The sequence below is a fragment of the Triticum urartu genome, chromosome 5 (genome assembly GCF_003073215.2).
Source record: "Triticum urartu cultivar G1812 chromosome 5, Tu2.1, whole genome shotgun sequence".
Taxonomy (NCBI): domain Eukaryota; kingdom Viridiplantae; phylum Streptophyta; class Magnoliopsida; order Poales; family Poaceae; genus Triticum; species Triticum urartu.
The window spans coordinates 292,555,446-292,627,534 of record NC_053026.1 but is presented as its reverse complement, the minus strand read 5'-3'; the positions used below and the strand labels follow the sequence as shown (position 1 = coordinate 292,627,534).

General features: G+C 44.8%; 2 protein-coding genes across 3 annotated transcripts; one reads left to right on the top strand and one right to left on the bottom strand.

Annotated features, from left to right (window-relative positions):
• Nucleotides 1–41,841: 41,841 nt before the first annotated feature.
• LOC125508645 (protein ENHANCED DOWNY MILDEW 2-like) lies at nt 41,842–45,788 on the top strand. 2 transcript variants are annotated; one of them, XM_048673404.1, is made up of 8 exons: nt 41,842–42,075; nt 42,221–42,358; nt 42,991–43,034; nt 43,571–43,685; nt 43,777–43,875; nt 44,759–45,006; nt 45,106–45,195; nt 45,296–45,788. In XM_048673404.1, exons 2-8 carry the CDS (start codon nt 42,254–42,256, stop codon nt 45,576–45,578), a joined length of 984 nt encoding a protein of 327 aa, XP_048529361.1. In that variant the 5' UTR covers nt 41,842–42,075; nt 42,221–42,253; the 3' UTR covers nt 45,579–45,788. The 2 variants fall into 2 exon arrangements, with proteins under 2 accessions (XP_048529361.1, XP_048529360.1); XM_048673403.1 differs by having other exon boundaries at nt 41,843–42,075; nt 42,224–42,358.
• Nucleotides 45,789–46,217: 429 nt separating this feature from the next.
• On the bottom strand, nt 46,218–50,732 carry LOC125508644 (AP2-like ethylene-responsive transcription factor At1g79700). Its single transcript, XM_048673402.1, has 7 exons — nt 50,386–50,732; nt 49,885–49,970; nt 49,507–49,515; nt 49,269–49,357; nt 48,788–48,912; nt 48,173–48,249; nt 46,218–47,084 (listed from the first exon to the last, which is right to left on the bottom strand). The coding sequence occupies exons 1-7, from the start codon at nt 50,664–50,666 to the stop codon at nt 46,465–46,467; spliced, it is 1,287 nt and encodes a 428-aa protein (XP_048529359.1). The 5' UTR covers nt 50,667–50,732; the 3' UTR covers nt 46,218–46,464.
• Nucleotides 50,733–72,089: the final 21,357 nt, after the last annotated feature.

The window sequence follows — 72,089 nt, the reverse complement described above, 5'->3', positions numbered from 1 at the left end:
TCTGCCACTACGTTTGCTTTTCCTGGATGATAGTGGATACCAACATCATAATCCTTTACCAATTCCAACCAGCGTCGTTGCCGTAAGTTTAGTTCTGGCTGTGTGAAAATATATTTGAGACTTTTATGGTCCGTATATATTTCACAACGATTTCCAAGTAAGAAGTGCCTCCATTCCTTGAGTGCATGTATGACTGCTGCCAATTCTAAGTCATAAGTGGGATAATTTTCCTCATGCTTGCGAAGTTGCCTTGAAGCGTACGCGACAACCTTGCCTTCTTGCATCAACACGCATCCGAGACCCTTTCTGGACGCGTCACAATACACTTCAAAATTCTTGTGTATGTCTGGCACAATTAATACCGGTGCTGTCGTTAATTTCCGTTTTAGCTCTTGGAAACTTTTCTCGCAGGCTTCTGTCCATTCAAACTTCTTGTCTTTCTTGAGTAACTGCGTCATAGGCTTGACTATGGTGGAGAATCCTTCAATAAATCTACGGTAATGTCCTGCCATTCCCAAGAAACTTCGTATGTCTGTTACGCTGGCTGGTGACTTCCAGCCAAGTACGGCCTTGACTTTCTCCGGGTCCACTGCAATACCGTCTTGGGTCAGCACGTGGCCTAGAAAGCCTACTTGTCTTAGCCAAAATTCGCACTTGCTGAACTTGGCATACAATTGGTGTTTCCTGAGTTCTCCTAGCACAATCCTGAGATGTTCCGCGTGCTCTTCTGGTGTCTTGGAGTATACCAGAATATCGTCGATGAATACCACAACGAACTTGTCCATAAACTTCATAAATACTTTGTTCATGAGGTGAACAAAATATGCGGGGGCGTTCGTTAATCCAAATGGCATTACTGTGAACTCATATAGTCCATATCTGGAGGTGAAGGCTGTTTTGGGGATATCTTCTGTTCGCACTTTTAATTGATGGTATCCTGACCTTAAGTCAATTTTTGAGAATACCTTGGCCTGAGCGAGTTGATCAAACAAATCGTTTATCCTTGGCATCGGGTATTTGTTCTTGACTGTGACCATGTTAAGTGCTCGGTAGTCTATGCACAATCTCAGTGTTCCATCCTTCTTTTTGGCAAATAAATTTGGTGAACCCCAAGGTGAGGAGCTGGCTCGTATATACCCTTTGTCCAATAATTCCTTTATTTGTTTCTTCAACTCAACCAACTCGGATGGTGCCATTCTGTATGGTTTCTTGTATATGGGAGTGGTTCCTGGTGCTAGCTCAATGCTGAATTCTATCTCTCGGTCTGGTGGCATGCCTGGTAGTTCTTCGGGGAATACGTCTGGAAATTCACACACTACTGGAACCTTGTTTAGCTCAGAAACGTCCACCTTATTCAATCTCGGTTGCCGGGGTATTTTTCTTTCTTTGGCCGACACTCTTATTGTCTTCCCGTGGTGGTGTGTGAGAATTACGGTCCGGTTGAAACAATCAATAAAACCTTTGTTGGTGGTTAACCAGTCCATCCCTAGGATGACATCCAGTCCTTTATTTTCCAATACAATAAGATTGGCGTGAAACTTCAATCCTTCAAACTCAATAACCACATCCTGACAGTAATCCTGAGTGACTTGCTGAATCCCAGGGGACTTGATGATCATGGATTTTTCCAAGGGAAACATCGAAAAATTATTTTGCAAAGCAAAACTTTTCGAGATGAATGAGTGAGAAGCTCCAGAATCAAACAAAACCATGGCAGGTATTGTGTTGACAGGAAACGTATCGAGTACGATATCCGGGGCGTTCTGTGCTTCTTCTTTGGTCACGTGGTTCAGATGACCCTTCCTGTGGTTGTTGTTGGGGTTGAAATTGTTTCGCTTGGGTGCTGAATTATTGCCACCGTTGTTCGGCTTTGGGGTCGAGTTCCTTGGCTTGGGGCACTGCTTGGCATAGTGCCCTTCCTCTCCACAGGCGTAACAAGTAACGCCTGGGCGATATGTGAACTCCTTGTCTCTGGCATGGAAATTCTTGGTTGGGCGTGAGACGTTTGTCATAGGTTTGTGTGTCCCACCTTTCTGAAAATCTGTCTTGCTTCGGTGGTTGCGCACAAGAGTAGTCTGGTCTCTTTTTCGCTTGCGGAAATCCTCCAAGCTACGTCTCTCATTTTCCAGAGTAATGGCTTTGTCCACTAGTGTCTTAAAATCTGGAAAAGTGTGCACGACCAGTTGGCATTTAAGCGCGGGCGCCAGACCGTCAAGGAATTTCTCCATCTTCTTGCTTTCAGTCATACGTTCTTCATTGGCGTAGCGAGACAATAGAGTAAATTGACCGTTGTAATCTGACACTGTCATGTTCCTTTGTTTGAGGTCATCGAACTCTCTCTTCTTGATTTTCATAATACTCTTAGGAATGTGTGCACCACGGAAACCTTCCTTGAAATCATCCCAGGTTATATCATTTTCGTTGGGGTGCATGTGCAGAAAATTCTCCCACCATGATGCAGCTGCTCCTATGAGATAGTGTGGGGCATATAGTACCTTCTCGGGGTCTGAACATTTTGCAATAATTAATTTTCTCTCCATATCTCGAAGCCAATCCTCGGCTTCAAGAGGCTTGTCAGTATGAGAAAATGTTTGGGGACGTGTCTTCTGTAGCTCAGATAACTTGGAATGCTGCTGATACTGTCCATGGTGATTTCCCATGTTGATGACTTGGTTCATCATTTCCTGGTGTTGTTGCTGACTTTGCTCATAAAGGCGGCACATTTGGGAAAATGCTGTTTCACTGTCCTGTTGACTCGACTGTCCCTGTGTGAAATTGTTGCCTGGTTGAGTGTCATAATTTTCCTCTGGTGGAGTTGGCATGGAGCGAGTCCAAGGACGAGACATTTTTCACTCTGGGGATATATTTTGTAAAACCCATAAGAAAAGCGAAAAGGGTCGCAAAAACAATTCCATAAATGCACAAAGTGGGTGGTGGTGGTGGTCGCCGGCGAGCTCTACGTCGACGGCGGCCCTTGCTCCGACGGACGGTGGCTCGGGTGGAGATGGATCTCGTCGGGGAGAGCTGCGAAGGCCAAATTGAGTCTTGGGTTAGCTCACCGGGTGCTCGAGGGGGCTACTGACGAGGTTTGGGCATCGGGGATGGCCTCACCGGAGTGAATCGATTTGGTGGCCGAGGCGGAACGAGGCGGCCGGAGTTGGGGGAGGAGACCTCCTCGAGCTCCTCCTAGTGGCCTGGCGGGGTGTCTGTGGGGTGTAGTGAGGGTGTGTGCTCGAGGGCGAGCTCGGGGTCCCCTTTTATAGGCGATCCGAGGCGGTGGCCGTGAACGGGGTTCTCCGGCGATGGATTACGGCGGCGCAGTGCTCGGTCGGGGAGTTTAGGAGGTTGGGCATCAACGTGGAGGTCCACTGGTTCCATTCAGACGCTAAACGGACTTGGATTAGGAGCTTGGGGTGGGTTTCGACGGAACGGGGCGGCGCGGGCCCGTCGGCGTCAGGGAGCACGCTCTGTGCGTGCCGCGCCACGGCGACGGTGCCGCATGCGTGCGCTGGCAAGGAGATGGCCACGCGGAGCTACCAGGAGGATTCGGCGGCGCCGAACGGCGTTGAGCCGCCGTTCTGCTCCCTGTCGGCCGCTACGGTGGTTCGGCCGCCGCAAGACAGGCCGGTGCAGGCGGGCCAGGGTGCTACCGACGCCAGGAAGGCGCCAAGCGCGCATGTGGAGCTCCGGACAAGCAGGCCAGGCGGCGAGCAACGTGCCAAGGGCACTGTGGCCGCATGACCGAAATCTGACGAAGAGAAATGACACTGAACCCTGAAGTTTCTCTGAATTTTCTGAATGTGCAAAGGAACAGTGCAGTTCAGGTGTTCGACAGAATGTTTTTGGTATGAGGGAGGCTCTGCTTGAGCTGATTTTTGGTGGAGTGGCCTCTCATTGCAACTAGAGGTTGCTTGAATTTTGGTGGAATTTTTGGAGAAGTGTAGATATGAATTTCACCAAATTTGGCAAATCTGGTCCAAACTTGCGGTGAGTGAAATTTGAAAAATTTGAAGAGAAGAAGAGTGGACCAAGATGGTTCTAGGTTGTGGGTACTAAGGACTATCCAGAGGAGTTGGTTTGAGATAAAAACTCAAAGGCAATGAGGTACTTGCTTTGAAAATCACTCAGGCTCAAAATAATTGGCAGAAATGATTTGAGAGATAAAATAATTGAAATAAAATCCAAAACTTGTTTGGACCTGTTGAGACAGAGAATTTAGATTGTTCAAAAGTGGAGGGAGGGATTTTGAGAAGATTTACTATAGGAGACATGGTAAAACCATGGGTGGTTTTCAAGATAAGAAAAACCTCAAAATTCATAGAGTTCTTTTTATAAGAAAAAGAATAATTTCCAAAAATATACTTTGAGAAGGGAACCATCAGAGAAAGAGTTTTAAATGATCAAACACCATAGTTTGAAGAAGATACAAGAATAAAAATCCTTGCCAAAGAAGTTTTTAAGAGGAAGGTTTTCTAGAAAAATTTTAAATGGCCTCTTTTCAAAACCAACAAAGTTTTTGCTGAAAACCAAATAAAAATTTTGGAGTGTCACATATCCCAAATTTCCTTTGCATTCTCAAGACGGCTGATTTTGTTGAATTCTACGGGGCACAATCCATTGAAGAGGACATCACAAGCTTGAGCGTTGTATTGCAGCATCTTCAACTCTTCCGCGGTAGCTTCACGGTTCGGTTCTTTCCCATCAAAGAATTCACCTTGCAAGCCAATACACACAATAGCCCAAACGGCGGGTTATGTCCAAGAATATGCATTTTCATCTTATGCTTCCAACTAGCAAAATTAGTGCAATCAAAGTAAGGACCTCTACGGTGATAATTTCCCTCGCTAGACGCCATACTCACCTAGGTTGTGAAACCAAGGCTATGACCACCAAAAGCTATGGAAATCAAAGCAAATGGAGACCAAAGATCTGATACCACTTGTAGGATCGAAAGTATGTCTAGAGGGGGGTGATTGTAACATCCCAAATTTTCAATTTGGAATTAAGTATGTCTAGAGGGGGGTGATTGTAACATCCCAAAAATTTTCAATTTGGAATGTTATACATTAGTCATCATGCATATCATATTTTATTTTGCTTTTGGTTTTGATCCTAGAAAATCCTAAGCAACTCAAGGACCCACGGAGAGAGTTGGGGATTTCTTATTTACATATTTGAGTTTTCTCAAATTATGTAAACAGGATCATTTTATTTTATTTATTTTATCATCAATTATTTCTATTACAAAAATATGAGAGAGGGAATAAAATGACTTTCCCAAAATATAGAAATATTGAGGATTTAATAAAAAAATCAAATAAGTTTTATTTCGGAGTTTTTCGGTATTTTTAATTGAATTTAGGAAAAATGCGCGTTTTTCAAAGTTGTAGTTTGGGCCCAGATAAATGTTCACTTTATCGGGCTTGATTTTAGAAACCCGGCAAAATTTATTTCGTGATTTTTGGAGTCCGTTTAGTATTTCTTTTTATTTTTCTTTCAAGCGGAATTATTTAAAAAAAACGGAACCGACTACGGGTCGTACTCGGCCAGGACTCCCTGGCCGGGGCCTTTATAAGGCGCCCGAGGCCCGAGCCGAGAGAGAGCCCAGCCGCCGCCGCCTAACCCTAGCCCCGCCCCAGCCGCCGCCGGAGTTGCGCACCGCTCGAGGTTCGCCGCCGCCTTGTTTTCTGTGCTGTTTAAAAAAATCTGTTCATCATTTTTCTTTTTCGTCGGATTTTTCGCGGTTATTTTCTGATCGCGATTTCTGATCCGATTTTCGTTTTAGTATAACTTTTCGCTCGTTTATCGGAATCAGGCGATTCAAGCGCCTGGAGTTTCGTCTCGAAACCCTCTTTCCGAATAATCAACTTAAACATGTTTTTGCTACTGTAAAATTTGCCCTAGATCCAGATTACTAGAACGAAGTTGTTTTCTTTCGCCGTTTGATTTCTTTTGCTTCGTTCGATTTGATTCTTTTTGCAAACCAGGGTTCTTAAGTTGAACTTTCTGGTTAGATCTCTTATTTGAGTTTTACCTGTGCATTAGATGAGTACTTATTGTATGCTTGTTGTTGTCTGCGATAGAATACCCGGAGTGCGCCGCCTGTTACTTCGAATCTCTAGGTTTCGCGGATCATCAGCAAGGCAAGTAACACTTTGATCATACCTTTTCTACAACCCAGTTTTATTGCATTAGATCAATCCTCACACATTGCATGGATCAATCCTCACACATTGCATGATTAGGATCTAATTAAATTGTGGGATGGGAAGTATATGAGGTAGTACCTATTACCTGTTTATTATCAAACCTTTGGGAGTTACTTCTACGTTTGCTTATTATGCCATGCTATGCTAGTAGACGTGGATTGGGTGAGTGATATCCATGACAGATGTGAGATTGATAATTAAGGGTTTATCTAAGGTGGCAACCTAACACACATCTGGGTGGATTGAGGCACCTGGGGTTTCCAGGACTTGCCTGTTTTTATTTGGACCGCCACCCAGGCCCAAAGGGATCATGAGATTATTCATACTAGAAACTTCCGTGTGCAGCCACAAGCAATTATGGGCTCTGGCATAGTTGACTAAGTTGTGCGAACTCTTACAGGGTAGACTAGCAGATGTAGGGGAAAGTAGGTGTACCGGTCTATCCGTCGTAAGGTGCTAGCGCTTCTGAAAGACTGTGTCTCGGTCATCCGTCTTCTCAAACACCCTGTACTGTGAGAAACCAAACGGAGGCGATCGAGTCTTGTGGGGAAAAGTGCGCAAACCTCTGCAGAGTGTAACAAACTAATCATGGTTAGCCGTGTCCCCGGTTATGGACATCTTGAGTATCTAGTACCTGGATTATCATGTGAATCTCAACATGTTACTCTAAATTAATTTTGTGGGGTTTTTAATGATGTTACTTAATTGGGATTGAGAATGCTGTCAACCATTCTCAATGTTTAACAACCACCATGATAGTAATTAATTTTATTCCTTTGAAGTAGGGAAAAATTGGCTTTACGCAAAACTGTAACCTTAGAGCTTTCCACCAGCCAAATATGCATATAGTATAGCTGTTGCATTCCATTACTCTCTATGTGTTACCTTGCCAGCATATTCCATGTGCTGACCCATTTTCGGGCTGCAACGTTAATGTTGCAGACTTTTCAGACGATGATTGAGGAGTTTTAGGTCATGGTTCTATACTCAGTGATGCCGTTGGAGTTGATGGACTCACTTATCTTCCAAGCCTTCCGCTGTTATCGGTATTAGATGGCCTTAATCCATATTTATTGTAATAAGTTCTCTTTTGAGACACTCGATGTAATAAGTGTGTGATTGCTACTCTGCTATAAATCCTCCGAGTACTGTGTGGTGTCAGCATTACTGATCCAGGGATGACACCGGAGCATAGAGATCAGACTGTTTGAGGTCTGGTCGCTACAGAGATGGTATCAGAGCACACGCTGACTGTAGGACACGACCACTAATCTAAAGACTTAGATCACTACTCACCCTCTTCTCTTCTGACTTCTCATCTTTTCTACTCTTTAGGATGGCGGATGCAAGGAACAAGTTCACACAACCAGATGAAGATACACCCTTTGGACGCCACTTGAAGGAAGTCACTAGATACCTGAACATAGGAGTACCAAGCTTCACGGGAACCTACAACGCCACCTTACCTGAAGAAGAGCGCTGGATGATTCAAGTTCAAGTTCCAGGAAGGACGTTTATGCGAGTCACTGAGCCCATAGAGTTTTCTTTTGATGCACCAACTTGGAGTCTAGGAAAGAGCATGGCAGCTCATATCGCCATGGGACGCATTGGAGAAGTCTACCGCAAGGATCTCAAGGATACTATCTACCAGATTTGTGGACGCCGAGATGAACACTGGGAGATGATCAGCACCAGGAAAGATAGATCAATTGCATCTTTTATCCAGGAGTTAAACCAGCACATTCGACGACAGGAGAATCAGATGTGCGCCGACATGATAGATCTGAAGAAGGCTAAGACTAGAATCAAGGAACTAGAGGAAGAACTCAAGGCTACACGCGAAGATTATGAAGAAGAAATTGAAGTATTGGTGGAGAAGAATGACGATCTGATCAAGAAGATTGGAATATTTATGGGAGGCCCGACACCAGTAGATGAAGACGAAGAACCCAAGGAGATTAGCCCGGAAGACTACATCATCATTGACTGCACCGACTCGGAGCAAGATAGTAGCGATGATGACTATGTGGATGAAGCAGGAGCAGATATCATGGAGTCTACAACCGTAGAATATTTCTAGTAGACCGCATCATCAGTAGTAGTAGTCCACCATGTAAATATAGTAGTCCGAGCACTTTGCGATAGTTAGATCGATTGTATGCCTTTGTTTGTTTGAATGAAGTGAATTGGTTGCTTTTGCCTCATGTGCATATGGGTAGTGTTTTCTCTTTAGACCCCCTCTATTCTTATATCTCATCTTTTCTAAACCCTCAGATGCCTCCAACCCAAGCTCTTAGGTCACCCATGTTAGTAACCTCGCCAGGAGCAGAGTATGTGGCTAGTCTATGGTGTGATCGGTTACCATTAAGGATTGGTAACTATGTTTTTCCCTCAGACCTAGTAGTATTGGAATCTCAAGGATTGGATGTGATATTAGGCATGGATTGGTTATCAAAGTATGAAGGGAATATTGAGTGTGCTAGTAAGTCAATTTTGCTTACCACCCCAGAAGGGAGAAGGATCAAGTATGTATCCCGGCATGTGCCAAAGAGCACCCAACTAAATTGCCTAACAGGAGTTGTGCAGGAGGAAGTACCAGTGGTAAAGGATTTCCCTGATGTATTTCTCGAAGAGTTGCCAGGCATGCCACCGGATAGAGACATTGAGTTTTTGATTGAGCTTTTGCCAGGCACTAGGCCAATATCGAAGAGACCATATAGGATGCCAGCAAAAGATTTGGTGGAAATTAAGAAGCAGATTAAGGAGTTACTGGATAAGGGATATATTCGCCCAAGTTCTTCGCCTTGGGGATCACCAGTACTTCTAGTGGAGAAGAAGGATGGATCGTTAAGGATGGTTGTTGACTATCGAGGATTGAACGAAGTAACAATCAAGAACAAGTACCCGCTACCAATGATCAATGATCTGTTTGATCGATTGCAAGGAGCTAAAGTGTTTTCCAAGATTGATTTGCGATCAGGATACCATTAGTTGAAGATTCGAGAACAGGATATCCCGAAGACAGCATTCACCACAAGATATGGACTGTATGAGTATACCGTTATGTCATTTGGACTGACTAACGCGCCTGCCTATTTTATGAACATGATGAACAAAGTGTTTATGGAGTTTTTGGATAAGTTCATCGTAGTGTTCATTGATGATATCCTGGTATATTCGAAGAATGAAGAGGAGCATAAGGAACATTTGCGTTTGGTACTTGGAAAGCTCAGAGAACATCAATTATATGCCAAGTTCAGCAAATGTGAATTTTGGTTGAAGGAAGTAGGATTCCTCGGACATGTTATATCTGGAGAAGGTATAGTAGTAGATCCCGCTAAAGTTGAAACCGTGACCAAGTGGGAAGCCCCAACTACCGTTGGAGAGATCCGGAGTTTTCTTGGACTCGCAGGATACTACCGGAGATTTATTGAGAATTTCTCAAAGATCGCGAAACCTATGACGGAGTTGCTGAAGAAGGATACCAAGTTCAAATGGACTGAGGAGTGTGAGGCTAGTTTCCAGGAGTTGAAGAAACGCTTGGTTACCTCACCAGTGTTGATTTTGCTAGATCAAACCAAGGATTATGAGGTGTATTGCGACGCTTCACGTCGAGGACTTGGAGCAGTGCTTATGCAGGAAGGGAGAGTTGTTTCATATGCTTCACGACAACTGAAGCCCCACGAATTGGATTATGCCACGCATGATTTGGAGTTAGCAGCCGTAGTGCATGCAATGAAGACATGGAGACATTTCCTCATTGGAAATCATTGTGAGGTGTACACGGATCATAAGAGTTTGAAGTACATTTTCACGCAGAAGAAGTTGAACCTCAGACAAAGGAGATGGTTGGAGCTTATCAAGGATTATGATATGAAATTACATTACCATCCCGGAAAAGCTAATGTAGTAGCTGATGCATTAAGCCGCAAGAGCCATGTCAATACGTTAATGACGGGAGAAATACCCAAGGAGTTAGCAGAAAATTTTCATGAACTATGTTTGGAAATAGTTCCGAGAGGCTATGTAGCAGCATTCGAGATTCAGTCAACATTGATGGACAGAATCAAAGAAGCTCAGAAATCTGACAAGGAGATTGCTTCCATAAAGGAGAAGATGAAAGAAGGAAAAGCTAAAGGATTTCGTGAGGATGAGCACGACACCCTATGGTTCGAAGACCGTGTTTATGTACCCAATGACCCAGAGATCAGAAAGTTGATTTTGCAAGAGGCACATGATTCACCGTATTCGATTCACCCAGGAAATACCAAGATGTATTTGGATTTGAAGGATATTTTCTGGTGGACTGGAATGAAAAAGGATATTGCGGAGTATGTAGCAGTTTGTGACGTATGTCAGAGAGTAAAGGCAGAGCATCAGAAGCCAGCAGGATTGTTGCAACCATTGCCAACACCCGAATGGAAGTGGGATAAGTTAGGCATGGATTTTATCATGGGATTACCAAGGACTCGTTCAGGCTATGACTCGATTTGGGTTGTAGTTGATCGATTGACGAAGGTAGCTCATTTCATCCCAGTAAAGACCACTTACACCAGTGCTAAGTTGGCAAAGATATACATGACCAGGATCGTATGTTTGCATGGAGTTCCGAGGAGCATCGTATCAGATAGAGGAACCCAGTTTACCTCAAAGTTCTGGAAGCAGTTGCATGAGACTTTGGGTACTAGGCTAGAATTTAGTACAGCTTTTCACCCGCAGACAGATGGACAGACCGAGAGAGTCAATCAGATTTTGGAGGATATGCTGAGAGCTTGTGCGCTAGATTATGGATCTAGTTGGGATGATAATTTGCCATATGCAGAGTTCTCTTACAATAATAGCTATCAGACCAGTTTGAAGATGGCCCCTTTCGAAGCTTTGTACGGAAGGAGGTGCAGGACACCGTTGTCATGGGACGAAGTTGGAGACCGCCAGTTGTTTGGACCAGATCTGATTAAAGAGTCTGAATAGAAGGTGAAGTTGATTCGCGATAGGCTCAAGGTAGCCCAGTCCAGGCAGAAGAGCTACGCAGATTCTAAACGCAAGGAGACAGTTTACGAAGTTGGAGACAGAGTTTATCTTCGAGTATCCCCACTTCGAGGGATTAAGCACTTTGGAGTTAAGGGGAAGTTAGCGCCACGATTTGTAGGACCATATCGAGTTTTGGAGTGTATGGGAGAAGTGGCCTACAAGTTGGAATTGCCAGAAGTATTGGCAGGAGTGCATGATGTGTTCCACGTTTCTCAGTTGAAGAAGTGTCACGCGGAGATGGCTGACATACCCTTGAGAGACACAGTGCCATTAGAAGCAATTCAGTTGGATAACAATTTGACCTATGAGGAGAAACCAGTCAAGATCCTCGAGTTTGCCAGTCGAGTTACTCGCAGCAAGGTTATCAAGTTTTGCAAAGTTCAGTGGAGCCACCATACGGAGGATGAAGCCACCTGGGAGCGAGAGGAAGATTTGCTTAAAGACCACCCTCACCTATTTTCTAGCCAACCCGAATCTCGAGGGCGAGATTCATCTTAAGGGGGGTAGGTTTGCAACATCCCAAATTTTCAATTTGGAATGTTATACATTAGATCATCATGCATATCATATTTTATTTTGCTTTTGGTTTTGATCCTAGAAAATCCTAAGCAACTCAAGGACCCACGGAGAGAGTTGGGGATTTCGTTATTTACATATTTCAGTTTTCTCAAATTATGTAAACAGGATCATTTGATTTTATTTATTTTATCATAAATTATTTCTATTACAAAAATATGAGAGAGGGAATAAAATGACTTTCCCAAAATATAGAAATATTGAGGATTTAATAAAAAATCAAATAAGTTTTATTTCGGAGTTTTTCGGTATTTTTAATTGAATTTAGGAAAAATGCGCGTTTTTCAAAGTTGTAGTTTGGGCCCAGATAAATGTTCACTTTATCGGGCTTGATTTTAGAAACCCGGCAAAATTTATTTCGTGATTTTTGGAGTCCGTTTAGTATTTCTTTTTATTTTTCTTTGGAGCGGAATTATTTAAAAAAAACCGGAACCGACTACGGGCCGTACTCGGCCAGGACTCCCTGGCCGGGGCCTTTATAAGGCGCCCGAGGCCCGACCCGAGAGAGAGCCCAGCCGCCGCCGCCTAACCCTAGCCCCGCCCCAGCCGCCGCCACCACCGCCCGCCGCCGCCGGAGTTGCGCGCGCCCGAGGTTCGCCGCCGCCTCGTTTTCCGTGCTATTTAAAAAAATCTGTTCGTCGTTTTTCTTTTTCGTCGGATTTTTCGCGGTTATTTTCTGATCGTGATTTCTGATCGATTTTCGTTTTAAGTATAACTTTTCGCTCGTTTATCGGAATCAGGTGATTCAAGCGCATGGAATTTCGTCTCGAAACCCTCTTTCCGAATAATCAACTTAAACATGTTTTTGCTACTGTAAAATTTGCCCTAGATCCAGATTACTAGAACGAAGTTGTTTTCTTTCACCGTTTGATTTCTTTTGCTTCGTTCGATTTGATTCTTTTTGCAAACCAGGGTTCTTAAGTTGAACTTTTTGGTTAGATCTCTTATTTGAGTTTTACCTGTGCATTAGATGAGTACTTATTGTATGCTTGTTGTTTGTCTGCGATAGAATACCCGGAGTGCGCCGCCTGTTACTTCGAATCTCTAGGTTACGCGGATCATCAGCAAGGCAAGTAACACTTTGATCATACCTTTTCTACAACCCAGTTTTATTGCATTAGATCAATCCTCACACATTGCATGATTAGGATCTAATTAAATTGTGGGATGGGAAGTATATGAGGTAGTACCTATTACCTGTTTATTATCAAACCTTTGGGAGTTACTTCTACGTTTGCTTATTATGCCATGCTATGCTAGTAGACGTGGATTGGGTGAGTGATATCCATGACAGATGTGAGATTGTTAATTAATGGTTTATCTAAGGTGGCACCTAACACACACATCTGGGTGGATTTGAGGCACCTGGGGTTATTCCAGGACTTGCCTGTTTTGTTTTGGACCGCCACCCAGGCTCAAAGGGATCATGAGATTATTCATACTAGAAACTTCCATGTGCAGCCACAAGCAATTATGGGCTCTGCATAGTTGACTAAGTTGTGCGAACTCTTACAGGGTAGACTAGCAGATGTAGGGGAAGTAGGTGGTACGGTCTACCCGTCGTAAGGTGCTAGCGCTTCTGAAAGACTGTGTCTCGGTCATCCGTCTTCTCAAACACCCTGTAGTGCGAGAAACCAAACCCAACGGAGGCGATCGAGTCTTGTGGGGAAAAGTGCGCAAACCTCTGCAGAGTGTAACAAACTAATCATGGTTAGCCGTGTCCCCGGTTATGGACATCTTGAGTATCTAGTACCTGGATTATCATGTGAATCTCAACATGTTACTCTAAATTAATTTTGTTGGGGTTGTTTAATGATGATCTTAATTGGATTGAGAATGCTGTCAACCATTCTCATGTTTAACAACACCATGATAGTAATTAAATTTTATTCCTTTGAAGTAGGGAAAATTGGCTTTACACAAAAACTGTAACCTAGAGCTTTCCACCAGCCAAATATGCATATAGTATAGCTGTTGCATTCCATTACTCTCTATGTGTTACCTTGCCAGCATATTCCATGTGCTGACCCGTTTTCGGGCTGCAACGTTAATGTTGCAGATTTTTCAGACGACGATTTGAGGAGTTTTAGGTCGTGGTTCTATACTCAGTGATGCTGTTGGAGTTGATGACTCACTTATCTTCCAAGCCTTCCGCTGTTATCGTTATTAGATGGCCTTAAGCCATATTTATTGTAATAAGTTCTCTTTTGAGACACTTCGATGTAATAAGTGTGTGATTGCTACTCTGCTATAAATCCTTCCGAGTACTGTGTGGTGTCAGCATTACTGATCCAGGGATGACACCGGAGCACAGAGATAGACTGTTTGAGGTCTGGTCGCTACAGTGATTAGACTACTTGACCAAATAAAAATCTAGCCTTTTCCCAATTTTAGTTCTTGGCAGATTTTAGCTATCTTAGCACAAGTCAAGCAATCTCCACACAATTCAAGCAAGCATGCAAAAGAGTATATGAGCAGCAGCAAGTAAAGCATGCAACTTGCAAGAATGTAAAGGGAAGGGTTTGGAGGATTCAAACGCAATTGGAGACACGGATGTTTTTGTCGTGGTTCCGATAGGTGGTGCTATCGTACATCCACGTTGATGGAGACTTCAACCCACAGAGGGTAACAGTTGCGCGAGTCCACGGGGGGCTCCACCCATGAAGGGTCTACGAAGAAGCAACCTTGTCTATTCCATCACGGCCGTCGCCCACGAAGGACTTGCCTCGCTAGCGGTAGATCTTCACGAAGTAGGCGATCTCCTTGCCCTTACAAACTCCCTTGGTTCAACTCCACAATCTTGTCGGAGGCTCCCAAGTGACACCTAGCCAATCTAGGAGACACCACTCTCCAAGAAGTAACAAATGGTGTGTTGATGATCAACTCCTTGCTCTTGTGCTTTAAATGATAGTCTCCCCAACACTCAACTCTCTCTCACAGAATTTGGATTTGGTGGAAAGAAGATTTGAGTGGAAAGCAACTTGGGGAAGGCTAGAGATCAAGATTCATATGGTTGGAGTGGAATATCTTGACCTCAACACAAGTGTAGGTGGTTCTCTCTCAAAAAATGTGTATTGGAAGTGTAGGTATGTTCGGATGGCTCTCTCCACGAATGAAGAGTGGGTGGAGGGGTATATATAGCCTCCACACAAAATCTAACCGTCACACACAATTTGCCAAACTCGGTGGGACCGAATGGTTAAACTCGGTCGGACCGATTCAGCAAACCTAGTGACCGTTAGGATTTTCGGTGGGACTGAGATGCAACTCGGTAGGACCGATATGGTTAGGTTTAGGGCATAACGTAATCTCGGTGTGACAGATTACACAAACTCGGTGGGACCGATTTTGGTAATAAGCTAACCAGAGAGTTGGTCAGGTAAACTCGGTGGGACCGATTCGCTCATCTCGGTGAGACCGAAATGTTACAAAAGGGAAACAGAGAGTTTACATTGCAATCTCGGTGGGACCGATCGCTCATCTCGGTAAGACTGAAACATTACGAAGGGAAACAGAGAGATTACAATCCCATCTCGGTGAGACCGAGATCCCTATCGGTGAGACCGATTTGCCTAGGGTTTGTGGCAGTGGCTATGACATTTGAAACTCGGTGGCGCCGGATAGAAAGAATCGGTGGGGCCGAGTTTGACTTTTGGTTTAGGTCATATGTGGATGTGGGAAGGTAGTTGAGGATTTTGGAGCATATCACTGAGCATTTTGAGCAAGCAAGCCATTAAGCAACACCTCATCCCTCCTTGATAGTATTGCTTTTCCTATAGACTCAATGTGATCTTGGATCACTAAAATATAAAATGTAGAGTCTTGAGCTTCAAGCTTGAGCCAAACTTTTTGTCCTTAGAATTTTGAGGGATCCACTTTCCTCATCCATGCCATGTCATTCATTGAGCTTTTCCTGAAATATTAATCTTGGAATAATGTTAGCTCAATGAGCTATATGTTGTTAGGAATTACCAAAACCACCTAGGGATAGTTGCACTTTCATCATCAGATTCGAATGAGAGAAGAAGATGAGGCCAAGACGGCGTTCAAAACCCATCACGGCCATTTTCAGTTCCACGTTGAGGGAGTCCTGGATTAGGGGGTCTCCGGACAGCAGAGCTATATCCTTTGGTCGGACTGTTGGACTATGAAGATACAAGATTGAAGACTTCGTCTTGTGTCCGGATGGGACTCTACTTGGCGTGGAAGGCAAGCTAGGCAATACGGATATGGATATCTCCTCCTTTGTAACCGACCTTGTGTAACCCTAGCCCTCTCCGGTGTCTATATAAACCAGAGGGTTTTAGTCCGTAGGACAACATACAATCATACCATAGGCTAGCTTCTAGGGTTTAGCCTCTCCGATCTCGTGGTAGATCTACTCTTGTACTACCCATATCATCAATATTAATCGAGCAGGACGCAGGGTTTTACCTCCATCAAGAGGGCCCGAACCTGGGTAAAACACCGTGTCCCCTGCCTCATGTTACCATCCGCCTTAGACGCACAGTTAGGGACCCCCTACCCGAGATTCGCCAGTTTTGACACCGACATTGGTGCTTTCATTGAGAGTTCCTCTGTGTCGTCGCCGTTAGGCTTGATGGCTCCTACTATCATCGATGGCGATGCAGTCCAGGTTGAGACTTTTCTCCCCGGACAGATCTTTGTGTTTGGCGGCTTCGCACTACGGGCCAACTCGCTTGGCCATCTGGAGTAGATCGAAAGTCGCGCCCCTGGCCACCAGGTCAGGTTTGGAAGCTTAAACTACACGGCCGATATCCGTGGAGATTTGATCTTCGACGGATTCGAGCCTCTGCCTTGTGCGTCTCGCGGTCACGATGAGTACGATTTAGCTCTACCATCGTACAGTGTTTAAGAAATCACACCGGCAACCGCTCCAACCCTTAATTCGGAGTCAGTTACGCCTCCCATGGATGGGTGGATAGACCCTGCCACAGAGGCCGCATCCCCAACGGCGATCGAGCCGAATATCGATCTTACCCTTCACGAGAGCTTGATGTCTACTACACAACCTTCTTCTTGTAGACGTTGTTGGGCCTCCAAGTGCAGAGGTTTGTAGGACAGTAGCAAATTTCCCTCAAGTGGATGACCTCAGGTTTATCAATCCGTAGGAGGCGTAGGATGAAGATGGTTTCTCTCAAGCAACCCTGCAACCAAATAACAAAGAGTCTCTTGTGTCCCCAACACACCCAATACAATGGTAAATTGTATAGGTGCACTAGTTCGGCGAAGAGATGGTGATACAAGTGGTATATGGATAGTAGATAAAGGTATTTGTAATCTGAAAATATAAAAACAGCAAGGTAACTAATGGTAAAAGTGAGCGTAAACGGTATTGCAATGATGGTAAACAAGGCCTAGGGTTCATACTTTCGCTAGTGTAAGTTCCCTCAACAATACTAACATAATTGGATCACATAACTATCCCTCAACATGCAACAAAGAGTCACTCCAAAGTCACTAATAGCGGAGAACGAACGAAGAGATTATGGTAGGGTACGAAACCACCTAAAAGTTATTCTTTCCAATCAATCTGTTGGGCTATTCCTATAAGTGTCACAAATAGTCCTAGAGTTCGTACTAGAATAACACCTTAAGACACAAATCAATCAAAATCCTAATATCACCTAGATACTCCAATGTCACATCAAGTATCCATGGGCATGATTATATGATATTCATCACACAATCTCAATTCATCTATTCAACCAACACATAGAACCTCAAAGAGTGCCCCAAAGATCTACCGGAGAATCACGACGAAAATGTGTGCCAACCCCTATGCATAGGTTCATGAACCCGCAAGTTGGTCACCTTAACATACATCAGGTGGCACGCGGTATCCCATTGTCACCACTGATATCCACGGCAAGACATACATCAAGTGTTCTCAAATCTTTAAAGACTCAATCCGATAAGACAACTCCAAAGGGGAAACTCAATTCATTACAAGAGAGTAGAGGGGGGAAGAAACATCATAGGATCCAAATATAATAGCAAAGCTCGTGATACATCAAGATCGTATCATCTCAAGAACACGAGAGAGAGAGAGAGAGAGATCAAACACATAGCTACTGGTACATAACCTCAGCCCCGAGGGAGAACTACTCCCTCCTCGTCATGGAGAGCACCAGGATGATGAAGATGGTCACCGGTGAGGGATTGCCCCCTCCGGCAGGGTGCCGGAACGGGTCTAGATTGGTTTTCGGTGGCTACGGAGGCTTCTGGCGGCAGAACTCCCGATCTATGTTGCGTTCTGGAAGTTTTAGGTCACGTAGGTATATATGGGTGCAGGAGGTACGTCAGGGGAGCCACGAGGGTCCCACGAGACAGGGGGTGCGCCCCCCACCCTCGTGAGCACCTCGTCTCTTCCTTGACATGGGGTCCAAGTCCATCAGGTGTGTTTCCTTCCAAAAATAACTTCTCCAGTTGATTTCGTTCCGTTTCGACTCCGTCTGATATTCCTTTTCTTCGAAACACTGAAATAGGCATAAAACAACAAATCTGGGCTGGGCCTCCGGTTAATAGGTTAGTCCCAAAAGTAATATAAAAGTGGAAAATAAAGCCCAATATTGCCCAAAACAGTAGATAGTATAGCATGGAGCAATCAAAAATTATAGATACGTTGGAGATGTATCAAGCATCCCCAAGCTTAATTCCTGCTCGTCCTCGAGTAGGTAAATGATAAAAAGATAATTTTTGATGTGGAATGCTAGTTGGCATAATTTCAATGTAATTCTTCTTACTTGTGATATGAATATTCAGATCCATAAGATTCAAGACAAAAGTTTAATATTGACATAAAAATAATAATACTTCAAGCATACTAACAAGCAATCATGTCTTCTCAAAATAACATGGCCAAAGAAAGTTATCCCTACAAAATCATATAGTCTGGCTATGCTCCATCTTCACCACACAACATATTTAAATCATGCACAACCCCGATGACAAGCCAAGCAATTGTTTCATACTTTTGATGTTCTCAAACTTTTTCAATCTTCACGCAATACATGAGCGTGAGCCATGGATATAGCACTATAGGTGGAATAGAATGGTGGTTGTGGAGAAGACAAAAAGGGAGAAGATAGTCTCACATCAACTAGGCGTATCAACGGGCTATGGAGATGCTCATCAATAGATATCAATGTGAGTGAGTAGGGATTGCCATGCAACGGATGCACTAGAGCTATAAATGTATGAAAGCTCGACAATAGAAACTAGTGGGTGTGCATCCAACTCGCTTGCTCACGAAGACCTAGGGCATTTTGAGGAAGCCCATCATTGGAATATACAAGCCAAGTTCTATAATGAAAAATTCCCACTAGTATATGAAAGTGATAACATGAGAGACTCTCTACTATGAAGATCATGGTGCTACTTTGAAGCACAAGTGTGGTAAAAGGATAGTAACATTGTCCCTTCTCTCTTTTTCTCTCATCATTTTTTTGTTTGGGCCTTTTCTCTTCTTCTTTTTATGGCCTCTTTTTTTCGTCCGGAGTCTCATCCTGGCTTATGGGGGAATCATAGTCTCCATCATTCTTTCCTCACTGGAACAATGCTCTAATAATGATCATCATCACACTTTTATTTTTCTTATAACTCAACAATTACAACTCGATACTTAGAACAAAATATGACTCTATATGAATGCCTCCGGCGGTGTACCGGGATATGCAATGATGCATGAGTGACATGTATGAAAGAATTATGAATGGTGGCTTTGCCACAAATACGATGTCAACTACATGATCATGCTAAGCAATATGACAATGATGGAGTGTGTCATAATAAATGGAACGGTGGAAAGTTGCATGGCAATATATCTCGGAATGGCTATGAAAATGCCATAATAGGTAGGTATGGTGGCTGTTTTGAGGAAGGTATATGGTGGGTTTATGGTACCGGCGAAAGTTGCGCGGTACTAGAGAGGCTAGCAAAGGTGGAAGGGTGAGAGTGCGTATAATCCATGGACTCAACATTAGTCATAAAGAACTCACATACTTATTGCAAAAATCTATTAGTTATCGAAACAAAGTACTACGCGCATGCTCCTAGGGGGATAGATTGGTAGGAAAAGACCATCGCTCGTCGCCAACCGCCACTCATAAGGAAGACAATCAATAAATAAATCATGCTCCGACTTCCTCACATAACGGTTCACCATACGTGCATGCTACGGGAATCACGAACTTCAACACAAGTATTTCTCAAATTCACAACTACTCAACTAGAATGAATCTAATATTACCATCCTCATATCTCAAAACAATCATCAAGTATCAAACTTCTCTTAGTATTCAACACACTCATAAGAGGATTTTATTATTCTTGAATACCTAGCATATTAGGATTTTTAAGCACATTACCATGCTATTTAAGACTCTCAAAAATAATATAAGTGAAGCATGAGAGTTCATCTATTTCTTCAGAATAAAACTACCACCATGCTCTCAAAGGTATAAGTGAAGCACTAGAGCAAATGACAAACTACTCCGAAAGATTTAAGTGAAGACCAATGAGTAGTTAAATAATTTTTTTAGCTATGTGAAGACTCTCTAACATTTAATAATTTCAGATCTTGGTAATTTATTCAAACAGAAAGCAAAGCAAAATAAAATGACATCTAAGAATAGCAATCATTATGTGAAGAAGCAAAAACTTAGGATCAACCGATACTAACCGATAGTTGTTGAAGAAGAAAGGTGGGATGCCAACCGGGGCATCCCCAAGCTTAGATGCTTGAGAATTCTTGAAATATTATCTTGGGGTGCCTTGGGCATCCCCAAGCTTGAGCTTTTGTGTCTCCTTAATTCCTCTCATATCACGGTCTCCCTAAATCTCAAAAGCTTCATCCACACAAAACTCAACAAGGACTCGTGAGATAAGTTAGTATAAACCATTGCCGAAACCTTATTATACTCTACTGTAGCAAATCACTAAAATTATTATTCAACATTGCATACTAAATGCCTCTGCATATTTAATATTCCTATCCTCAAATAGAATCATTAAAGAAGCAAACATATGCAAACAATGCAAACATAACAGCAATCTGCCTAAACAGGACAGTCTGTAAAGAATGCAGCAACATCCATACTTCCCTAGCTCCAAAAATTATGAAAGAAAATTCCCACTGTAGTAAATTTATCAGAGCTTAATATTCAAAATGTTTCAACATTTTATCACATTCTGAATTTTCTAGGGAATTATTGCAACAGCGGTAAACTTTCTGTTTTCAAACAGCAACATGTATACTTGTAACATAGGCATAGTAAAGGCTATCAATGCCACTTTTATTGAAATAAAAGATGCAAAACATTGTTCTAAATAACAGCAGGCAAATCCTAAAAAAATAAATTGACGCTCCAAGCAAAACACATATCATGTGGTAAATAAAAATATAGCTCCAAGTAAAGTTATCGATGAACGAAGACGAAAGAGGGGATGCCTTCCGGGGCATCCCCAAGCTTAGACTCTTGGCTATCCTTGAGTATTACCTTGGGTTGCCTCGGGCATCCCCAAGCTTAGGCTCTTGGCACTCCTTATTCCATAGTCCATCGAATCCTTACCCAAAACTAGAAAACTTCACAACACAAAACTTAACAGAAAACTCGAAAGCTCCATTAGTACAAGAAAATAAATCACCACTTCAAGGTACTGTAATGAACTCATTATTTATTTATATTGGTGTTAAACCTACTGTATTCCAACTTCTCTGTGGTTTATAAACTATTTTACTAGCCATAGATTCATCAAAATAAGCAAACAACACATGAAAAACAGAATCTGTCAAAAACAGAACAGTCTGTAGTAATCTGGATCAAACGTATACTTATGGAACTCATAAAATTCTTAAATAAATTTCTGTACCTGAGGAATTTATCTATTAATCGTCTGCAAAAAGAATTAACTAAATATCACTCTCCAAATAAAAATGGCAGCAATTCTCGTGAGCGCTAAAGTTTCTGTTTTTGACAACATGATCAACAAGACTTCCCCCAAGTCTTCCCAAAGGTTCTACTTGGCACAAACACTAATTAAAAGCATAAAACAACATCTAAACAGAGTCTAGATGAATTATTTATTACTAAACAGGAACAAAAAGCAAGGAACAAAAATAAAATTGGGTTGCCTCCCAACAAGCGCTATCATTTAACGCCCCTAGCTAGGCATGATGATTTCAATGATGCTCACATAAGAGATAAGAATTGTAACATAAAGAGAGCATCATGAAGAATATAACTAGCACATTTAAGTCTAACATAATTCCTATGCATAGGGATTTTGTGATCAAACAACTTGTGGGAACAAGGATCAACTTGCATAGGAAGGTAAAACAAGCATAACTTCAAAATTTTAAGCACATAGAGAGGAAACTTGATATTATTGCAATTCCTACAAGCATATATTCCTCCCTCATAATAATTTTCAGTAGCATCATGAATGAATTCAACAATATAACCAGCACCTAAAGCATTCTTTTCATGATCTACAAACATAGAAATTTTATTACTCTCCACATAAGCAAAATTCTTCTCATTCGGAATAGTGGGAGTATTATAAGAGACTTGGATACTATAAATTGTCTCCACATTAAAAGAGTAATGTTCAGAGAAAGGGTACTCATAATCATGACAAGTTTTATAAATATAATCATCACTACTCTTTATAGCATAAATTTTATCACAATAATCATCATAGGTAGAAGGCATGCTATCATCATAACTACTTTGCATATCAAAACTTGAGAGGCTAAAAATATCATCATTATTAAACATAGCCTCCCCAAGCTTGGGACAAACATTAATTGCGGCAAATATATTCTCAAATATGTCATCCGCATCAACATAGCTTCCCAAGCTTGGGCCTTTTCGTATCATAAGCATAATCACTCTCATCATTACTACCATGTATAGCACCAATAGTATAGCAATTATTATATTCTTCCAAGCAAGTACCAAAAAGATTTTCAAGATCATAAGAAGTATCATTATATTCCCAATCATAATCATCACAACAAGCAATAGGCATAACGAGATCATCATAAAGTGTTGAGAGTGTGGGGGTTCAATCCTCTTTTTGGAGCTCCTTATTAATGAGATTGGTTGAGTAGAAGGCTCCTCCTCATTACCTGATTCATCATAAGAAATAATAGGAGGATATTGGGAAGTCTCTTCCCTTTAATTAGTATTCTCTTCATCTTCTATTTGTTTTCTTTTCTTTATGTAATTGGCAATATAAGGATTTTCAATGCAATTCACCGCACAATACATATAAATTTCTTCTAGGTCAAAGCCAAGAAGTTTGTAATGGGCAAATTCTGGAAGATAATTAGTTAAACGTTTCATTTCTTCATAACCCATAAGCAAACTAAGTTCATTATAATGTGCAAGGGAAATCAAGTCATCATAATTTTTGGACATGATTAGATCGTGAAACAATTTGCATCGGATAGCTAAATGACCAATTTCATTGCAAAGTCCACAAGCACGGCCAAAATAATTTAAATTTTCAGCACATTCATCTAGCTCTTCTTGCAACAATTTGGTTTCTAAGTACTTATGCTTCTTGCAATATCTATCTTCCCTATTTGGTGTGTACCTACAAACCCAATGCACTCCACAAAAATTGACATGTTCATAGGAGACATTTTCATCATAACTAGTGCAATCATCATTAGCATCATGGGTATTCAAAGAATTCATACTAACAACATTGCAATCATGCTCATTATTCAAAGATCTAGTGCCAAATATTTTATAGATTTCTTCTTCTAGTACTTGAGCACAATTTTCTTTTCCATCATACTCACGAAAGATATTAAAGAGGTGAAGCGTATGAGACAAACTTAATTCCCTTTTTTGTAATTTTCTTTTATAAACTAAACTAGTGATAAAACAAGAAACTAAAAGACTCGATTGCAATATCTAAAGATATACCTTCAAGCACTCACCTCCCCAGCAACGGCGCCAGAAAAGAGCTTGATGTCTACTACACAACCTTCTTCTTGTAGACGTTGTTGGGCCTCCAAGTGCAGAGGTTTGTAGGACAGTAGCAAATTTCCCTCAAGTGGATGACCTAAGGTTTATCAATCCGTAGGAGGCGTAGGATGAAGATGGTCTCTCTCAAGCAACCCTGCACCAAATAACAAAGAGTCTCTTGTGTCCCCAACACACCCAATACAATGGTAAATTATATAGGTGCACTAGTTCGGCGAAGAGATGGTGATACAAGTGGTATATGGATAGTAGATAAAGGTATTTGTAATCTGAAAATATAAAAACAGCAAGGTAACTAATGGTAAAAGTGAGCGTAAACGGTATTGCAATGATGGTAAACAAGGCCTAGGGTTCATACTTTCGCTAGTGTAAGTTCCCTCAACAATAATAACATTATTGGATCACATAACTATCCCTCAACATGCAACAAAGAGTCACTCCAAAGTCACTAATAGCGGAGAACGAACGAAGAGATTATGGTAGGGTACGAAACCACCTCAAAGTTATTCTTTCCAATCAATCCGTTGGGCTATTCCTAAAAGTGTCACAAACAGCCCTAGAGTTCGTACTAGAATAACACCTTAAGACACAAATCAATCAAAACCCTAATGTCACCTAGATACTCCAATGTCACCTAGATACTCCAATGTCACCTCAAGTATCCATGGGCATGATTATACGATATGCATCACACAATCTCAATTCATCTATTCAACCAACACATGGAACCTCAAAGAGTGCCCCAAAGATATGACAGAGAATCACGACGAAAACGTGTGCCAACCCCTATGCATAGGTTCATGAACCCGCAAGTTGGTCACCGTAACATACATCAAGTGGCACGCGGTATCCCATTGTCACCACAGATATCCACGGCAAGACATACATCAAGTGTTCTCAAATCTTTAAAGACTCAATCCGATAAGATAACTCCAAAGGGGAAACTCAATTCATTACAAGAGAGTAGAGGGGGGAAGAAACATCATAGGATCCAAATATAATAGCAAAGCTCGCGATACATCAAGATCGTATCATCTCAAGAACACGAGAGAGAGAGAGATATATATCAAACACATAGCTACTGGTACATACCCTCAGCCCCGAGGGAGAACTACTCCCTCCTCGTCATGGAGAGCACCGGGATGATGAAGATGGCCACCGGTGAGGGATTGCCCCCTCCGGCAGGATGCCGGAACGGGTCTAGATTGGTTTTCAGTGGCTACGGAGGCTTCTGGCGGCGGAACTCCCGATCTATGTTGCGTTCTGGAAGTTTTAGGTCACGTAGGTATATATGGGTGCAGGAGGTACGTCAGGGGAGTCATGAGGGTCCCACGAGACAGGGGGCGCGCCCTAGGGGGGGCGCGTCCCCCACCCTCGTGAGCACCTCGTTTCTTCCTTGACGTGGGGTCCAAGTCCATCAGGTGTGTTTCCTTCCAAAAATAACTTCTACAGTTGATTTCGTTCCGTTTTGACTCCGTCTGATATTGCTTTTCTTCGAAACACTGAAATAGGCATAAAACAGCAAATCTGGGCTGGGCCTCCGGTTAATAGGTTAGTCCCAAAAGTAATATAAAGGTGGAAAATAAAGCCCAATATTTCCCAAAACAGTAGATAATATAGCATGGAGCAATCAAAAATTATAGATACATTGGAGATGTATCAAGAGCCGTGTTGTTAAACTGCCGGATACTTCTCCGGCCACGGACTCCGAACCGCCTGCGCCCGTTCCTATCGAATCCGGTTGGGCACCGATCATGGAGTTGACCTTCGCGGATATCTTTCAGCACTCGCCCTTCGGCGACATACTAAATTCATTAAAGTCTCTCTCCTTATCAGGAGAGTCCTGGCCGAAATATGTCTGGCAGGATTGGGATGCGGATGCCGAAGAAATCCGCCGCCCACCCACCACCCACTTAGTAGCCACTGTCGATGACTTAACCGACATGCTCGACTCCGACTCCGAAGACATCCACAGTATGGACGACGATGCAGGAGACGAACAGGAACCACTGCCCACAGGGCACTGGACGCCCACTTCATCACATGACGTATACATGGTGGACACACCAAAAGAAGACGGCAACGAGGAACGGAAGGACGCAACGAAGGGCTGTCCCCTCGAGAAGCAGTCAAAGTGGCGGCGTAAGCGCCGCTCCAAATCCCGCCTCGGCAGAAACAACGATCATATAGACCCAGCGTTAGAGCAGGGTGAACCATCGTCGGACCACGGCAACACGGAGAATCAAACCGAACAACCCGACTCTGTCAAAGATAATAGTCCGGACGACATCACACCGGACAGACACCCAGAGCAACAGAATGCCCATCAAAGGCTCGTTGCCATCGCGAGGAGTCTAAAAAAGCAGAAGCAAAGGCTCAAGGCTGCGCAAGACACACTCAGAATTAGATGGAGTAAAGTGCTCAACACAGCAGCAAAGTACGGCGGTAATCACCCCACCAAGAGCTACCCGAAGCGGAAGTTGCTACCCGAATTCGATGAGGAGGCCTTAGACCCCCCGCAACCAAAAATTAAAACGGCCATCTGGCCGAATAGACGACCTCACGGCCAACATAGAGCGGCAACCAATGCCGCACATAAGCCAATACGCGATTCACGCGATGGCTCGCATCAAAAGGATGACGCAGCCAGATCCATCTATGGACCATGCAAGCACACTCCAGCATACGATGCAACACAACAAACATCCGAACACCACGGTACACCCAGATACAGGGGTGCTGCACACCCCCTATGTTTCACCGACGAGGTGCTGGACCATGAATTTACAGAGGGATTCAAACCCGTAAACATAGAGGCATATGACGGAACAACAGACCCGGGGGTCTGGATTGAGGACTATATCCTCCATATACATATGGCTCGAGGAGATGATCTCCACACCATTAAGTATTTACCCCTCAAACTCAAAGGGCCAGCTCGGCACTGGCTTAGAAGCCTCCCCGAAAACTCCATTGGAAGCTGGGAAGAGCGCGAAGACGCTTTTCGGGCAAATTTTCAAGGGACTTATGTCCGACCTCCGGACGCGGACGACTTGAGTCATATAACTCAACAGCTCGGAGAGTCAGCCCGAAAGCTTTGGAACAGGTTTCTTACTAAAAAGAACCAAATAGTCGACTGTCCGGACGCCGAAGCCTTGGCAGCTTTTAAGCATAGCATCCGCGACGAATGGCTTGCCAGACACCTCGGCCAAGAAAAGCCGAGAACAATGGCAGCATTAACAAGCCTCATGACTCGCTTTTGCGCGGGTGAGGATAGCTGGCTAGCCAGATGCAGCACCAGCGACCCCAGTACATCCGAAGTTAGAGATGGAAACGGGAAATCACGGCGCAGCAAAAATAATAAGCGCCGGAATAAACAAGACAGCCCGAAGAGCACGGCAGTAAATGCCGGATTCAGAAGCTCTCGGCCAGGTCAGCAAAAGCCGCCCTCTAAAGGCACCAGAGATGAACTGTCCAGCCTAAACAAAATTCTGGACCAAATATGTCAGATCCATAACACCCCTGGTAAACCCGCTAATCATACCCACAGAGACTGTTGGGTCTTCAAGCAGTCCGGCAAGCTCAAAGCCGTACACAAGGGGGAGGATACACCAAGCAAAGACAAGGATGAGCCTCTCAAGCAAGACACTGGGGAACAAAAGAAATTTCCACCAGAAGTCAAAACAGTAAACGTGTTACACGTGATCAAGGGGAGAAACAAAGCGGCACTCCAAGAGAAATATGCCCAAGGGCCTATCACCGCGGAGTCCGGCCACTGGTCGTCTCAAGCGATCACTTTCGACCATCGGGATTACTCAGCAAGTATCCGGCATGCAGGATGGGCTGCCTTGGTATTAGACCCAATAATTGACGGATACCCTTTCACACGAGTCCTGATGGACGATGGCAGCAGTCTAAACCTGATATATCAGGACACAATCCGCAAAATGGGGATAGACCCAACGAAAAGTTGCCACATCAATACTACCTTTAAAGGAGTAACGCCAGGCCTAGGGGCTCATTGCACGGGCTCCCTGCTACTAGAGGTTATATTCGGCTTCCCTGATAACTTCCGTAGCGAAAATTTAACCTTCCACATTGCTCCATTCCAAAGTGGCTATCAAGCACTACTTGGATGCGAAGCTTTCGCTCGCTTTAATTCCATACCGCATTACGCTTCCCTCACGCTTAAGATGCCCGGTCCACGTGGCATCATTACAGCAAATGGAAATATGGAGCGATCCCTGGCAGCCGCACACTAAAACAGCCTCACCAACTAAAGCATCTGATAGGTCGTCAAGACTACGGACACGGTTAGACGAGTACGACGCAGCTATATGTAATTCATACAGGTTTGAAGGCCACACCCCTATTACAAACACAAGGGGCTCAACGCGCGCAGACAAGTGGCAATTTTAACTCATCTCGAATTATACTTGGTTTCTTTAAACCTACCTTTTTTGCACGACAACTTTTCACCTAAGTTCCTCTCTTTTACAGATGACCATCGTGCTACACCCGTCCAGGATACGGCACAACGGAGACACAGGCGCAGACGTGCAGCAGGGACCCGTTCCAAGGATTCTCTTTAGATTAAGACCCTGCGTAAACCTTTCTTACTGTCTCTTGTTGATACACATCCCTCGGATTCTCAGTACTATTGAGAAAGATGCTGGCGTCTTGGCATGTGGCCACGTCAGAATAATGCACGTACCTGGACACCAGGGGCTCCTTACAAAGGGCACTGTTTAGGCCCGGTTTATACCATAAAGACCGAATACCTTAGGGAGTGTTCGGCGTCGCGAGTTTGGCCTTATATGCATCAGCTCCGAGTCATGTCTTTGGTCAAATGTTGGGTTTGCCCGGCTCCTGTGTTTTGCTGCCTTATGTTCCGCTCTATCGGCTAAGGCGGCACCAGGAGAACTACTGCGATTGTGCCGCGGTTCATCCGAACGAGCACCTCAATAGAGAAAGCCGAAAACTGATTGTCATGATATAGCGTGAGACTGGTCAACCACTCGATGACCTATCGGAATGTTAGAATTCCTCCGCCTTAACGAAGGGCCATTTCCCGGCCAGGCAGGTACGCACCCCGAATTCGGGAGAGTGCGGAGCCACCAGGGGCTATATAGTAGCCCCACCGTCAAACTCCTATGGCTAAGTGAAAGTGTTAAAGCATTATAGTCTGGTTGCCTCGTTCGCTGCGCTATCACCTCCTTAATAGGACCAAGACGTTGGGTTAAGTGTGAACACGCGTCTTCTGCGAACACCTCCGCATTATATGCATGGGGGTTGAAGCCGACGACTGCAATCTTTCAGGTTATATACATATATACATAAACGGCCGCACATGAGGCATCATATTACTTCCAGGCAAAAGTATAAATACAGCCTTAATAAATTTCATAAAAACATTGTGTTTATAATGGGAATACATGTCACTCAAACATAATATTCTTCGAGCACTGGGCCTCTATCAAACGAGCACCCTCGAGAACGTCTTCGAAATAGTGCTCGGCAGCCACTCGGCCTATGGCCGAACCCTGCGCCGCAACAGTGGTAGCATCCATCTCTGCCCAATATGCTTTGACACGGGCAAGGGCCATCCGCGAGCCCTCTATACACACCGACCTCTTCATCGCACTGATGCGCGGCACCGCTCCAAGGAACTGCTGCACTAAGCTGAAATAATTGTTCGGCCTTGGTTTTTCCAGCCACAGATGATCTACGACGGACCTCATGGCGAGTCCGGACAACCTCTTGAGTTCGGCCCATTTGGCTAGCTGATCAGTCAATGGAAGCAGATGCTCTGGAACGTTAAACTGCGACCAGAACAGCTTGTCCACTTCACGATCTATCTGATCTCGGAAGTATTCGGCTGCATCAACAGCGCTCGCCGCCAAGTCCATATACGCGTCTGCCGAACTCCACAGCCGATCCAGAGGAGCATACCGCAGATCTCCGAATTTCCTCCACAGCAAAAAGGGCTTCCCAGCCGCAATATCACCAGCCTCACGCAGCTCTTCCTTCTTTGCCCTCATGGCAGAGCGGGTGTCTTTGGCCGCCACCGTGGCCTTTTTGAGGTCTGTTGCCTTCGCTCGGTTCTCTTCTTCAAGGAACTGGAAACGGTCGGCAGTGTCTCTTAACTTTATAGCCATCTTGGCCATTTTATCTTTGCTCTCGCAATGTGCAGCCTTTTCGGCTCTTAACTCTTCGGTCGCCTTTAAAGCGGCCGCATTACTAATTCTTGCTTGCTCCTTGGCTCGGGCAAGTTCCGCCCGAAGGGTCTCCATGGTGGCAGCTCCATCTGCGGTCACAACATATTAAAGATACTGGCATCATGCTGCTCTTACTATGTGACATTCACCAGAAAACATTACTTACCATGTGCCTTGTCAAGCCGCTTGTTAACAAGCTCGATGTCGGCATCTGCCGCATCCAGTTGCCGCTTTAGTTCGGCAAACTCATTAGTCTGGCTAGCCACCGGATCTTCCACCACCTGCACATTAAGGCGGTTTGGTTATTACCAGGGACTACGATCCTCTGTTCGCCGCTGTTCTCGATGACAACCAGAGTCTCAGGGGCTACTATCTACACAGGGCACACCTAAAAATGTGCGGTACTATCAAAAAGTATATCATTTCACGTACCTCAAAGCCTGTCAGTAGACTCATAAAAGCTTCATGCAATCCGCTTTCGGCGGATGAAATTCTTTCCATCACCGTACCCATCAATGTACGGTGTTCTTCTGAGATGGCCGCTCGCTCCAACAGCTCCCTCAGTATGTCCGACCGCATACCAGACGGTGCGGGACTCTTTTGTTTGCTCTCTTCAAGAGTCGGGCATTGGGGACTTCGGGTGACTATAGGATTATCTTCTAGCCTCACCGGATCCGGATAGGCCCTCCATGACGACACTTCAAGGTCGCCCGCTTCTTGAGCGGGGGAGTCTGGGGGAGGCGTTTCGCTCTCCATCATCTCCGGAAGAAGATCCCCCGAAGACGAGCTCTACTGAGAAGGGCTAAGATCCGAACTGCAAGATATACGCCTCGGTTATTTTCCTCAGAGGTAAGATAGTATATCTCCACTATTAAAGTACTTTTTGATTACTTACAGCTCGTTGGAGGGCTGATCCTCGCGTGGACTTTGTGCGGCAAAAGCACCCTCCAAGGCAGGACCCTCTGGTGGAGACTTCTTCTCCCGTTTGGAAGCCTTGGTTTCCGGGTCTTTAGAGGCAGTCCTCTTCCTTCCCCAAAGAAGGTCAGATTCTTCCCCTTGGTTATCCTCCTTCACGGAAGCGCTCATTCCCTCGGTTGGAATTGGTAGCGATGGGGGTCCGCTTTCGAACTCATTATTCCCCCATTTATCTTCCTTTGAGGGCTCCGGGCAAGGTGCTAGCTCAAGCATCTTTTCCAGTACCGGATTCTCCAAACCCTCAGGGAGGGGGGGCGAACACCGAATCATCTTCACCCTTGTTAGCCAGTCTTGGTCAAAGAGCAATTTCTCAGAATGACGTCATGGTAAATGAAAGACGGTGTGTTCAGCTAAAGGATTATTTACTTGGTCGGTGGTATGGTTGCTGCTTAGGCCCACGTCCTCGGTAGTCTCCGAACACTCCATTTGGGGTCCGAAGAATGATTTGTACATCTCCTCGTGCGTCAGGCCGAGGAAATTCTGAATAGTGCGCGGTCCTTCTGGGTTGAACTCCCACATGCGGAGGGGCCGGCGTTTGCATGGTTGGATTCGTCGAACCAGCATGACTTGCACCACCATAACCAGACTAAAATCTCCTTCGAAGAGATCTTGAATGCGGCTCTGCAGTACAAGCACGTCCTTGGCTGGACCCCAGCTCAGCCCTCTGCTAATCCATGACATTAGTTGTGGTGGAGGGCCCGAGCGGAAAGCAGGGGCAGCCACCCACTTGGCACTTCTGGGAGTTGTGATGTAAAACCACTCCCATTGCCATAATCCGGACACCTCTGGAAAGGAACCCTTCGGCCATGGAGCTCTGGCGATCTTGCTTATTAATGCGCCTCCGCACGCTACATGCTGCCCTTCGACCATCTTCGGCTTCACGTCGAAGGTCTTGAGCCACAGGCCGAAGTGAGGGGTAATGCGGAGGAAGGCCTCACATACGACAATAAAATACCGAGATGTGGAGAAAGGAGTCTGGGGCTAGATCGTGGAAATCTAGCCCGTAATAGAACGTCAAACCCCTAACGAAGGGATCCAGAGTGAGGCCTAGACCTCGGAGGAAGTGGGAGACGAACATGACGCTCTCGTCGGGTTCGGGAGTAGGGATGACCTGCCCTCGGGTGGGCAGCCTATGCGAAATTTCGGCGGTCAGGTATCTGGTCTCCCTCAACTTCTTGATATCCTCTTCCGTAATGGAGGAGGGCATCCACCGGCCTTGAAGGCTAGATCCGGACATGATTGAAGGTCCGAAGCACCTGACCTGGGCTTTGGGTGTTAGAACTCGAGGCGGGGGAAGGATTCGATTGAGCACGGGAGGGAAAAAAGTAAAAGCCTTGTCCCTTTATAAAGAGGGTGAATATCAAGCGTCCTCTCCGTAGCCGTTTGGGACTTGCCTATAATCTAGGAGTCCTAGACACGGTTGGGTTACCCACGACCATATTGATGAGAATCCTGTAATTAGGGGAACGCAATCTCTGCTTTGACAAGACGTGTCAAGAAACCGCCTCACGTTATGTGTGGAGCTGGTTGAAGAAAAACGGTTCGAATAATCATCGGGCCATGGCATGATGTCATGCTGCCAAAACGTGTCAGCAGATTAAGATTTGTGGAAATATTATTCTCTCTACGGTGGTATGTGGAACTTATTTTGCAGGGTCGGACACTATCCTTGTATTCAAATTCTTCTGAGATGTGTTCGGAGGAGGAACCCGCCTTGCAATGCTGAAGACAATACTGCGCGCCGGACTCATCGTCATTGAAAGCCTGGTTCAGGGGCTACTGAGGGAGTCCTGGATTAGGCTGTCTCCGGACAGCCGGGCTATATCCTTTGGCCAGACTGTTGGACTATGAAGATACAATATTGAAGACTTCGTATCGTGTCCGGGTGGGACTCTACTTGGCATGGAAGGCAAGCTAGGCAATACGGATATGGATATCTCCTCCTTTGTAACCGACCTTGTGTAACCCTAGCCCTCTCCGGTTTCTATATAAACCAGAGGGTTTTAGTCCATAGGAAAACATACAATCATACCATAGGCTAGCTTCTAGGGTTTAGCCTCTCCGATCTCGTGGTAGATCTACTCTTGTACTACCCATATCATCAATATTAATCAAGCATGACGTAGGGTTTTACCTCCATCAAGAGGGCCCGAACCTGGGTAAAACACTGTGTCCCCTGCCTCCTATTACCATCCGCCTTAGACGCACAGTTCGGGACCCCCTACCCGAGATCCGCCGGTTTTGACACCGACACACGTCATGCCGTTCGGCCTCACCAACGCACCGGCAACATTTCAATGCCTGAGGAACGCGATCTTCCGTAAGTTCATCCGCAAGTTCGTTATCATTTTCCTTGACGATATTCTGGTCTTTAGTGAAACGATGGAGGAGCACCTAGAACATGTGCGCATGGTGCTGGAGTTGCTCCGACAACACCAACTCTATGTCAAGGTCTCCAAGTGCGAGTTCGCCACCGACCACATCGACTACCTCGGCCACGTGATCTCCCGCGAGGGCGTCGCCACCCATGCGGAGAAGACCCAGGCCATGGTGCAGTGGCCTACGCCGACGACGGCGACTGAACTTTGCGGTTTCCTCGGCCTCACCGGCTACTACCGCAAGTTTGTGCCGCACTACGACATCATCGCCAAGCCACTCACGCGGCTCCTCACCAAGAAAGGCTTTGAGTGGTCCGAGCACGCCCAAGCTGTGTTCGACCTGCTCAAGCAGGCCATGGTCACCACACTGGTGCTCGCGCTCCCCAACTTCGACAGGCCGTTCGCCATCGAGACGGATGCCTGCAACACGGGCATCAGCGCTGTGCTCACTCAAGAGGGGCACCCCGTGGCTTACTTCAGCAAGGCACTGGGCGCACGCAACCAGAAACTCTCCACTTATGAGAAGGAGTTTCTCGCGATTATGATGGCTGTGGACAAATGGCGACAGTATCTACAACGCGGGCCGTTCGACATCCTCACGGACCACAAGAGCCTCTGCAACTTGGGCGAGCAACACCTCGAGACAGACGTCCAGCGCAAGGCCATGTCCAAGCTCGTCGATCTCCAGTTTCGCTTCCTGTACAAGCGCGGCCTCGACAACGCAGCGGATGCGCTCTCCAGGGTGGGCAAGCTCATGGGCGTGGCCGTGCTCTCGACCTGCCAGCCGGGGTGGTTGCAAGAGGTGGCTAACTCCTATGCGACGGACGCGGAGGCCCAGGAGCACCTCCAACATCTGGCCGTGTCCAGCCCGGATGCAGACGGGTACGAGCTCCACCGAGGCGTCATTCGTCGTCAAGGCCGGCTCTGGATTGGGGCGAACACGGCCCTGCGCACCAAGCTGATCGCCGCGCTCCACAATAGCGCGGTGGGTGGCCACTCGGGCGTCACGGCGACCTATCACCATGTCAAGAAGCATTTCAAGTGGCGTGGCCTGAAGAAGGACGTGGAGGAGTTTGTGCATCAATGCGCCATCTGTCAACATGCCAAGCACGAGCACACCAAACAGGCTAGCCTCCTCGCGCCCCTGCCCATTCCTTCTGCGCCATGGGAGGACCTGACAATGGATTTTATCGAGGGCTTGCCGGCGTCCGAGAGCTGCAACTCCATCATGGTGGTCGTCGACCGCTTCACCAAGTTTGCGCACTTCGTGCCACTCCGCCACCCCTTCACCGCCGCGACAGTCGCCCGCGCGTTCTGGGACAACATTGTGAAGCTGCACGGCATCCCTTCGTCCATCGTCTCCGACCGCGACAAGATCTTCACCAGCAACCTCTGGCGCGAGCTGCTTGAGAGCGCGGGCACCAAGCTACTGTACTCAACAGCGTACCACCCGCAGACCGATGGCCAGAGCGAGCGGGTGAACCAGTGCCTGGAGATGTACCTGCGCTACGCCGTCCACGACTCCCCCAACAAGTGGCGCCGCAGGCTTCCGATGGCTGAGTTCTGGTACAACTCGACCTTCCATTCATCGCTCAAGTGCACACCCTTCAAGGCCCTGTACGGCAGAGAAGCCAATTTGGGCGCCATGGCAACCTAGGCGGATGAGGCACCAGCCGACGACGACCTGGACTGGGCAGCACATATGGATGCCATCCGTGCCCAGCTGGCGCGCGCCCAGCACCGCTTCAAGAAGCAGGCGGACAAGCACCGCGTCGAGCGCTCCTTCCAAGTGGGCGAACAAGTCCTGCTGAAACTGCAGCCCTATGTGCAACGCTCCGTGGTCTCACGCCCATGCGCCAAGCTTGCCTACAAGTTCTTCGGCCCCTACACCGTGCTGGAGAAGATTGGACCTCTGGCTTACAAGATGGATTTGCCACCGGACAGCCGCGTGCACCCGGTCTTCCACGTCTCCCAGCTTAATCCATTCACGCTGGATTACTCGCTGGTGTTCGCCGAGCTTCCCCGAGTCCAAGACCTGTCTGCTTCGACGACAGAGCCCATCAAAATTCTGGAGAGGCGCATGATGAAGCATGGAGACGCGCCCGTGGTGCAGCTCAAGATCCAGTGGTCGTCATCATCTTCGGATTTGTCCACCTGGGAGGACTACGAAGTGCTACGCCGGCGATTTCCCACAGCTACCATCTAGGAGGGGGATGCCTCGTCTTAAGGAGGGGAGAATGTCACACATAACCAGCTGTTAGTGTGCCTAAGAGCTGGCTGGTGGGCCCAGCCAGCTGGCCGGCCAAGTGGAGGCGTGGGTGACGATAAAGGGTGGCCGCATGTGGCCGTATGAAGCATGCGTGTGTAAATCACTTCTATATCTAAACTTCCCTCAGCAATCCCAACCCCTTCTCCAAGCTCATCCCCTTTCCTCACCTGCTCCCTCTCACCCTCTCTGGATCGCTGATCACCTCTTGGATCAGGGGCATTACAGCCACCCGAATCGACGCCACGCCGCTCCCTGCCCACGCCGGAAGAGAAAATACTCTCAATGACAGTGTCAGGACTGAACCAGGTGTCGATAGTTTCAGTTAACTGTAGCAGATCAAGGAAAACGCTTCAGAAGAAACGGACGGCTAAGATGACTCCTCACTGTTACCGCTCGTCGCTAGCCGTTAGATTGAATTGTGTCTTTACCGTTAGCTGTTACTGTTCCGTTTCACCCCGTTGCCGGGAGCTATCGCCTATAAAGACAGCCGGGCTGTGGCTGGCTGGAGGCATCGTGCTGTTGCTGAGAATTGCCTAGATGGCTAAGTAAACCCATATATTAATACATACATTCGAGATCTGGGCGGAACTCTCCCCTCCAAATCTCTAGATCGCATCCCGATTTCTAGCTAGTTCCTAACAAATTGGTATCATGAGCAGTCGTTCCTCGGCGGAAGTGAGTGAAATTGGGGAAATTTTTTCTCTCTAGCCAGATCCCACCCGATTTCCCACCCTAGTTCTTCTGATCGGCGATCATTCGGGTACAGATCAGTCGAGCAGGAGCGGTTGGTCGGGCACATCGCCTGATCAGTAAAATCCTGTGTCTGAGCACTGATCCGTGTACCTTGGAGGCGTGGATCATGGCGACGACAGGATCTGAAGTTGAGCGAGGGTTGCTGGGCATCTAGTGGTAAAATTCCTAAGAACCACTTCAGATCAAGGAGATGGGGCGCACAAAGGCAATTGACGAGGCAGATCTTCAAGAGATGTTGTCTCTGCGCGAGGATTTGGGAGTTTTACAGAAAGATCAAGCTCAGATGCAGGCAGATATGGCGAAATTGCATGATGATGTCCACTCTATCAGTTCCAAACGGGGCGAAATATCAGTGCAAGTGGGGAATGTTGAGCAAGTTGTGTTGGACCTAGGCAAACAACTCTCCACAATTAATGCAGTGCTGCAAACATTGGTGAAGAACCAAGTACAAAGAGAGGCTACTGATCTACCTTCCAGCTCACAGCAAGTTCCTAAATCACCAGCAGGACATCAGGAGCAAATGCAGAACCAACTACTCAGAACAGAACAACTCACGAAGCATCTAGAAGCAGAAAAAGAGAAAACTAGACAACTGGAAGAGTTGCAGATACAAAACTTACCTCCTATCAGAACAAGTAAACCAGCAGTACCTCCTGGATTTAATCAGCAGGGCAGAACAGAGCAAGCAAGTCCATTGGGAACACCTCTGATAGCTAGGCACAATGCTTATACTCCTGCATTTCAACAACATTATCAGCAAAACAGAGATAGACAGTTATGGCAGGGCTATGCAAAAACTTATGAACATGACATGCAGTGCCAGTTCATGAGATCTCTGACAAAAGGGCCTAAAATGGATTTTCCTAGATTTGAAGGTGAAGATCCAGTTGGATGGATTAGGCAGTGTAACAAATACTTCCAAATGTCTGGAGCACCAGAAGAATATAAGGTTTCTTTGGAACAATTATACATTATAGGGGAAGCAGATGTGTGGTTGAGGAGATCAGGACTGTTAAAAAAGAAAGTATCATGGAAGGAATTCTGCACTGAAATCACTAAGAGGTTCTCTGCACAGGGTTCTTATGACTTAACTGAAAAATTCAATTCAGTTAAACAGTTGAATAGCAATGTATCTAAATACACAAAGCTCTTTGAAGATCTCATGGATGAAGTTCAGGAAGAAAATCCAGAACTGGGAGAATCTTGGTTTGTCAGATGCTATGTCAATGGATTGAGAGATGGCATAAAATTCCAGATCAGACCCCTGAGACCTCAAACACTTACTGATGCATATTGGTTAGCTAAAGATGTGGAGCCCTGCTATCCACCAGTATCAACAGTTCCCAAAAGAAATACTGTTCCTTATAGCAATTACTACCAGAAATCACATGGCAGTTCTCCTCTTAAACAGAACACTACTCCCTCTACTCAGCAACAACCACCTATCAGGCAAGCTGAAATTCCTGTTAACAACACACAGAAAATCAGGAAAGTAGGAGAGTGTTGGAGGTGTGGTGACAAGTGGGTGCATGGTCATAAGTGTAAATTAGTGCCAACTGTTCATGCCATGCAGCAGGAAACAGAGGAGCAAACAACTTATGATATGGAAGAGCAACAGTTTGAGGAGCAAATGGAACTAGTATCTGAAGGAGATCAAGCTATGTTTATATCTGCCTTTGCTATGGGACAACAGTTAGCTGTACCAACACCAACAGTAATAATACATATCAATGGAAAAAGGGCAGTAGCTTTACTTGACTCTGGCAGTACTACTTCTTTCCTTAATCAGGATTTTGCAGTTAAAGCTAACTGCAACATGTTACCTGTAAAGCCCAGAAACATTTCAGTAGCTGGAGGGGGCATATTAGTATCTGATGCAGTAGTTCACAACTGTAAATTTCAGATAGCTAAACTGACATTGTCTCACAACTTCAGGGTAATACCTCTACCCAGCCATGATGTTATCCTTGGATATGATTGGTTCACTGATGTAAGTCCAGTATCATTTGACAAACCTGCACAGCAATTTGGATTCACTCATGGAGGGAAACAAACTGTATCTATAGCCATATTCTCAAGTGCTGCTAATCTGAAAGAAGTGCCACCTAAGAGAGTGGACAAACTGATGGAAAAAGGACCTGAAGTATTTCTTTGTCAGATCAATAATATATTGATGGATGCCCCTCCAGATTTCAAAACCCCTCCTCAAATACAAAAGTTACTACTGGAATATGCAAATCTCTTTGAAGAGCCAAAAACACTGCCACCACAGAGAGTTCTGGACCACAAAATTCCTCTAGTAGCTGGGGCTACTCCACCTCAGGTCAGACCTTACAGGGTTCCTCAGCACCAAAAGAAGGAAATGGAAAAGCAAATCAAAAAGCTGCTAGCTGCACACATGATAAAACACAGTCAATGCCCTTTTGCAGCTCCTGTCCTCCTAGTAAAGAAAAAGGATGGACCTATGAGGTTATGTACAGACTACAGAAAGCTCAATGCTCTCACCATTAAAAATAAATTTCCTATACCAGTTATAGAAGATTTGTTAGATGAACTCTAAGGAGCAAAATACTTCACAAGATTGGACTTAAGGTCTGGGTACCATCAGATCAGGATGTCTCCTGAAGATATACCAAAAACTGCTTTTAGAACATTTCTAGGGCATTTTGAATATCTTGTTATGCCATTTGGACTTTCAAATGCTCCTGGTACATTTCAGGAATTAATGAACACCATATTTTCCCCTTACTTGAGGAAGTTTGTATTGGTTTTCTTCGATGACATATTAATATTCAGCAAATCTCTCAATGAACACTTGGAACATATCAAACTAGTAATGGAATTGCTCAGAGAAAATCAGCTATATGCAACGATGTCCAAGTGTGTATTTGCAGTACAGCAAGTGGAGTATTTGGGTCATGTTATCTCTGAGAAAGGGGTAGCAACAGACCCCCAGAAAATTTCAGCTATAGCAGAATGGCCAACTCCTGAAAACATAACTAAACTGAGAAGTTTTTTGGGTCTGGCTAGATATTACAGAAGATTTATTAAAGGTTATGGTATAATATGCAGACCCCTTCATGACTTGTTAAAAAAGGGCAACTTCTCCTGGCAACCTGAGCATAATACGGCTTTCCAACAACTAAAACAAGCTCTCACATCTGCTCCTGTGTTGGCTCTACCAGATTTCACACAATCTTTTATGTTGGAAACTGATGCTTGTGGGAAAGGTATTGGAGCTGTGTTAATGCAGCAGGGAAGACCTATATCTTATTACAGTTCTTCTCTCTGCCCTAGAAATGTTGCTCTGTCTACTTATGAAAAAGAGGCCTTGGCCATTCTGGAAGCTCTCAAGAGGTGGAGGCACTATCTCTTGGGCAAAGAGCTAATTATCAAAACAGACCAGCAGTCACTAAAGTTTATAACTGACCAGAAAATTACTGAAGGAGTACAACATAAGTTGATGATGAAGCTATTGGAATTTAATTTCACCATCCAATATAAAAAAGGGATTCAGAACAAAGTAGCTGATGCATTGTCAAGACTGCTCCCTAAATGCATGGCCATCTCTGCTGCTACTCCTATATGGGCAGAAGAACTAGTTGACAGTTATCACAAAGACCCAGGAAGTCTTCAGTTGTTGGAGAAATTGCTACTGAAGAAAGACAACTCAGTATCAGATTATTCCCTTACAGCTGGCATTATAAGATATAAGGGAAAAAATTTGGTGGGCAATATCCCTGAGTTAAGAAACAAACTACTACTTGCACTGCATAGTTCTCCTGTGGGGGGTCATTCTGAAAGAAGAGCAACTTACCACAGAGTTAAAAGCATTTTCTACTGGCCTGGATTGAAATCAACAGTAGAGGCTTTCATTGCCGCCTGTCCCATCTGCCAAAGAGCAAAACATGAAAACTGCTTGCAACCTGGACTACCGGAGCCACTCCCTGTAGCTGACATGGCATGGCAACATATATCAATGGACTTTATTAAAGGACTGCCTAGTTCTCAGGGAAAAGATGTGATCATGGTAATAATGGACAGATTTACTAAATATGCACATTTCATCCCACTTTCTCACCCATATACAGTACTCAGTGTGGCTCAAGCTTTTGTGGATAACATAATTAGACTGCATGGCCCTCCTAAAATGATCATATCTGATAGAGACAGAATTTTTACTAGTCAACTCTGGAGAGATATTTTTGCAGCCCTTAAAGTAGAACTAAGGTACAGCATAGCATATCATCCACAAACTGATGGTCAGACCGAGAGAGTAAATCAGTGCCTGGAAACTTACTTAAGATGCACGACAACTTCAGCTCCTAAGAAATGGCTTTCATGGTTATCTCTAGCTGAATTCTGGTAGAACACTACTTACCACACAACAATCAAGATGTCCCCCTTCCAGGCTTTATATGGTTTTCCTCCACCACTCATTTCAGAGTTGGCCATTCCTGGTCCTGATGATCCAAAAGCACAAGATTTTCTGTCTGCCAAACAACAAATTTTGCAACAACTGAAAGAGAACTTGTTGTTGGCTCAGAACAGGATGAAGAAATTTGCAGACACCAAGAGAAGTGAAAGAATTTTTTCAAGTTGGAGATCATGTTTACCTCAAAATGGCACCCTATAGACTAGCTGCATTTGGATTCAGGGGAGCACTGAAGTTACAAAACAAGTTCTATGGGCCTTTTCTGGTGACACAAAAAGTGGGCAATTCTGCATACAGATTACAGTTACCAGATAAAGTGCAAATACACCCTGTTTTTCATGTCAGCCAGCTGAAGAAGCACATAGGGGACAAATCCATCCCAAGCCCTAACCTACCATTGGTGAATGCGGACGGTACAATGAAAATGGGGCCAGTCGAAGTACTTCAAGTTCATCAGGTTCAGAGACACAACGTGCCAGTGGTGCAATGGCTGATTCGATGGGTTAACTTGCCACCTGAAGATGCAACATGGGAGAACGCGGATTTCATCAAGTACACGTACCCCGAGTTCTTCAGTACCACTACACGAGCATGGCAGCGAGAAGCAACATCGTCGTGAGGCCACGTCGAAACTCAAGAAGGGGGCAATGTCAGGACTGAACCAGGTGTCGATAGTTTCAGTTAACTGTAGCAGATCAAGGAAAACGTTTTAGAAGAAACGGCCGGCTAAGATGACTCCTCACTGTTACCGCTCGTCGCTAGCCGTTAGATTGAATTGTGTCTTTACCGTTAGCTGTTACTGTTCCGTTTCACCCCGTTGCCAGGCTATGGCTGGCTGGAGGCATCGTGCTGTTGCTGAGAATTGCCTAAATGGCTAAGTAAATCCATATATTAATACATACATTCGAGATCTGGGCGGAATTCCGCAATCTCTCCCCTCCAAATCTCTAGATCGCATCCTGATTGCTAGCTAGTTCCTGACAGACAGGTGGGTCCAACACGGTAGATGATTTATGCATAATAACGTGTGTGCCGAATCCGATTTTTGCCATCACGCGTGTCAGGCTCCATAATCGTTACCGATCCGAGTCTGATTTCGCCATCACGCGTCCCAGGCTCCATAAATTCCAGCGATCCGAACCTAATGGCGATTTCAGCGGCCGAGATTTTGCAGCATCCGCTAGAGGAGTAGGTCCAGAGGATTCGAGGTGAGCGATTCTCACTTCCGCCCGCGTCCGGTCTGTCGGCTCGGTCGCCGCACTTCTCCGCGGAGGGGGGAGGGAGATTGACAGTTTTTTTCTTCTCTTTTTTTGTTTGGGACCCTATGAAAAACTAAAGTTCGCGTCTTGGCAGCAGATCTGCCTTGCCCGATCCTTGGGGGAGATCATGGCCGTGATAAAGGTGCGAGTGAGCAAACTCCGCAAGGCAAAGAGTGTTGAGGACAGCAGGCACAAGAGGGCCAATGGCGAGGCACCAGTTGAGCCTCAGCAGGTACCGCATACTATACCTCTGTTCCAAAATAATTCAAGTTCTGGGTTTGTTCTAAGTCAAAACTTGTTTAAGTTTGACCAAGTCTATAGAAAAATATATTAACATCTATAACACCAAATTAGTCTCATGAGATTATTTATTTATGAAATATATTTTTTGTACCATGTGTATTTGGTGGTTTAGATCTTACCACATTTGTGTACAGTGTTGGTCAAACTTAAACAAGTTTGACTCTTTCTTTTTGAACTTGGTTAATTTGAAATATGGCACTGCCAACTTGGCATAATAAAAAATGTGACTACAGAAAACAACCTACAAAAAATGCCATTACAAAGCTATAAGCGAAGTTAGCAGTGATGTACTCATGTTCCCAGATTTTTGACACCCATATGCCTAGCTTGTTGTCATCTTGTTTTTCGAAATTACACAAGTAGCCTTAAGCTCTTAACCATGGACTTCTCTGGAGGCAACTACATTAACCATTTTCTTGATTCAGTTGAATTTTTCCACCCATATGCCTAGCATATTACCATATTTTCCTTTTCTTAACTAGTTCCCAGATTTTGTGTTCGTTTTCTGCTGGTCTACTTAAGCCCAATTTTGCGAAGCTAACATATCTAATTTTTGTGCAGAGGGAAGTTTGTGCATTCTGCGACGATGGTGGTGATTTAATCTGGTAGGTTTATCTACAATCAAGTTTCAGCGGCTTCATCTTTAATGAATGTCCAGTTGTGATCGCGAATTCACTTTCTTTCCTCGAGAATCGTTCTCCACTGAAACTTTGACCCACTCTATAGAGCAATTTAGTTTCTTGACACATAACACGGGCATTGGTTGTGTAACGTTGTAGTTAATTAGTGTTCTTTAAGCAACAGATTCCATGTTTCTTCAACCAAACTAATGAAACTAGGAATGCTGTACTTTTCTACTCGGATAGCTGACATTCACATGATAGTTGTTTCCAAATAGATAGCACGTTCACTATGTCCAGAAATTGTTCTGTGATTCAGCCCCACCAATATTGTGATAGGCATCATGTTTGAAATGAAATATATGGATCTTCTTCAATATTGTCATCAATGTGTTTGTAACGCAACACTGAGTTATGGTTTCCAGTGTTATAGATGCAAGTTTGTTGAATTTCCTGTTGCTTTGAACGAACCGCATTCCTTGCTTTATGTCAATTTTCCTTCTTACATTATGTTTTTTTAGCTGTGATGGTGGATGTCTGAGATCCTTCCACCCAACCAAAGGACATGGTGAAAGATCAATGTGCACAACCCTTGGGCTAAATGAAGCAAAGTGGCAAAAGCATAAAGCACTAGCGGTATATGATATATTTTAGTCGTTTTTCATTTTGCACTTCTATTTATGTATAGGAGTTGACATTTTGCTTCATATTTTGAATGGTAATTCAGGAAAAGGGGTTATATTTGTGCGAGAACTGCAAGCATAAGCAGCATCAATGTTTTGCTTGTGGATTATTGGGGTCTTCAAACTTAACAGCAGGTCCTGAGGTATGCAGAACAGATACATTTCATTATCTTTCATCGATACTTTCTGTCTTTGTTTATGTCAGAAGAGATGAAGAAATGAAATTAAGTATATTGCTCAAAAGTTATAAGAAATAGGAAGCATTTCAAGATGCCTTTTTCATTATAGTATTTTCTAAGATGTTAGAAAGTAGTGCAACACCAATGTGTTGCTGTGAATTAATAAAAAACTATATACTGCATGTATAGAAATTTTGACGATCGTGCCAAATCAAACATATACATATCCCCTCGCATCCAAACCATCGGTGTCAAATCTATCACCCGGTGTATTCAAAGCTGGATGGACTGCCACCACAAATTGACATCGAGCACACCAACGCCGCACTCGATGATGATGTGCTTATTTGCTTACCTGTCAGGAAAGGTGTTGTTGAGCTCGGTCTTATACCTTCTTATCTTATCCGCCAGCTTGTATTGGGATATGCGCGTATGTCAGGACCATGTCAGAGCTTTGCAGTGAAATTAAATCTTAGAAGGCGTTTGACTTTGTGTGCTGCACATCTATACGAGTAATAATTACTCCCTCCATTTTTATTTACTCTGCGTATTAGCATTGTCTCAAGTCAAACTTTGTAAACTTTGACCAAATTTATACGAAAAATATTAACATCCACAATACCAAATCAATACCATTAGAATCATCATTGGATATATTTTCGCATCATATATATTTTTTACTGTGAAAGTTTATATTGTTTTCTATAAATTTGGTCAAACTTTGTAAAGTTTTACTTAGGTCAAAGCTAATATGCGAAGTAAATAAAAATGGAGGGAGTATAATGCTTGTGTGTTCTCATCTTATAAAATACTTAATTTTCTTACCCATTTCTTGATGGCTTTTCAGGTATTCCAATGTAAGGAGCAAAAGTGTGGGCACTTTTACCACCCGGGATGTGTTGCTAAAATACTCTACCCTGATAACAAAGCCAAGGCCACATGTTTTGAGCATTGTGTTGCTGGTGGACTGGAATTCAGTTGTCCCGTGCATAAATGTAAGCGGTGTAAGGAAGCAGAGAACAAGCATGACAAGGAAATGCAATTCGCAGTATGCAGGCGCTGTCCTACTGTATATCACCGGAAGTGCTTGCCAAGGTTTGCCTTTGCATTGCCATCCTCAACCCGGTCTCTTTTATGTAATGTCCCATTGCAGAAAATAAGAATTTCTGGTCGTCACCTTTACTTGTTTTCCAGGGATATTTCCTTGGTAGAGGACGAGGAAGAGGCTACTCCACAAAGGGCATGGGATGGCATTCTACCTGATCAAATTTTAATCTACTGCAGGTCTGTTGATTCTCCTACTTTGATCAGCCACATAATTTCTCCTGTTTTCCATTTGTCTTGGTTTCTGGTACCCTCTGTGAATTTCTGTAAATGTTTTCAGGAAGCATGAGATTCAAGAAGAGCTGGGAACTCCCAAGAGGGACCATATTGTCTTTCCAGATGCGAGAAATCCTGATGCAGCAGAAAGGCATAGAGGTGCACCTCACGGGCACGATATACCCGACGAAGACGAGCTACTCGACCGCCTAGCGTCCTGCAATCCATCTCAGTCCCCTCAGCCGGCAGAAACTGGCCGCGGTAGGGTGAAGCCCATCGATTCATTTGCGCCGAAGCACTTGTTCCTGCGTCCACAGCCAGGCTCCTGCGGTTGGCTTGATGACTGATGATCCATTCCTTGTCTCCCACCTTGCCGTGTAGAGAAACCATCGGTTACAGGCTCCCTCTTATACATTTCATGTCATCTCGAGAAGAAAAAAAGAAAATGTTATGTAGCCCTTTGTTAAGTTTAATACGTATGTCATTTCCACTATTTGGTTGGCTAGACACACTATAACATGACAATTCGCCAAATAAACATTACGTTTACCAGAATATATCCTGAGGTTCTGCCTCTGTTTTTTCTGATTTGAAAAGGAAAAAGAATAACCATGACGGGAACTTTTATTGAACTATTTCTACGGCGAAAACTTGTTGCAAGAACGTTGCTTCTAAGTACTTGGCATTTGTTTTTGTTTTTACCACAGATGGCATTTGTGTTGAATGGAAGTTAAGATTCTTCCATCAAGATTTTTTTGGGGGGACCTAGGACATTCTCTGCATTCGTAGCGGGAATTTTCAAATCAAGCAAGCTATATTGTAATACGTCCTCAAACAAATATAAGATGTTTTACAGAGGGAGTAGTATATTAGGACCACCGTACTTCTATAGGAACAAGTAAATACATGAATCCAACTCAAAAAATAAAGGGTAAATACATGAATGAAACTTGTAAGCTATCACAATGTGATTGGTTAAACCGAGGTTAAGTGAGCACATCTCGTTGAGGTTAGTATATTAGCCTTCTGGGTAACTTTTAAGGAGAAGAAAAAGGAACATTGGCACTCATACCATACCAAGTAGAATGCCTTTGGGTTTTTCTCAAAGGATGGGGATGAACACATGAATTTCCGACCTGATCAGACAGACAGACAGCCTACAAGGAGCTAGCTAAGAAGTATACCCAACATGAAAACCTGAAACCTTCCTTGGACATGAGAGCACAGAGATACTCAATTACACACAGTGATCATTTTTGGAGGGCAGGAGACATCGTTTGCTTGAGGAGTTAATTCTGCATTCATGTCTGGAACATCCTTCATATTATCGTCACCTTCCTTGAGAAAACCGAGCGCCGCCAGGCCTGTGCCATGCCTGGTGCTGCAGTCGTCGATGTCGGGACATCCTTCGAACAGGTACCCGATGTTGCTCTCAAAGGTGGCATCGTTTACGTTGAAGTACTCGCTCAGATTCATCGAGTTGCTGTTGTTGGGCCCAAAGAAGTTCTCCAATTCATAGCAAGGGCTCCACAGGTTCTCCTCGACGCCGCTGTCAAACACAAGGGGGGGACCCATGTCTCCGGTGTTGTCTGTGTCATCCACTGCAATGGGCTCGTTGACGCTACCTGGTTTCTGCGCTTCACCTGAGTTGAGCTCTTGGACTGCATTGTCACTTTGGTGATCATGTTGAAGCTCCTCTTGCAATGCTGGCACCACCTGTGGCCCCTGCTCCAGTTGTGTCAGTAACTGTGGCTGGTCCAGGTAGCGGCTAATGTCGAAGTTGGTTACGGCGTTGGCGCCTCGGTATTCGATGGCCGCAAGATCATAGGCCCTGGCTGCTTCCTCTTGGGTATCTGCAGGAAGAAAGTAGATGCACTATGGTGAGCTAAATCACAGAATTTACCAACTTGTGTCAAATTGGCTCCATTGTTCTCCCAAAGGACAAGAGTTGTTTGGTGGTATCAGTGAATGAGCGCAAGCATCAGATATCTAGAGTAGAAGATGCTGAATTTCACACCCTAGTTGCCTGAAAGACGACAGTGGATGTGGATGGGATGCTTGCTACTTTCACATGTGCTGGTCACTAGAGTTGATTGCGGTGTTTTGCTACTGCAGTAATTAACTAGAGAACTCTTGTGGCAACCTGCCCTTTAGTGGCGATCTTCTCGCCCTTTGGGGATTTTTTTTTCTTTTTTATCTCTGCTGTTAGTGTGGTGAATCATATCATTTGTGCGGTGATTTGGATCCTGAATCTTGATCTGGTCTGTTTTTTGACAGAGAGGAGGGCATGCCCCATGCACGTGAGGCGACCACTCACTGCTGAGTCAGAGAGGCAAGTGAAAAGAAGACAGGGAGAGATTGAAGATCCCTATGCACCAGCCGGTGGCATTACCACTCCCACCACGTGCTGCTCACATGCCCGCAGTATTTACTGGTAATTAGCGGTGCAGGCATTGCGTATGATCTGATCCAACGCTCTGTCTGTGTGCTTAATGTTATTCTTAGGGCAAGTTGAGCAATCCCCTTGGGATTGCACACAGGATGGTATCTTGGTCTGTCTCTCTCATGGTCCTGAATCTTGACCCTGCCACTGCCCCTTTTTTCTTCCTTTCTTTCTTTTTCAGATACATAGAAAATAAAAAGAAAGTAGAAATAAAGCGAGAACAACTAGTAATTAACATGCTAGTAGTAAAGATTATGGTAGCAGCATCAGGGTAAGGCCGGGTGTGGTGCATTGAAGGGAGGGAAACAACAAGTGCATGCCATTGAATATATGTGGGTGTTAGGTTTGATCATAAAATTCTGGTAAAAGTTAGGTGGGCAGCTGCTCTGCTCTTGCGGAATGTTAAGCAGGACGATTCTACAACGAACAATGGTAGCCTTTCAATGCCGATTAATTAAAACTGTTTTCTTGCTCAAAGGAGTAGGAGGAGGAGCTCACCAAAGGTTCCCAGGTATAGGTACTTGTTCCCCAGCACCCGCCCAATTCGCGCCTCCCACCGCCCATTGTGGTGGTGCCTGCACCCAAAATGATAAACATTTACATATATTCAGACACAACAAATCCAACTGTTTCTCTCTGAAATTTCAGCAAAATTAGTTCCCGTGTTTTGTCAAAATTAGTCACGAGAAAAAAGTTGGATGCATATTGTTGAGCCGTTTCTGTGAATTCCAGTCGAATTTCCAAACCGGCGGCCTGCTGTCGGCCAGGTTGGACTTTTTTCGACACACGAAGCTGACGGGAGAAAGAGGTAGGTAGGTGAGCCATCTGTGGCCACTCTAGATGACATGGCTGGCTGGGGTATGACGTTGCACTTTCTGCCTGCCAGCTGACGCATGCCACTGACTCCACGGTGCAGATGGATCCTAGCTGCCTACGTACCCCTATTTTGTCAGTCGACCAGAAAGGTCCCTCCTCCCGAGTCAGCACCATCCCTGTATCCCACGTAGCATACACTTGGCACTTGCATGCCACGTGTCTCTTCATGAATTTTGCATGCCTCGCAATAGTGTTACCCAAACGGAGCTGCTAATTAATGCAGTAATAGTGTAGTACCTGGCGACGCCCCTGTACTTGGAGACCCCCCTTGAGAAGCCGCTGCTCCGGCGGCGGAGGGCGGCGAGGTACTCCTCCCGTGACACCCCCTCCATCTCCGACCTCTCTTTCGCGTACTCATCCACCTGCAGCATGCGTCCGTCCATGAATTAATATAATTTCTCATGGTAAGTAACTATGTTTATTTTGTTGAGAAAAACAACAAACAGTTGTTATACAACCAGCACATTCAAGGCCGTCTTTTTATGCGTGTTGCTCATCTAGTAGTAGTGCTACTAAAACACAAGCGACATGGGCTGTCAAGACGTTACTACTCTCTCTGCTGTCACCACCATAACTCTCGAGTCAATGGTGGTGTTTGCCAAGACACACCCTGGCTCCTGCTTGTACCAAACAGGAACTGACGCAGCAACTTGGATATATATGTACACATTCATATCAATGCATTACTTTTTCTATTTCCAAGAGGAGAACAACGTACAGTGAAATTCAGTGTGGTTTCAGGGCCCCAATATTTGAGAGCTGCAAGATCGTACGCACGAGCAGCTGCCTCCTCTGTATCATAAGCCCCTGCAGAATTGACAACCAAATCGTCAACAAGCAGATTATAAGTATTTTGATTCTAAAGGAAAATTGAAGAAAAAAAATGACAAGTGACATGAATCTGCCAAAAACAGGTAGGCTGGATGTGTGTCTACAAATATGCTTGTGGGACTTACCCAGATAGACTATTGAGCCAACACAGCATCAAAGCAGAAGTAGATCGCAGTCACATGCAGATCACCAGACAAGGACCCCCACAAAAGATAACAGAAAACAAAGAGATAAAAAAGTATAATCAGAATGTCAGCCTTAATAAATTCGTTTCGCTTTACGGAAGAAAAAAATATGCTTTGTGCTAATATCAGAGATGGGAATATCAGGATCCAGAGCAGCCTCGGTCACAAGGACCTTGCAGTTTTTTATTCAGTATTAGGTACCATCCTCGTATTGCATCTCTATTTTTCCTTTGATGCTTACAAAAACAATTCTATAAATCTGAAACATTAATGCGATTTAAATCTGAAAATCAGAAGAAGTGAAGGAAAAAAATCTACCTTGCCTCCCTTTCTTCTTGTTCTGGATGGAAGTGAAGCAGTTCTTGTCCCAGAGGTGTGCCTCGAATCTGCCCGTCCACCTGTGCCTGGGTACATATTGACATGGATGCAGCTGATCAATATAAGCACTTGCCTTTCAAGGAGATAAAAAAGTAAGGAAAAACTGATTGACCGGATTAAATGAGCAGGCAGCAGTAATGCAGATTGCAGATCAACCAGCCCTCCTACTTCCTAACAACTAACAGCAGTTGACCGAATTATTCAAATGGAGCACGGCAAGAAAATCCGATGGCCGAATTCAAGAACTCCACCGGGATCATGCTTAACAGGCTCTCCGAGAGATCAGGAAGGAAAAAAGGGTGCAGACTTTTGACATGCAAGCCAAGGTTGGGGACCAACCAATTGTGCGACTCCTAATTAATCAGCGGCAATGCGCAATTGACTGGTTACTTTGCGGGCAGAGATCGAAATCAATCCACGGAATACAGGCATGATCCATACCTTGTGACCCCTCTGTAGATGGAGCTCCTCTTCCCTGCCGCGGCGGCGCCATTGGCGGAGGCGTCAGACTCCTTGCTGCTCCTGCTCGCGTCTTTCTTGGCCCGCTTGGGCGCTGCCTTGGCCTTGGCGCTCCCGGCCTTCTGCGTCCGCGCCCGCTTGCGGGGAATGGCGATCGAGGACGAGTCGGAGGAGGAAGGAGACGACGGCGACGGCGACAGCGAGCATGCCGGCGAAGAAGAAGGAGATGGCTGAGGAGGAGGAGGAGGAGGGGATCTCTTCATGATCTCTGTGCTGTGTCAATGGTGGTGGGCCGAGCGAGAGTGGGGAGTCAAGGTGGAAGAAAGAAAGTAGGCAGGGGTTTTATAGAGGGAGAAGGCTGTGCGGCCTGGTACTCTGCTCGAGGGTTTTATTTTATTTCTTAATTGTTTTCATTAAGCGCCAGCAGGCATTAGTTTCTCATGACACCTTGCTTGTTGTAATGTTGCACATAAGGGCTCATTTGCTTTAAAGCAGAAAAAACATGCACCGATGACAGCTAGCCATGGTTAAAAGGCAGGGGGGCAGAGCATCTCTAGCCGTTCCTCCAATTTTTCATTTCTCAAACAACTTCAAAACCTTTTTTTTTAGGGAACAACTCGAAAACCTTGGCCCTTTAGATTTTGATGAGTTAATTTTGTTGCATCTTACTCTTCCCTCAGTTAACTCCCACTAAACCCCGGGTCCCGCATGGAAGCATGTCTCTTTCCCTCTCCTTTATTCTCCAAACCGACATCCCCGTGACCGAATCCAACAGAGATACATCCTGCCCCTTTGCCTCTGTCGGCTTGCGCGTCAAGGTATTCACCGAGCGGGGCTCGTTTGGCGTCTACCGCGTCAGGATCTACACCAATGGTGTCAAGGTGTCATGCCCCAAGCTCTAAAACGAGAGGGGCTATGACTTCATTGTCTTGTCTATGTGCGGCTTCCCAACAGGGCCTCATCCGCGCCGACCTCCTACGCCTCCGCCCCAGCATGATCCTCCCCATACCAGCCGGCAAGGGCTAGAGTCTCATCGCCACCTCTGCCACCAGCTCAGCCTCCGATGAAGGAGCACGACTATCGACTATCGTTGGACCCTTCGACTCGTCCTCCTCCTCGGCCATGACCTCTCTCGAGAGGCCAGTAACTCCTGGTGAGTTTTGTGTGATCCATCTCGATCGTTTTGCTCTTCTATGTTTGTAGCCATAGTGGAGAGCGACGAGGGCGATTACGGGAGCAGGGTGGTCGTGAGGAGGGGGTCGACGAGGCCGCACATAGTCGACACGGACGACCGGGAGCTCCAAGACGCTGCCGTTGAGGAGTTGGGTGATGACTGAGTCTGAGAGGGGGGGAGAGAAGCTTTAGGGAGATATCAAGTGGCTGCTTAAACTCCATTCTCCATCTCCTTTCTTAATTCCATTCTCAAGAGTAAAGGAAACCCATCTCTCTCCCTATCCTTTCTTCTTCCTCTACACCCTGGGTCCCGCATGCAAGCCCGTCTCTCTTCCTATCCTTTATTCTCCAAATCGACATCCCCGCGACTCGAATCCACCAAGATAGACCATGTCCCCTCTGCCTTTGTCGGCTTGTGCATCAAGGTATTCATTGAGTGGGGCCCCTTTGACCTCTACCGTGCTAGGATCTACACTAACGGTGCTAAGATGTCCCACCTTGAGCTCTAAAACAATAGGGGCCACTGCTTCATGGTGTTGTTCATGCATGTTTTCGCGATAGGGTCTCACCCGCGCCAACCTCGTACACCTCCGCCCCGACATATCCTTCCCACACCGATCGACGAGGTCCAGAGCCTCGTCTTCACACATGTCACCACCTCTGCCACCATATCGGCCTCTGACGAAGGATCCCGACAATAGAGGCGAAGGGCGCATGTAGCATCATGAGGCCCTTCGGCAGTTGCCCTCCTCAACAATGACCTCTTTCGAGAGGCTAGTAGCTCCCGACGAGTTATGTGTGAGTTATCTCAATCACTACGTTCTTATTTGTTGTAGCTATGGTGGAGGGAGATAGCGGCGATTACAGGAGCTTGGCAATCGTCGAGGAGGGAGAAAGCGTGGGGTGGGGGTAGTCGGGGTTGTCGCGCGTAGTCGACATGGACGACGGGGAACTCTGAGACGTTGTCGCCGAGGAGGTGGGCGATGACTGAGTCTGAGAGAGGAAATAAAAGCTTTATGAAGATTTTGAGTGGCGGCTTAAATTTAAGGAGGGAGGGCTATTGTGAGGGGTAAGTCCTTAAACTTTTGAGAAATTGAAGATATGAGGGAAGGGCTAGATCGGGTATAAGTCCTCAAAGTGAAGTTTTTTATATAGTTCAAGAGATTTTAGGGAAATACTAAAGATGTTCTTGATTCCATTCTCAAGATTGTTTTCGTGATTTTATGCAACAGAACCAATCCACTGGGCATAACAGTATGATCAATGGGTGCTTGAATTAATCTTCCTCTACCAATTAATCACAAAGTAATTGTGCATGGATGGCATGGGTATATTCACGGCTAGTGAGAGGAAATTTGTCTCATAGTATGTTATTCAGATACTTGCTTGGCATACGAAGAAAAATTATGACATGCACTTTCTTCTAACATTGAAGAGGACTATGCACTAGCTTATCATGTGACCCCATATAAGGCAAATGAATAGCTTGAGAGCCTAGACGATGGTGTGACCTTAGAGCTACAACCTTATGTGGTTATCACACGACTCCATGCTTCTATTCCACTACATCATGCTCCATCACCTATGAGCGTGCGATAAGGGAGGCAAATGGACAACTTGAGAGTGTTGAAAATGGTGTCATGTGTCGGCCTTCCTATTAACACTAAAATAGGATTGCATCACGATGGGCTCAATACGACTCCACACTACTCATTCCCATGTCGGTTTGGCCCTAACATGTGTAAGCATGTGGTTGCGTGAGGCAAATGGACAACTCAAGAGCATCGATGATGATATGTCACCAATCTTCATTTTAACATTTAAGAGGACTACAAGTCAATGGGATTAGTGTAACCGCAAACTACTCCTTCCAAATCGACCTCGCCCCAATCACGCGTGAGTGTGCGTCCGCGGCTCTAGAATGTTAGTGATGGTATGAGACAAGCCTTCCTTTTAACACTAAGGGGGACTACATTATGACGGGCTTAGCACGTGATCCCATGCTACTCCTTCTGCATCAGCCTAGGGCTATCACTTGTGAGCGACGACCACATGAGACAAATGAATGGCTTAGGAGCATCGACAAATGGTGTGACATTGACCATCCTTTTAACATCAAATAGGCGATACTATGATAGGCTGAGGGTGTGACCCTACACTAGTCATGCCAAATCAGACTGGTCTCACTGTGTGTAAGTGTGCCGCCGCATGAGACAAATGGATATCCCATGGGCGTCGACGATGGTGTGGCACCAACATTACTTTTCACAATGAAGAGGACTATAATATGGCGGGATTAGCATGTGGAGCCACGCAACTCCTTCCACATCAACATAGGCGGTGACCGGTGGCCGCATGAGGCACATGAATGACTTACAGAGGGTCAACAATGGTATGACATTATTGATGATTTTAACAACGAAGAGGATGATAGCATGACATGCTTAGGGCGTGCCACCCCACTACTCTTTCCACATCATCCCGGACTCATCATGTGTTATTATGCCACCGTGTGGGGAAACTGTGAGTGACCCCGCGCTACTCCTTCCACATCAATACACATGTGAGCGGCTGATATGTCTCCAACGTATCTATAATTTTTTATTATTCCATGCTATTATATTAACTGTTTTGGATGTTTTATATGCATTAATATTCTATTTTATATTATTTTTGGGACTAACTTATTAACCTAGGGCCAAGTGCCAGTTGCTATTTTTTTCCTTGTTTTTGGCTTTTACAGAAAATCAATATCAAACGAAGTCCAAACGGAATAAAACTTTACGATGATTTTTCTTGGACCAGAAGAAACCTAGGAAGCTCCGAGAGGAGGCTAGAAGACCTACTAGGAGGCCACAAGCCCTAGGGGCATGCCCCAAGGGCCCCCTAGGCTTGTGGGCCCCTCGGAGACCTTCCAACCCTAACTCCTGCTGTTGGGGAACGTAGCATAAATTCAAAATTTTCCTACGTGTCACCAAGATCTATCTATGGAGAGACCAGCAACGAGGGAAAGGAGAGTGCATCTACATACCCTTGTAGATCGCTAAGCGGAAGCGTTCAAGTGAACGGGGTCGATGGAGTCGTACTCGTCGTGATCCAAATCTCCGATGATCAAGTGCTGAACGCACGGCACCTCCGCGTTCAACACACGTACAGCCCGGTGACGTCTCCCACGCCTTGATCCAGCAAGGAGAGAGGGAGAGGTTGAGGAAGACTCCATCCAGCAGTAGCACAACGGCGTGGTGGTGATGGAGGAGCGTGGCAATCCTGCAGGGCTTCGCCAAGCACCACGGGAGAGGAGAAGAACTTGGGAGAGAGGGAGGGGCTGCACCAAAGGCATAAGGGGTGTCTCAAGAGGCCCTCCTACCCCCACTATATATAGGGAGACCAAGGGGGGGTGCGCCAGCCCTAGGAGATCCAATCTCCTAGGGGCGGTCGGCCAGGGGAGGTTTCCCTCCCCCCAAGGCACCTAGGAGGTGCCTTCCCTCCTTGGGACTCTTCCTTAGGGTTCCCCTTTCACCCTAGGCGCATGGGCCCTAGGGGAAGTGGCGCCCCAGCCCACTTTGGGCTGGATCCCTTCTCACTTCAGCCCATGGGACCCTCCGGGATAGGTGGCCCCACCCGGTGGACCCCCGGGACCCTTCCGGTGGTCCCGGTACAATACCGATGACCCCGAAACTTGTCCCGATGGCCGAAATAGGACTTCCTATATATAAATCTTTACCTCCGGACCATTCCGAAACTCCTCGTGATGTCCGGGATCTCATCCGGGACTCCGAACAACATTCGGTAACCACATACAACTTCCTTATAACCCTAGCGTCATCGAACCTTAAGTGTGTAGACCCTACGGGTTCGGGAGACATGCAGACATGACCGAGACGTTCTCCGGTCAATAACCAACAGCGGGATCTGGATACCCATGTTGGCTCCCACATGTTCCACGATGATCTCATCGGATGAACCACGATGTCAAGGACTTAATCAATCCCGTATACAATTCCCTTTGTCTAGCGATACTTGCCCGAGATTCGATCGTCGGTATCCCGATACCTTGTTCAATCTCGTTACCGGCAAGTCTCTTTACTCGTTCCGTAACACATCATCCCGTGATCAACTCCTTGGTCACATTGTGCACATTATGATGATGTCCTACCGAGACCGAGTGGGCCCAGAGATACCTCTCCGCTTACACGGAGTGACAAATCCCAGTCTCGATTCGTGCCAACCCAACAGACACTTTTGGAGATACCTGTAATGTACCTTTATAGCCACCCAGTTATGTTGTGACGTTTGGCACACCCAAAGCACTCCTACGGTATCCGGGAGTTGCACAATCTCATGGTCTAAGGAAATGATACTTGACATTAGAAAAGCTTTAGCATACGAACTACACGATCTTTGTGCTAGGCTTAGGATTGGGTCTTTGTCCATCACATCATTCTCCTAATGACGTGATCCCGTTATCAATGACATCCAATGTCCATGGTCAGGAAACCGTAACCATCTATTGATCAACGAGCTAGTCAACTAGAGGCTTACTAGGGACATGGTGTTGTCTATGTATCCACACATGTATCTGAGTTTCCTATCAATACAATTATAGCATGGATAATAAACGATTATCATGAACAAGGAAATATATAATAATAACCAATTTATTATTGCCTCTAGGGCATATTTCCAATAGTCTCCCACTTGCACTAGAGTCAATAATCTAGTTCACATCGATATGTGATTAACACTCAAGGTCACATCCCCATGTGACTAACTCCCAAGAGTTTACTAGAGTCAATAATCTAGTTCACATCACTATGTGATTAGCACTCAATGAGTTCTGGGTTTGATCATGTTGCTTGTGAGAGAGGTTTTAGTCAATGGGTCTGAACCTTTCAGATCCGTGTGTGCTTTACAAATCTCTATGTCATCTCCTAGATGCAGCTACCATGTTCTATTTGGAGCTATTCCAAATAACTGTTCTACTTGGAGTTATTCTAAATTGTTGCTCCATTATACGTATCCGGTATCTCTATCGGAGCTATCCGGATAGGTGTTAAGCTTGCATCGACGTAACCCTTTACGACGAACTCTTTTACCACCTCCATAATCGAGAAAAATTCCTTAGTCCACTAGTTACTAAGGATAACTTTGACCGCTGTACTGTGATCCATTCTTGGATCACTCTTGTACCCCTTGACTGACTCATGGCAAGGCACACTTCAGGTGCGGTACTCAGCATAGCATACTGTAGAGCCTATGTCTTAAGCATAGGGGACGACCTTCGTCCTTTCTATTCTGCCGTGGTCGAGCTTTAAGTCTTAACTTCATACCTTACAACTCAGGCAAGAACTCCTTCTTTGACTGATCCATCTTGAACACCTTCAAGATCATGTCAAGGTATGTGCTCATTTGAAAGTACCATTAAGCGTTTTGATCTATCCTTATAGATCTTGATGCTCAATGTTCAAATAGCTTAATCCAGGTTTTTATTGAAAAACACTTTCCAAATATCCCTATATGCTTTCCAGAAATTCTACGTCATTTCTGATTAAAAATATGTTAACAACATATACTCATCAGAAATTCTATAGTGCTCCCACTCACTTCTTTGGAAATACAAGTTTCTCATAAACTTTGTATACACCCAAAATCTTTGATCATCTCATCAAAGCATACATTCCAACTCCGAGATTCTTACTCCAGTCCCTAGAAGGATTGCTGGAGCTTTGCATACTTATTAGCATCTTTCAGGATTGACAAAACCTTCCGGTTGTATCACATACAACCTTTCCTCAAGAAAAATCTTCGAGGAAACAATGTTTTGACATCCTATCTGCAAGATTTCATAAATAACGCAGTAATCGCTAATATAATTCCAACAGACTCTTAGCATCGCTAGGAGTGAGAGAGTCTCACCGTAGTCAACTCCTTGAACTTGTCGGAAAACATCTTAACGACAAGTCGAGCTTTCTTAATGGTGATACTTACCATCATTGTCTGTCTTCCTTTTAAAATCCATCTGTACTCAATAGCATTACGACCATCGAGCCGTTCTGCCAAAGTCTACACTTTGTTTTCATACATGGATCCTCTCTCGGATTTTATGGCCTCGAGCCATTTATCGGAATCCAGGCCCACCATCGCTTCTCCATAGCTCGTAGGTTCATTGTTGTCTAGCAACATGACTTCCAAGACAGGATTACGTACCACTCTGAAGTAGTACGCATCCTTGTCATCTTACGAGGTTTGGTAGTGACTTGATCTGAAGTTTCATGATCAATATCATAAGCTTCCACTTCAATTGGTGTAGGTGCCACAGGAACAACTCTTTGTGCCCTGCTATACACTAGTTGAAGTAACGGTTCAATAACCTCATCAAGTCTCCACCATCCTCCCACTCAATTCTTTCGAGAGAAACTTTTCCTCAAGAAAGGACCTGATTCTAGAAACAATCCCTTATTGCTTTCGAATCTGAGGCAGGAGGTATACCCAACTATTTTGGGTGTCCTATGAAGATGCATTTATCCGCTTTAGGTTCGAGCTTATCAGCCTGAAACTTTTTCACATAAGCGTCGCAGTCCCAAACTTTTAAGAAATGACAGCTTAGGTTTCTCTAAACCATAGTTCATACGGTGTCATCTCATCGGAATTACGTGGTGCCCTATTTAAAGTGAATGTGGTTGTCTCTAATGCCTAACCCATAAACTATTGTGGTAATTTGATAAGAGACATCATGGTATGCATCATATCCAATAGGGTGCAGTTATGATGTTCGGACACACCATCACACTATGGTGTTCCAGGCTGTATCAGTTGTGAAACAATTTCCACAATGTCTTAATTCTGTGCCAAACTCGTAATTCAGATATTCATCTCTATGATCATATCATAGACATTTTATCCTCTTGTCACGATGATCTTTCAACTTCACCCTGAAATTACTTGAACCTTTCAATAATTCAGACTCGTGATTCATCAAGTAAATATACTCAACATCTACTCAAATCATCTGTGAAGTAAGAACATAACGATATCCACTACATGCCTCAGCACTCATTGGACTGCACACATCAAAAATGTATTACTTCCAACAAGTTGCTTTCTTGTTCCATTTTACTGAAAATGAGGCTTTCAGTCATCTTGCCCATGTGGTATGATTTGCATGTCTCAAGTGATTCAAAATCAAGCGAGTACAAAACGGTCCATTTGCATGGAGTTTCTTCATGCATATATACCAATAGACATGGTTCGCATGTCCCAAACTTTTCAAAAACGAGTGAGCCCAAAGATCCATCAACATGGAGCTTCTTCATGCGTTTTATACCGATATGACTTATGTGGCAGTGCCACAAGTAGGTGGTACTATCATTACTATTCTATATCTTTTGGCATGAACATGTGTATCACTACGATCGAGATTCAATGAACCATTCATTTTAGGTGCAAGACCATTGAAGGTATTATTCAAATAAATAGAGTAACCATTATTCTCCTTAAATGAATAACCGTATTGCGATAGACATAATCCAGTCATGTCTATGCTCAACGCAAACACCAAACTCGATGGTCGAGGGAGCGTGCGATGCTTGATCATATCAACATTGAAAACACTTCCAACACATATCGTCAGCTCACCTTTAGCTAGTCTCCGTTTATTCCGTAGCTTTTATTTCGAGTTACTAACACTTAGCAATCGAACCGGTATCTAATACCCTGGTGCTACTAGGAGTACTAGTAAAGTACACATCAACACAATGTATATCCAATATACTTCTATCGACCTTGCCAGCCTTCTAATCTACCAAGTATCTAGGGTAATTCTGCTCCAGTGGCTGTTTCCCTTATTACAGAAGCACTCAGTCTCGGGTTTGGGTTCAACCTTGGGTCTCTTCACTAGAGCAGCAGCTGAATTGCCATTTTATGAAGTATCCCTTCGTGCCCTTGCCCTTCTTGAAACTAGTGGTTTCACCAACCATCAACAATTGATGATCCTTCTTGATTTCTACTTTTGTGGTGTCAAACATCACGAACATCTCAAAGATCATCATATATGTCCTTGATATGTTATAGTTCATCACGAAGCTCTAGCATCTTGGTGGTAATGACTTCGGAGAAACATCACTATCTCATCTGGAAGATCAACTCCCACTCGATTCAAATGATTGATGTACTCAGACAATCTGAGCACAAGCTCAACAATTGAGCTTTTCTCCCTTAGTTTGTAGGCTAAGAAAATTGTCGGAGGTCTTATACCTCTTGACGTGGGCACAAGCCTGAAATCCCAATTTCAGCCCTCAAAACATCTCATATGTTTTGCGACGTTTCAAAACCGTCTTCGGTGCCTCAATTCTAAACCGTTTAGCATTACGCACTGAACTATCATGTAGTCATCAAAACGTGTATGTCAGATGTTCGCAACATCCACAGACAACGTTCGAGGTTCAGCACACTGAGCGGTGCATTAAGGACATAAGCCTTCTATGAAGCAATGAGGACAATCCTCAGTTTACGGACCTAGTCCGCATAATTGCTACTATCAACTTTCAACTAAATTTTCTCTAGGAACATATCTAAACAGTAGAACTATAGCGTGAGCTATGACATAATTTGCAAAATCCTTTTGACTATGTTCAGGATAATTAAGTTCATCTTATGAAATCCCACTCAGATAGACATCCCTCTAGTCATCTAAGTGATTACATGATCCGAGTCAACTAGGCCGTGTCCGATCTGTGCGTGAGACGGACTAGTCAACATCGGTGAACATCTTCATGTTGATCGTATCTTCTATACGACTCATGCTCGACCTTTCGGTCTTCTGTGTTCCGAGGCCATGTCTGTACATGCTAGGCTCGTCAAGTTAACCCTAAGTGTTTTTGCATGTGTAAAACTGTCTTACACCCGTTGTATGTGAACGTAAGGATCTATCACACCCGATTAACACGTGATGCTTCGAAGCGACGGATTGTAGCAACGGTGCGCAGTTAGGGGAGAACACTTCTTGAAATTTTATGAGGGATCATCTTATTACTACCGTCGTTTCTAAGCAAATAAGATGTATAAATATGATAAACATTCATATGCAATCAAAATTAGTGACATGATATGGCCAATATCATATAGCTCCTTTGATCTCCATCTTGGGGCTCCATGATCATCTATTACAAGAACATGATCAATCTCATACATCACATATATCATTCATCACATCCTTTGGCCATATCACATCACATAGCATACCCTGCAAAAACAAGTTAGACGTCCTCTAATTGTTGTTTGCATGTTTTACGTGGCTGCTATGGGTTTCTAGCAAGAACGTTTCTTACCTACGCAAAACCACAACGTGATATGCCAATTGCTATTTACCCTTCATAAGGACCCTTTTCATCGAATCCGATCCGACTAAAGTGGAGAGACAGACACCCGCTAGCCACCTTATGCAACTAGTGCATGTCAGTCGGTGGAACCAGTCTCACGTAAGAATACGTGTAAGGTCGGTCCGGGCCGCTTCATCCCACGATGCCGCCGAATCAAGATAAGACTAGTAACGGCAAGCATATTGAACAAAATCAACGCCACAACTACTTTGTGTTCTACTCGTGCATAGAATCTACGCAATTAGACCTAGCTCATGATGCACTGTTGAACGTAGCAGAAATTCAAATTTTCCTACGTGTCACCAAGATCTATCTATGGAGACCTAGCAACGAGGGAAGGAGAGTGCATCTACATACCCTTGTAGATCGCTAAGCGGAAGCGTTCAAGTGAACGGGGTTGATGGAGTCGTACTCGTCGTGATCCAAATCACCGATGATCCTAAGTGCCGAACGACGGCACCTCCGCGTTCAACACACGTACAGCCCGGTGACGTCTCCCATGCCTTTAATCCAGCAAGGAGAGAGGGAGAGGTTGAGAAGACTCCATCAGCCAGTAGCAAACGGCGATGGTGGTGATGGAGAGCGTGCAATCCCTGCAGGGCTTCGCCAAGCACCACGGCGAGAGGAGGAAGAACTGAGGAGAGGGAGGGGCTGCACCAAAGGCATAAGGGGTGTCTCAAGAGGCCCTCCTACCCTCAATATATATAGGGAGCCCAAGGGGGGGTGCGCTAGCCCTAGGAGATCCAATCTCCTAGGGGGCGGCGGCCAGGGCAGGTTTCCCCCCTCCACCCCCAAGGCACCTAGGAGGTGCCTTCCCTCCTTGGGACTCTTCCTTAGGGTTCCCCTTTCACCCTAGGCGCATGGGCCCTAGGGGAAGTGGCGCCCCAGCCCACTTTGGGCTGGATCCCTTCTCACTTCAGCCCATGGGACCCTCCGGGATAGGTGGCCCCACCCGGTGGGCCCCGGGGACTCTTCCGGTGGTCCCGGTACAATACCGATGACCCCGAAACTTGTCCCGATGGCCGAAATAGGACTTCCTTATATAAAATCTTTACCTCCGGACCATTCGCGGAAACTCCTCGTGACGTCCGGGATCTCATCCGGGAACTTCGGAAAACCAACATTCGGGTAACCACATAACAACTTCCTTTATAACCTAGCGTCATCGAACCTTAAGTGTTAGACCCTACGGGGTTCGGAGACATTGCAGATGACCGAGACTTCTCCCGTCAATAACCAACAGCGGGATCTGGATACCCATGTTGGCTCCCACATGTTCCACGATGATCTCATCGGATGAACCACGATGTCAAGGACTTAATCAATCCCGTATACAATTCCCTTTGTCTAGCGGTATTGTACTTGCCCGAGATTCGATCGTCGGTATCCCTATACCTTGTTCAATCTCGTTACCGGCAAGTCTCTTTACTCGTTCCGTAACACATCATCCCGTGATCAACTCCTTGGTCACATTGCGCATATGATGATGTCCTACCGAGTGGGCCCAGAGATACCTCTCCGCTTACACGGAGTGACAAATTCCAGTCTCGATTCATGCCAACCCAACAGACACTTTCGGAGATACCTGTAATGTACCTTTATAGCCACCCAGTTATGTTGTGACGTTTGGCACACCCAAAGCACTCCTACGGTATCCGGGAGTTGCACAATCTCATGGTCTAAGGAAATGATACTTGACATTAGAAAAGCTTTAGCATACGAACTACACGATCTTTGTGCTAGGCTTAGGATTTGGGTCTTTGTCCATCACATCATTCTCCTAATGACGTGATCCCGTTATCAATGACATCCAATGTCCATGGTCAGGAAACCGTAACCATCTATTGATCAACGAGCTAGTCAACTAGAGGCTTACTAGGGACATGGTGTTGTCTATGTATCCACACATGTATCTGAGTTTCCTATCAATACAATTATAGCATGGATAATAAACGATTATCATGAACAAGGAAATATATAATAATAACCAATTTATTATTGTCTCTAGGGAATATTTCCAACAACTCCACCACTATAAATTCTCAAATATCCCCCCTACGTCAGAGGGCACACCAAAAATACTTTTCCACCGCCGCAAGCTTTTGTTCTTGTGAGATCCCATCTTGGGGCCTTCTATGGCACTCCGCTGGAGGGGGATTCGATCATAGAGGGCCTCTACACCAACCTTGCTGCCCTTCCGACAAAGCATGAGTAGTTTACCACGAACCTAAGGGTCCATAGCTAGTATCTAGATGTCTTCTTCTCTCTCTTTGATCTTCAATACAATGTTCTCCTCGATATTATTGGAGATCTATTCGATGTAATCTTCTTTTGCGGTGCGTTTGTTGAGATCCGATGAATTGTGGATTTATGATCAGATTATATATGAATATTATTTGAGTCTTTTCTGAACTCTTTTATGCATGATTGAGATAACTTAGTATTTCTCTCCGATCTATCGATTTGGTTTGGCCTACGAGATTGGTTTTTCTCGCAATGGGAGAGGTGCTTTGTGATGGGTTCAATCTTGCAGTGTCCTCAACCAGTGACAGTAGGGGTAGCGAGGCATGTATTGTATTGTTGCCATTAAGGATAAAAAGATGGGGTTTATATCATATTGCTTGAGTTTATCCCTCTACATCATGTCATCTTGCTTCAGGCGTTACTCTGTTCTTATGAACTTAATACTCTAGATGCAGGCATGAGTCGCTTGATGTGTGGAGTAATAGTAGTAGATGCAGACATGAGTCGGTCTACTTGGCATGGATGTGGTGCCTATATTCATGATCATTGCCTTAGATATCATCATAACTTTGCGCTTTTCTATCAATTTCTCAACAGTAATTTGTTTACCCACTATATGCTTCTTCAAGAGAGAAGCCTCTAGTGAAACCTATCACCTATGCCCCCGGGTCTATTTTCCATCATATATTTTCAGATCTATAAAATAAAAACCAAAAAAATACCTTTCTATAATTTATTTATATTTATTTTATTTTGCCTTTTACTTTCTATCTCTATTAGATCTCACTCTTGCAAGTGACCGTGAAGGGATTGACAACCCCTTTTTCGTGTTGAGTGCAAGTGTTTGTTTGTGCAGGTGCATATATTGGGGACTTGCTTGTGCCTCCTACTCGATTGATACCTTGATTCTTAACTGAGGGAAATACTTATCTCTACTTTGTTGCATCAGCCTTTTCTCTTTAAGGAAAAAATCAACGCAAGCTCAAGAAGTAGTAGGAAGAATTTCTGGCACCGTTGCCAGGGAGGTTCTACATCAAGCCTACCAAGTACGTATCATAAACTCTTATCTCTTGCATTTACATTATTTGCCATTTGCCTCTCGTTTTCCTCTCCCCCACTTCTAAAAGTTTTCAGAAAAACACAAAAATATTTTCCTTTTTATTTGCCTTCTTCCCGTTCGTGTTTTCGCTTGCTTTTCATTTGCTTGATCGCTTGCTTTGAACCTACTATCATGAGTGATTTCGGTATGGCAGAAATAGATGACGACAGAACTCCTAAAATTGGACGTTCTGCTAATCTAGATGCTAATTTTTTTCCTAGGACAAGGGAATGTTATAGGAAAAGAAACCATTGAAGAGTTCTTTAATTGTATTGAGACTCTAACTTGTGATGATGTTCCCATACTTAAAAGGACAAATACTTATGTAAATACTATTTCAGCTCTTGTTCATAAACTTGAAAAAGATTTATTCGCACACACCCCACCTTGCAAAGATTGTTTATGAGCTGCCGGTGATAAAGGACCCTAAAGCTAAAAAATAGTTACCCTTGTTCTTATGAATGAGTTTGATCATATAGTACGGGAACCTAGGGAGATCTTTGATTTTTATGGTATGAACCGTGAGAAACCGGTAATAGATGAGATCCTCTACAATAGTGATCATGTTTTAAGAACCTTGCTTGGCAATAATCAAATCTTTGATGAGAACCTTAGAAAGGCAATTCCTGTTTTAGATATGATCCAACAAGTTTTTAATGATGTTAACCAACAATTTTCTTGGATTGTAGCCGGTAATCAAAGGGGATATGCCGAGGGACAACTTGATAATGCTAAAATTTCTATGGATGATGTGTTTCATGTTATATTTGAAAAATATCCTAACAAAAGCACTATCATGGAAATTAAGAAGAAAGATGACAGTACTTAGATCTATGCAATATGCCTAGCTAGGGGCGTTAAACAATAACACTTGTTGGGAGGCAACCCAATTTTATTTTGTGTTTTTTGTTTTTGCTTCTGTTTTTGAATAAATACACAATATTACTTCTGTAATAATTGTGTTTAGTGTTTTAATTAGTGTTTGTGCCAAGTAAGTCCTTTGGGATGGTCCACGGTGATAGTTGATTTGATTTTGCTGAAAAACAGCAACTTTTGCGCCCAGTAACAGAATTGATCTGAGCTGCTGGAACGTGATAAATTCTTATTTTTTTACTCAAGATTTATATACAAATTGCCTATATTTGCCTAATTTTAAGAATTTTTCGAGTTACAGAAGTATACGAAGTTTCCATATTACTACACACTGTTCTGTTTCTGGCAGATTATGTTTTCTATGTGTTGTTTGCTTATTTTGATGAATCTATGGATAATATCGGGGGGTATGAACCATGGAGAAGTTGGAATACAATAGATATAACACCAATATTAATTTAGAATGAGTTCACAACAATACCTAAAGTGGTGATTTGCTTTATTATACTAACGGAGCTTACGAGTTTTCTATTGTGAAGTTTTCAAGTTTTGGGTAAAGATTTGATGGACTATGGAATAAGGAGTGGCAAGAGCCTAAGCTTGGGGATTCCCAAGGCACCCCAAGGTAATATTCAAGGACAACCAAGCATCTAAGCTTGGGGATGCCCTAGATGGAATCCCCTCTTCCGTCTTCAATCCATCGGTAAATTTACTTGAGGCTATATGTCACAGCCTGATTTTTGGCCCTTTCTTTTTCTTTTGTTCCTCTAGGATTTTTGCTTGAGTTTTCTTTTTCCGTGGCTTTGTGGTCTGGAAACTGAAGAAGATGACCTCTTCTTTCTTTCCAGAGTGGCTTGTCATCCTCAAACCCTTCCCAAGACCTTGCCATTTCCATCCTAGACAAACCCCAATATTCTTTTCCTTGGGAATATTCCTTTTCTATTAAATGAATAATCCTTTTGCCCTAGGTTGTGAAGCAACCTATATTTCCATCACTCCTAAAATTCCCAAATAATTCTCATAAATTATTTGGGTCATATATTCCTCAAATATGGCAAGATATTTCATTGGCCATGTTTCCCATCATGCCCCAATTAATTCCTTTCGTATTCTGTCCTGAATGGCAGATTGTGAAACAAGTGCCATTTACCTTTGCCCAATTGACCCCAAACTTTTTGGACACCTTTTAATGTCCAAATAATTGCCTCATGAAAAAATTCAACTTAATTTGCCTAGTGAATATTCCTGAGCAATTTTTCAAAGTTCCTGTCTGAGGGAATTGGTTGTGAAGGAAGTACTAGCTAGGTTTATCCTATTGAGTTGAAATTTTGCATGGCCCTTCATATCACCAAATAATCACCCTCCTCAAGATTTGAGCTCATGCAATGTAACCATGTGAGCTGATCATCAATTATTTGGTTCTGTCCAAATTTTCAGTTAATGAAGCAAGTATATTTTATCTTGCTCCATTATGTCTGAAAATTTTCCTAGGCCTTCTCCCACCTATATAACCAATATCCACAAATTTTGGGATCATTTCCTGAAGCCATTTTCCCTTAGGATTTTTCCTAAGTTTCTGTCCAGAGAGGTGCTATATGAAAGAAGTACCACTTTGGCTTGACCAAATGGTATGAAATTTTTACAGCACTCTCATATGCCCAAATCATTCTGCCATGCTCATTTTTAGCTCAAGTGGCCTCTCCTGGTGAGTGCCCCTTCATGATTTTGTTTCTGGAGCAGTTTATGTAGTTGTAAAGCAACTATATAAAATACTTGTCCAAATCATCTCATATTTGATAGGATTATAGTCCTTCCTAACCTAAACTCCCCTGGCATCTATTTTGCCTCTTAACCTCACTATGTTGATCACTGCATAATGATTCAGTTTGATGCAGTAAACTTCAGAGCTCACTTACCATTTAACCATCGAGTCTTTAACCGATATACCACCTCAGTTGCAACCTACCCTGGAAGGACTAACACCCAGACATCATTTGGCATAGCTTGTGGCACTGTGTGCACCAGTGCACGCAGTAACCACCGTTTTGGCACGCACTGGCCGCGTCCAGAGCGTCTTCTTGCTCGGGCCCCCTCCTCTGCTCGACGTCTCAGCGAGCACGGGCCTGTCCAGCGTGTTCCCCGCGTCGTCGCCATCCTCCTGGAGCCATCTCCCCCTCCATAAGCCTCTCCGTCAGTGCTCGCCGCCGCGCGCCCACGGGCGAGCTGTAGCCGACAGCGCATTAATGGCGCTCGGCCTCTTCCTCTGCTCCCCCTTGGTTCCGGCCGCTCCGTGACCTTCTGTAGCTCGTACGGTTCCTGCTCGTCGTGATCCCGCGCCTCCCCGTGATCGCTGCGCGTCGCCAGAGCCTTGTCCGAGCTCGTGCGGCGGCAACTAGCTTGGCCATCCTCACCCCGCCTATTTAAGGCACTCCCGAGCGCTCTCGTCTGCACCACAAGCCTCCCCTCGCTCCATTACTCCTCCCCTGCCCCTCCCATGGCCGCAGCTTCACCGCGGTGCTCCGCTCAAATTCGGCCGACCCAAGCCACCCCTCCACTCCCTGACCTAGCCACTAGCCTCCCCACTCCACCTCAACCCTCCCCAGCTTCTCGTTTCCTCGCCGGAGCCCGTGTGGTCGCGACCCTAAGATCGGCCGTGCCGCCCGAGCCATCCGCTTTGCGAGCCGCGGTTGCCCCGTCCCTTCTTTGGCATTGTTGCTGATCCAGGCGGGAGCGGCTCTCCACCCCGCGTCCGCCGGTGGCCTCCTCTTGGCCGGAGACCGTCGGAGCCGTCCGGGCCGTCGCTGGCTGTGCGCCCTCCCCTGCCCTCCTCTGTTTCCATCGGGGCACAACAAGGAGGAAGAAGGAGCCAAGCCAAGCGGGCCCCACCTCCATGCGGACCCCGCATATAAGCCACGGGCGTTGACCCCGTCCTGCCCACGTGGATAAGTGACGGGCCCCACCTGTAAGTCTCTCATGTTGACCCAGTGGCCCCGCTGACCGTTTTAGTGAAGGCGTATTCTTGGAAATACGTTTTCCTTTGAAGAAAACGTATTTTGTTTCTCCTTTGGCTTAAAATACGTTTTCACTTTCTGAAGACGTAATCTGAGAAATGCGCTTTCTGATTTTCCAGCCACGGGCCTGTTTGTAGAGTTATTTTTACAGATTGGTCCCTGAACTTCGTCGAGCTATAACTTTTTGCTCAAGACTCCGATTGAGGTGAATCCAATGCCCACATCTTCATCTCTTCGAGCCCTAACTTTTGGTATCATTTTCCTATGGTTTGACATAATGGAAATGACCATTTTTCCCTTGCCCGTAAACATCCCCCTCTGAGAGAGAACTGTTTCCGGTGAATCTTTTCGCGCTTTCACCGCAATCTCCCTAGTGCATTCTTCATCCCCAGGCAAGCCAGAACCACCATTTGCATGATAGCCATGCAGTAGCTTTGGTTTTCAACTTGAATCTTTAATAACTGTATGTTTGTTTGCTACTGCTGTCGTTATTTCGGTTATGCTTATGGATCGGTGATTACCGTCATGTTATGTTTTCTTGCACTCTATCATGTTCTACCTGCTAGTATTAAGTTCATATTGGTCATGCTTGATAGTAGTACATGTTGGGTTGGTCATGTTCTTCGGTGCATGACTAACGTCGGTTACCGAGTACCGTTGATATGCATTGTTCCTTTGCTGTTAGTTGGTTAAGTGTTTACTCGGTAATATTATTGATGTGTTATGGCACGGTATTTATTGTTGATGTTAGTGGTCATGTTATACAATGAGTAGTGTTACTTGTGATACTCATGCTCGTCATTATGCCATGCTCAGTTGGATATGATTCATTGTTGATATGGTTGATAGTTATGTTGTACCCTCATGCTTATGTTGATATCATGCTCATGCATTGTAATTGCATCATGTTATTTTATCATGGCTCAGCATATTGCATTCAAGTTTAACCGGATTAAATTGAACTTGAACAACTGTTGGCTGAGTCATGGTGCCACCATATCGAGCTGACCAGTGTAACCACACTTGCCTTTTTGGGAGGGTCCTAACTGGGTCTATTGTTGTGCCTCTCGCCGGTGCCTCCAACGAGGGAAGGTTATGCGCGGGCGCTACCTTGGCCAGGTAGGATGGCATAAGACTTTTGAGACCGCATTTGGTTATGTGCACATGTCCCCGTTTGGGACCGTTTTTGTTTTGCCACGACGGTGGTCGTGATGCCTTTGGTAGGCACGGGCCACCCTGGACTGAACCCCAAGGGGGTGTTGGTCGAAGTGGCCAGGAGAGTGTCATGGCAGTAGGACGGTTTTGTTGGAACGTCGTTGGTCCACCCAAATGGGAGTGCGAGGCCATGGGTTCTGTGGTGTGGGTACAGTGCGCTACCTCTGCAGAGTGTATATTAAATCTATCAGTAGCCGTGCCCGCGGATAATGGACCAGTTCGTAGTTGGTCACACTATGGGTCAACAGTAATAATAATAACTTGCTTAATAACAACCCTGGTTCGATGATGAGAAAGAGATTGGTGTGATCGTGAGATGATCACCGTGGTATCAAGGATACCGAGTTGATGGATATTTTTGGTTGTGATCGTGAGATGATCACCGTTGTATCGAGGATACCGAGTTGATGGGTATTTGTGGGGTTATGCGAGAGCAAGGGTGAAGATCAAGCTCCTTGTGGTCATGTAATGATTACTATGGTATTGTTAATACCAAGCTTGATTGGATCCTGAGATGATCGTGTGGTGTTCGTGTTGGTTACGAGGTAACCCGAACAGAGTAAATTGGTGCATGATAACGTCATCATGTTGCATGATAGTGTCATCATGTTTATATGTTCATGCCATGCTCGGATTGTTCTAGCTATATCATGTTGTTCATGCCATGTTGTTCTGATAGTATCATGTTAATTCTGGTTAACCTGTAATTTCCATGCTATTGTGCTTTGGTTGCTGTGAGCTTGCAAGTACATTCAATGTACTGACCTGGTGTGTCATGCGAGTTTGCAGGTCATGCCGGATTTGATTGCTTGTTTGCCGTGGATCCCTTGTTTGCGAGCTAGGATAAGCATTCCAGCCAGAGTCCCTGCGGAGTGGAGTTCATCACCATCGTCGCTATTCCGCTGCATCGTGTTGTTCTGCTGCTTGCATGGAGCAACCGTGGCAGGCATAGTGTCACCGTGCCGATGTAATCCCCTTCTATCCATATAGCTTGTAATAAAGAGCTGATTTGTTCTATGCTAAGCAGTGCCATATTCCAGAAGACTTCTCATCGATCTCTGGGCTGGAATACGGGGCGTTCCGGTTTCTTTGAGCCGGGGTGCCACACTATATTTTTATTCACCACATGATTTGTGTTTTTCTTGGAGCTTCTTGTATTATATGAGTCTTTGCTTTTTAGTTTGCCACAATCATCCTTGCTGTACACACCTTTGGAGAGGGACACACATTAATCGTGAATTTATTAGAATACTCTATGTGCTTCACTTATATCTTTTGAGCTAGGCAGTTGCCCTAGTACTTCACTTATATCTTTTTAAGCATGGTGGTGGTTTTATTTTGTAGAAATTGATGAACTCTTCACTTACATTATTTTGAGAGTATTAAAACAGTATGGAAATTTTCTTAGGTTATGAATTTGGTCCTAATATGATGGGCATCCAAGAGGGATATAATAAAAACTTTCATAACGAGCATTGAATATATGAGAAGTTTGATTCCTTGCATTTGTTTTGAGATATAAAGATGGTGATATTAGATTCATTCTAGAGAGTAATCGTGTATTGGTAGAAATTCTTGTGTTAAAGTTTGTGATTCCCTAAGCATGCACATATGGTCTATCGTTATGCAGTGAAGTTAGAGCATGATTTATTATTGATTGTCATCCTTTGTGTGGAGGTCAGGAGCACGTGATACGTCTCCAACGTATCTATAATTTTTGGTTGTCCAATGCTATTATATTATCCATCTAGGATGTTTTATATGCATTTATATGCTATTTATATGATTTTTGGGACTAACCTATTAACCTAGAGCCCAGTGCCAGTTTTTGTTTTTCCTTGTTTTTGAGTTCTACAAAAAAGGAATACAAAACGGAGTCCAATGGACGTGCCAATTTTTGACGATTTTTTATGGACCAAAACAAGCCCCCGGAGTAAAAGAGTTGGGCCAGAAGAGTCTCGGGCCGTCCGCGAGGGTGGGGGCGTGCCCTACCCCCCGGGTGTGCCGCCCTATCTCGTGGACGACTCGGGGACCCTCACCGACTTGTTCCCGATGCCAAAAATTCCTATAAATACGAAAACCTCCAGAAAATAACTTAGATCGGGAGTTCCGCCGCTGCAAGCCTCTATAGCCACCGAAAACCAATCTAGACCCGTTCTGGCACCCTGCCGGAGGGGGGGATCCCTCTCCGGTGGCCATCTTCATCATCCCGACGCTCTCCATGACAAGGAGGGAGTAGTTCACCCTCGGGGCTGAGGGTATGTACCAGTAGCTATGTGTTTGATCTCTCTCTCTCTCTCGTGTTCTTGATTCAACACGATCTTGATGTATCGCGAGCTTTTCTATTATAGTTGGATCTTATGATGTTTCTCCCCCTCTTCTCTCTTGTGATGAATTGAGTTTTCCCTTTGAAGTTATCTTATCGGATTAAGTCTTTAAGGATTTGAGAACACTTGATGTATGTCTTGAATGTGCTTATCTGTGGTGACAATGGGATATTCATGTGATCCACTTGATGTATGTTTTGGTTATCAACTTGCGAGCTCCGTGACCTTGTGAGCTTATGCACAGGGGTTGGCACACATTTTCATCTTGACTCTCCGGTAGAAACTTTGGGGCACTCTTTGAAGTTCTTTGTGTTGGTTGAATAGATGAATCTGAGATTGTGTGATGCATATCGTATAATCATACCCA

What these genes read in the sequence shown, in the direction of transcription:
- LOC125508645 (XM_048673404.1), top strand. Translation starts at nt 42,254, where the DNA reads ATGGCCGTGATAAAGGTGCGAGTGAGCAAACTCCGCAAGGCAAAGAGT. An exon ending in AAAAGCATAAAGCACTAGCG is followed by an intron (nt 43,686 to 43,776) that starts GTATATGATATA and finishes ATGGTAATTCAG; the next exon opens with GAAAAGGGGTTATATTTGTG. An exon ending in CACCGGAAGTGCTTGCCAAG is followed by an intron (nt 45,007 to 45,105) that starts GTTTGCCTTTGC and finishes CTTGTTTTCCAG; the next exon opens with GGATATTTCCTTGGTAGAGG.
- LOC125508644 (XM_048673402.1), bottom strand. Translation starts at nt 50,666, where the DNA reads ATGAAGAGATCCCCTCCTCCTCCTCCTCCTCAGCCATCTCCTTCTTCT. An exon ending in AAGTACAGGGGCGTCGCCAG is followed by an intron (nt 48,250 to 48,787) that starts GTACTACACTAT and finishes TTTTGGGTGCAG; the next exon opens with GCACCACCACAATGGGCGGT. An exon ending in CCTATACCTGGGAACCTTTG is followed by an intron (nt 47,085 to 48,172) that starts GTGAGCTCCTCC and finishes TTCTTCCTGCAG; the next exon opens with ATACCCAAGAGGAAGCAGCC.